Below are 72,089 nucleotides of genomic sequence, written 5' to 3'. Positions count from 1 at the left end.
TGTGCCAAAAATTGATTGTCTTTTTTCTGCGGAACATTGTATGACAATTTCTCCTTATATGGCATCACCAAAAAGACGTATTATACGAGCCAGAACACACAATCGCTACATTTTCATTTTTTTGGAATGTTCTGTCATTTTTTTCATCAGGGATATTTGATGATCTATCTACCCTAGTTTTCATCTCCATTTTCGTGTTCCCAATATGCAAATACACAAAGAATTTCTTTTAATAGTGATGATTTCATAACACTCCGTACTGGTCTATCAGAACAAAGTTACAACCTTGTGTGGTGACCACATGTTGTCGAAATAGCTCGTTTTTTGTGACATTGTACATAATGTGGGAACTAGCAGTAGTAGGTAAGTTAGGAAGTCATGCATCAACTACGGAGGTCATATTATCTAACCACAATGCTTCGATAAAGCTTTGTTCACACTCAGCTAACTTCTGTTTAGCATGTTTCTAAGACTGAAGATTGACTGCACAGGTAGCTGTATCGCGGGTTCGATGATCCACGAATGCTTGTCTTGAGTCTGGACGTCTCAGTGCATGTCAGTTCTATGTTTGTGAAACCCCTGCGACACACGGATAAAAAGAAAGATGACGTTCGCTTCTAATCACACCAAATTGTGTTCAAGCTACTGTCATTTTTTTCTGGGATAACGTGAAAACTCGGCAGCGATGTATCAGTCTTGGACTTAGTAAAACATCCCAGTCAAGTCTGAGCCATTACTGGATCTGCGGGCGCCTGCCTGTCTGACGTCCACAGCACCATTAATTCCGCCCTTCATAAGGTATAATCCTTGAAGTGCTGAAATTGCAGCTTACTACTTGAAGGACAAAACACAATTTGTTAAGTCGCGCTACATTTTGTTTGGTAAGTTCTAACTCTCAATACTTGCTCCATGTTTGTAGGTGGCATCAAGTATAGAAGTGTGTACGTAGCATTAGACTGTATTTGTGTAAAATGTCTCATAATTATCGTGTATCGCCTTGAGCATGTCGGTACTGTACAAGTTGTACTTTCTAATATTAGTCGTTGTTTTTGGCGATTAATCGTGCGAAAGTGCCACTTATCATTTTGTTTAGACGTTTTATTCAAAGCGCTTTTTAGGGTTGGCTATTAAAACGGTAAAGACCCCGAAGCTTTACTATCGAAAGGACTATATTGACTTCATACTATATTGAAGCCTATACAGTTAAAATTTTCACAGATTTTGTTTTGTTAAAGATTGAGGTTCCTCATTGTCGGGAGTCCAACCCGCCCACAAACAATCGTGTGTCGGACTAAACCGTCATATAATAGTCACTCACAAGTTATAAACAAATATACGTACAGGTACTCCATAGGCAACAACCATTCATCAATGGACAAAAGGTTCTAAGACAATGCGTGCCACAATATCGGAACTGCCCCAAATCTGAAGGGAAGTCAAAACGTAAACAAAACCCAACTAAATTATCACACACTAGTTTATATTAGGAAGTCAAGATCAATATGACGTGTGAAATGTTTTGTTGTATCAATAATCAATATTGTTTATAATATTGTTTGCATCCGACATCTACGGTGGCTGTTCCCACCGCAGTGTGCGATCAAACACGACATAACAAAATAAATATTCAACAGTTTGTGACTATAAACAAACTGCGCGCACTTGTTCCTGAGCGGGGTAGCGTTGGCAGGCAAATGTTACACTTTATGAAGATTAAATTTTTAGTTCAGCAACAGTCGTAAAATTGTTGAGGTAAAAAATTATGAACGAAAAAATTAAAAATATGAAAATCTTTTAATGGGATTTCATAGCGTTTAACTTTTATTAGATTTTAAATTCATGAGCTTCAAGAGCTTTTCAGGTGTCATGGTCATAGGTAGATTAATAATATCATAATTTTTTTAACGTTTAACTTTCGCGTTGCATGTAAGACAAAAGAAGCACTTGGTCAATGTAAATAAATTCTAAACAAGTTTGGCAAAAAAAAAACATTTTATTTTAATTCTTACTTCACCAGCAACAACAATTTATAAATAAATTTTAATTGGCGGAAAATAAAGGCTCTGCGAGTCAAGACTAATTAGTATGAAAAGTAATTATAAATCTACAGATCTTCGCGGTTTCCTGTAGTTTAATATCTCTGTCTTCACAATTAGGTATATTTACGATAGTTGCTAATGAAATAATACGTTTTACCTTTTGTTAGTTTGAGTATTTTCGATTTTCCTGTGTTACACCGGCTTTTGTTATTTCCTTGGTTAGACTAAAATTTTATGCTCTCAGACAATAATTGGTGACTTGCTAACCACATTTTGCTTTATCAATTTATTTAATTAGTGTTTGTACAATGTTTCAATGTTTTGAGGAAATATGCATTACCTATCCAAATTTAATTGAACTACGTAACAAACAAAAAGATAACGCAAGAGAAACAGGTAAAGCTTGACTCTCGTTTTGAACAACAAGTATTACGCATGCGTCGAAAAATTTAATTACTAAAATAACCAACAAATCTAAAACAGCTCCAAATTCGTTGTCGCGACACAGAGGGATCTGTACAAGAAGGCTATGAAGAAACACTTTTTCAAATTAAAATTGTCACTCATCGAAATTATGATTGCACCAAAAGTTGCTTAACTTCGATTTGGGGTTCATCTTTTATTTAATAAAACTTTATTTACAGGGTTTCGTTTTAACCCTTTAGATACAACATCCATAAAAAAACACGGAGGTATATAAGAAATTAAAATACAAATAGAAATTTTGCAATTTTTATTTTGCCTTTTTTGGTATCGCTACTGCCACCAATGTTGCTAACAGGGGCACGTTAGTACGTAAGTGATCTGTCAGTATATGATTATTAATTATTTTTACAAGCAACCAATTGTCCTGTCCGACTAGGTTCAGTAAAATTAATTGGAAATTGTATGTAGTATGTTTCCACAAATTGTTTGCTGTCTATCAACCGAGATGGGAACAGGTAATTTATGTAGGCATGCATTCTTGATGTAAATGTAGGACGTAGGATAGTTTAGTACTGTCTTAACGAACATATATAAATTATGATACGTACTTTTTTAACTATATATGGATACAGAGATGAACTATGACGTATGACAACATTGCCAACCTCTTTACTTTTGATACCGTTTCGTTGAAATTTATATTTACTTAAGTTTTATTTACTTTTTTTCTGCGCCTGAAATACAGTTAAGTTTTAAGGCCGTTATTGGATCCGAAACGAGTCGCAATCCCTATAATTTTTCAACAGAACACAGCCAAGTAGTTAATGAGATAAACAGAGCGTTTTTTCAGCATCCCTATGAGCGTCGGAAATACGATATAGTTTAAAATAAATGAAATTCTAAACTACAACATACAAGGTCGAATCTGAAATACCCTAGCCCTAAAATCAAAACAAAGCAAAGCCACGATTCCCAACACTTCTCACGGAATATTCCCAAACCTAGAGACCTTATAAACAAATTTGACCCATATATTATAAGCAGACTGAACTCAAACATCTGGGTTAGGGTTATAAACAAAACATATGTTTTGTGATCAACAACGAAAGCGGTTACGGGTTAATTATTAATCTCTTTTGTTATGTAGGCCAAGAGACGAGAGTCGGATGACAGCTTGTACAATTAGGACAGAGCGTACCTCGATGCTGCGAGTACTTTAGTATAGAGCAACTGATCCTTGCTAATTAATGACTGGTTCATTGATAGTGTATTGATGTTCAAATAGGAGACACTAAAAATAAATCGAGAGTTGAATTTAGATTGGATGAGAAAAGGTATAAAGATGTTTGTTGTATGCTATTCTTTGCTTAAAACTTAAAGTCGATTTCATCCCTTTTTTTGTTTTAATTAAATGCTAGGTAAAACCGATATGTCAGAAACAAAATAAAAAAGATACGTCGGATTTTACCGACTGAAACACTCCGTGCCCCATCTATTGAAAAAGCTAATGTCAAGGCATCGCTCGTATGCTCTGCGCGACTCTGGTTGGGAAAACCTCAACCTGCTGAAAAACTAGCAGGATAGAAAAGTTAGTTGAAATGCTACTCTTCTGCCTAAAGAGAAGTATATTGTTAACATCTAAAAACTATTGAAACATCTGAACTGCTATGAGTCACAGTGTTCGAAGAAATCGAAGTATAAACAATTTAATAATCTTCTAACAAAAATTACGAAAAGAAATTCCATCAACAATAACGTTATCCAAAAATAGCCTCCAAAAATATAGGTACTGCTATCGCACTTGAAATAAATCGAGTTGAATACAAAACACCTGTTACACACTCCTCTCTTTATCTAAGAGTTACTACGATGTTTACTACAGAACTATCGCAAGATAAGATAAATACAAAGTATTGTGAAAGTACGAGTTTCACTCCAAATGATAAGTGATACGGTATCTAAGATTTCGACTGTTGGATAAGATGTGCTGTAATTTGTGCGACATTTTGACCTACTTTAAATTAGGTGATCATTTCAAGGGTATTTATGTAACACTCATTTTCCACTCCATTCTTCGTTATATCAAAACATATCGTTGATTCCTTGGCAAAACAGCTGATCCTAAGTATCCTTGAAAGGAGAAAGGTAGGAGGAATAATGGTTTTTGGTTTAAAGTGGGACAGAAACAAAAAGAAAACCGCCTCCCATTTTGAACATTTCTCTACGATACAGTTTTCTTTCTCTTACTCGTTTTTCATCTCATTTTTTTTCTCACTTAGCTAAAACAAAATACCTATAAAAGCAGTAGAGCAAAATTTAGCTTCCAATATCAACCGCATCAGTATTGTACCTACATAGGTCTTTTTTCTTCAGTTCTTTAATTTCGTATTTATACTCTTATCATTTCAACACATTGCAAAATTTGTCACAACAGCGCTATCATACATAAAAATACTACTATAATACCTACAGAAATTGTTTACTTGTAGAAATCCTTTCGTCACAATCTTTATTTTTTTTCCGCAAAAGATAATTTGCCGATACCGTATTATCTCATACTACGCAATAAGTAAGTGAGTTAACAAAAAAAAATACATTTTTTACGTAAATTCTTAGAATTGTCGCAATGATAAAGATAATATGTAAAAATAAAGTAAAATGTAATACAAGAGAAAATCACAGTAGGTTTTTATATATTTTATGATCTCAAAATAAATCTGTTTAAAAGTAACTTAATTTATTTATGTACAAAAGCGGGACATAATAATTACTGGGGACAGCGGGACTGTCCCGCCCGTCACGTTAATGATAGCGCACTGCAGGACGCACAGCGGCGAGGTCGTCTCTTAGCAACAACTGTAACAAGAAACACATCAGGAGGTGGTGACAGGTACTTTTAAAGCTCTTACATGATCTGGAGAGCTAACGCCACGTACAAAAATAATATTCCAACGAGTTTTCAAGGCAAATGCCGCTCCAGTACGAAGTACAGTATCACGCTTAATAAAACCTTAATAATATTAATTAAGTCGTGGTGGTAGACTATCTTGGCGATTTTAATAAATAATCCTGCATATAACATCTAGATAAAGCATTTACTAAAAGAAAAACTCAAAATAATTTATTGTGGCGCTAATCTATCTCTTTAAGGAAAAAAAAGGTTAATTTTATCAATTATAGACATTTGTCACTTTCAATATAGATAAACAAACATTCAATGTTATCAAATCTTTTCGTTTATCTATCATAAACCTGTAAAGAAAACTTCCATGACTTGCATAAAAATATGGAAATAAATTGGGCAAATATAGTACTGGTAAGTTCTTCCAAAAACACTAAATTATATTCGATACTTTCCCGAAGACCAATAAAATATGTGGAAATTCTGCAATAATATCTAAGTACATTAACAAATAAAGCCCAGTCGAGCGTTTCACATTTGATGTTATTTATCATGTAGCTATGCAAATGTTTTCAATTGGCCAATGCAATCAAAATTACAGCCTATAGAAACTCAAGGTTTACGCATTTGCTTTATAACCTTTTGTAGTCGAACTCCAAACTTAAGTACCATAGGTACTTTTAGAACCATGATTCTCTCAGCTAGGACTTGTACAGAAGTATTTATTTTGAAAATGGTTCATCCATACTTTTAAGCCGCTTAAATTATGGAGAGGTCAAATGTTCTCCCAAAAAATACATACTTATGTATTTTTAATAGCGGATTAAGATGGCTCACTAAACGCTTCATAATATGGCTCCCGGTTTAATAACAAAATCGACCATGAATCGTCCTCAAGCCGCCTCCGCAGGCGCCCAAACTGTGACGCCGACAAAAAATCGCTTCGCAAAAAATACATAAACAATAAAAAAGTGATACCAATGTATGAAATATTCAAAGATGGCTGGATCGGTTACAATGGTGGCGTGTGAGTTGTGAACGATAGATAACCCGGCCATGTGGAAAGTGCACAGCCTTTCCCTTATTTCTATCGGATCCCATAGAATGTGAGGACATCTGAAACTGGTTATGTAGTACTTAGTGAAAAAAATGGTCGGTGAGATCAGCGGGTTGACCTTGAGTAAACGGCGCGGGCAAAGCGCGAATTGAATTGGCCGTTGTTAAATTATTTTGTACTCGTAACGCAGTACCATTTCAATACTAATATTGAGTAGTGGAACCACGGTAACGGAAAGGAAAAGAATTTATTAAAATTAAACAATTGATTTTGCTAATTACAAAAATAAGAATAGGCATGACTGAAAATGGGAAATTGATAATACACAATGAAATCCGCATACACACACACACACACACCAAACGAACACTTAAAGTATATTAATATTTTTGATTATTTTATTTACCTCCAATAAATAGGTTTTTGCAAATTTGATAAACGTTAAATATAATACCGAATACCCGTGAAAGGGGTTTTACGTTCATGTAAGTTAGGTATCTATTCTTAAATAGTCTTAATTGAGGAAAACAAACATAACATGTCAAAAATAACGCGTTTATCAGAATTCATAGAATGGTGCTTTCTGTATGTTTTCAAGAAACGATATTTAAATTATGATCCGAGTCTTTTCACACTATGAATTTGTGGGTACACAACTTATATAAATAAATAAAAAACAGCAAAGCTTCTAAATTTGAATTAAATTCTACAAAACATTTCTACTAAAAGAAAAATAATAAAGCTGTTCTTAATTCAAAAGATCTGTTCTCTATTCAGCTAGTTGCACTGGGAAACGCAGAACTTTACCAACCTCCTTTGTAAAAAAAGTTATTTTTAGTTACCTGTGGCCAATTCTCGGCAATCCTTCTATACCGGTGAGAACAAATTTCGCGATAGCAGTCGCGTTTCCTGCTTCGCGAACGTACATAAATATACATATATACAAACAGAACTCATTTGCAAAAACTCTAATTAACTGGCTATCGTCGTCACTCTACAAGCACGAGAGGCCACTTCATGAAGTCATCATTATTATAGTTGTGGAAGAGTGACAGAGCACTACACTGGGTAGAGCGGCATCTCTTTCCCACACTGCAATGACATGTCTTTAATAGGAATTGAAAGCTTACCCCACTTCGGTTTTTGAGTCCGTATAAATGGACAAGGGGAAAAAATAGTCATGCTATAGTCTATTATGATTTATGTAAAGTAAATATGCCGCCTTTTCTTAGTATTACTGTTTAAACATCAGCGTAAATGTTAAGGAAAATTTTCGAGATTTTTTTTTGTATTTTCACCTGTTTTTTAGACTGGCTTAGAATCAGGTGTGCAGTAAAGGTTTTACAACAATCATACTCCTATAATCGACAACCAACCTATAATCGAATACGATTACGGGATCACGTAATAAATTAAGTAAGAGTTAGCAATTTATAAAACATTTTTTTTATTCTATTATAATGAAGAAAAAAATGCATTCTTTAATTATTTAATTTAATTATAATTGATCATAAACTTTTTTCAAGACATTTTTACTAAATATTTTGCTCACGAAAATTTTTTAATATCATATTTATGAGCCAAAATTTTAAATTTTCTGCAAAAAAAGTATGCTTGAAAAATTCCTTCTGGCCACTTTAAGTACTGACAATTGACAAACGTTATATTATACTGTATCAATACTTACGAGTATAATAACGAGTCTACTTGCGGTCGAACAGAAAAAATGGAGTATTATCATAAATGAAAAACATTTCGCAGTCGCACGTGAAAATTGCATATTAGGTCAAGGTTTTATTATGGCTACATGACAATGGTTGTCTTGTTCCAATCATGGCTTTAAACAGCGTTGTATTGAAACATATATAGTTCTGGCTTGCATAGATAGTCTTAAAAGAGTGCATGGATCGAGAGACTTGTCGTTACGGCGTTAAAATGCATTAAGGCATTTGACTCTTTTGTCGCAGAGGGTTTCGCAAACATTCAAGTCACATGCACAAAGACACTCATACTCAGGATTAGCATTCGTGGAACACCCAAATGCTTGTCCTACGCGGGGATCGAACCCGCGACACGTCGCACATAGTGGGTTCGGTGTGGTGACCTCAACCACGGTTATCCGTGCAGTCTGGTTCCAAAAATAAAACAAACATAATATGTGTCTCATTGATTTTTTTAGAATGTTATTTAAAACCCTGTGAATCTTGGAATCCAGACAACGTATGAAGTGAAAAACTTGAGGGAAAGTAAATGTAAATAGAGAAAAAACTGCAATTCAAAATAATGATACCTGAAATCGTGCGTATTTTGTCATAATTTTAGGATTCTAAAACAAATTCCTATCACCAGTCTGCTCTCTGTAGCAACCCTGTAGGTAAAAGATCATAGGTACATGCTGACGGCAGCAACAACACAATTCAAATTTGAACTACATCAAATATTCCAAATATTCCTAGAAAAAACGAAAAAACGTGGACTTTTATTGTAATACTAGCTGTGCCCGCGACTTCGTTCGCGTGGTTGTTGAGAACAAAACAACGTCGTTTGCGTCTCGATGCTCTCTTGAGACCACCAAGTTGCGGTCCGTGTTCTTTGTGAACTTAAACGTGACTCCCTTTCGGTGAACGTTTCAGATTCACGTGAAAGAGCGATGTGCTCTCGGTTAGCAGATAACCGTGCTTCACGATCTTCTTCCGATTCCTGAGACCTACTAAGTCTCATCCTTTTCGCATTTCAGCTATGCAGCGAAAGGTTAGTTTTTTTCTTTGAGGCATTTTCAAGGAAAATTTAAGCAATAAAAAAACCAACAACACTTATGACCGAATAGCCTACAAACGTAAAAGAACGGTGCGTCGAACAGTCTAAAGCCGCGTATGCACGTACGAACAAATTTGTTGAGTTACATGATACGCAACAACTTGGTTCGCACGTGCGTACCACTATCGAACATCGAACACTCTGTTCGTCAAACATGTTCGCGGCGATCCTTGTAGTGTGTTCTGTATGGACGGTGTTCGAAGAGCTTTAATAAATGTTACGCAATAAAACTGTTCGTATACCTAGATCTGGGCGGGGTGCGGGCTCGTTATCGCAGTGCGGATCCATCTAGGATCCGCTTTAGGAAACAACATTTCGTGAATCACTGCGAACATCAAAAAATTCTCCGCTACTTCACAATCGACCACTTCCAACGGCGCCGTCATGGCTACTAAGATAGAGTTCACGACTGTTGTTCGCGAACTCGACTCGAACTATGTTTGCGTTCGTGTTCGAATATGCCGTCCATACGTACGAACCAAATGTTCGGGGTCTGGTGTTTGTGTTCGCTATGTTCGTGTTCGTACGTGCGTACGCGCCTTAAGTATGACAACGAATCGTCTGTTCGTGGTCGTGACTCAACGAATTGGCTAAGTTACTGTAAAACGATTGGCACTATTAGATACAAACTACGAAGTAAATAAAATACTACTTTCCTACTTCAAACCAATGACCAAACGAAACCAAACAGCCAATACTTATATTTCGACCAATTTAGAACAACGATTATCTTCCAAGCAACCTAAGACCTTTTACGACACACTCCAGAACTTTTAAGACACCAAACGAAACCCAATTTTTCAAGTAAACACGGTCGACGTGATTCTCGCGCGGAATCTCATAACACCGCGATTCAGAAAATGACGTCATTTGCACAACGCCATCTATCGGATTTGGATTTCAACTATCAACATTAGTTCTATTTTTAGTCTTAAGATGTCGTTGCAAGTACTATACTGAATTGCGTAACGTAATATTTTACTTCTTGAACTCACTAAATTAATCATATCTTTTGATAGAGTGAACCGATTTCGATGAAATAAAAACTAAGTTATACCTCAAGTTGCGTATAATTTTTGTACATAAACATCGTCTGCATTGAATTCGTAGATTTTACGTGATGCGCGCACAAACAAACAGATAAACAGACAAACAGACAAAAATTTCAAAAATGATGGAAATGGGTTCTGTTACTTATCTTTTCACATGCTGGCTATTTTTTTTTTCAATTTCTTCAATGTACAAAAATTATTTTTCTACAGATTTATTATATGTATAGATAGATAAACTCTTAAAGAAGTTTTGCCGCTGTGGAGGCGAGACAACGTTCACCGCTACGGGTAGTGTAATACTCTGTCTTGCTCTACTATTGTCTTCTTAAATGTTTTAAAACCTCTTTGGAAAGGGACTGGTCACGTTGAAGGCGTCCAACGTGATCCAGGATGGCGTTTCGCTCGATAATGGTTTCCTCTCGTCACAAAATCGTGGAACTTTCCAACATTGTGCATTTTATTCGCGATTTGATATAACATATCCTGTTAGTTGAGATAACTAAACATGATTATGTTAAACTGTCTACGTCGACGAATAACTAAACTAACATTATTGTTAACTGAAGTATAATATTGTACCTTTTTGGTTTCTGGTTTGGCTGCAGAAGAATATGATATTTGAATTCTATTTTTCGTGAGTTTTTTCTTTCCTAAAGTAAGTTTGAGACTAATATTTAAACTAAATGATCTTTTAAAACAGGGCTGCCATTAATATTACGAAAAGTTTTGTAGACATAGATAACAAATAAAACAATACAGTTAATCATGCAATAAATAAGTATTTAAAAAGAAGCATTTCATGAGTAAGTTCAAAAACTGATTAGAATTGTACTGCCCTTTACAAATAATATCTGTGACCAATAAAGGAAAATTACAAGCATTACTGAACATAATGTGCTAGTTAAACAATACAGGTAGTACAGTAACAACATAACTAAGAGTTACGTTTGTATGGTATCGCCTAAATCATTTCCTCCTCTTTGCTACTCCAAATTTTTTTGCTAAGGCGGAGAAATCCCCATGGGCACGTCCTCGGGGAAGGGAACGGGTAGTGTCTCAGACTCTTGCTGACTAAACCTAACCGCCGTGCTACGCGTTTTAACATTGTATTACATATACAATGTACGTGATCGTTAATGACTATATAGATATCGTAACTAGTATTATTTTAACTTTTTAGGTTTATCAAGAAACATTTTTTTTTAATAAATGCGGACAACATTATACATTATACATTGTTCTGAACCCAAAGTAAGTTGATAAAGCACTTGTGTCATGGAATTCAGATACAACGAAGGTACCACAAACACTCAGACCCGAGACAATGTAGAAATGTGAATTTTTACATTGACTCGACCGGGGATCGAACCCGGGACCTCAGAGCTAGCGACACCTTGAAACCGGTGCGTTCGCCACTCGACCACGGAGGTCGTCTAGGAGGGGAGTCTCTACATTTTTAAATGTCGTAACAAGAAACCGCAGAATTTCCTAAATGTGCATATTTTTCTAAAATGTACTATAAATCATCACCTAAAACATATTTCTCATCATTCTCTTTACACGAGGCGTAAACAATCATAAACCATTTAATTAAGATCACGTGTCCTTATGGGAAATAGTAAAACTGTACCTATCATTTACAACAAAGTTAATTAACGTACTCGAGGACGTGTGTACAGGAAACTCTAAACAAGAATATTGAACATCATTCTATTTAAATTGTGATTGCTTTTTGTTTTACATTTTTAGTCGAATGCTTGTCGTTCAAAAAAGGCATACAAAGAAGAGAGGTATTGAATTAACAGAATGTCATTAAAAGAGTTTTGTACACCTTTTATAAAAAGGAAAATTAAAAAATCACTGCTATGGTTACATGTTTTAATTCTTTATCATTTATTTCTTGTACTTATTTGTCTACCGTCTTAAAATAATAACTAAGTACCTATACTAAAGGGTAACCGATATGTGTCAACACAGTCAAAGGTAGATATCTCAGTATCAGTGTTTCAATATTTCGAACTAATAAACTTTAGCTAGTTTCATCACAGCCAAAAGCCTTGAATTTTAACCGAGTAGTTACTGATCGTTGATCATCTCAGTCTACGCAAGTTTGCCGAATAAGTTAAATTTCAAATCTTATAAATATTTACATTTTGACCCAGTAACGAGTGAAGGGACTCTAGAATTTGAAACTATACCAAAATTGTTGAAATATAGTATTATTTCGTCGTTCGTAAATCGTCAGATGTTATTGAAGTCTGGTGATCATTATTACTAAGGAATCGTCTGTAATAAAAAAAATGTTATATGGAGGTCACACAGCACTGCTTTAAAGTTATATTATTCCAGGCTAAAAGTACACAACACGGTTGAAAGTGCCGTCTCTTCTAAATTCGCATACATATTTTTTTTCTTCTATTATACTGTGTCCCACAGCTGGGCAAAGGCCTCCCCCAAATCCTTCCACGACTCTCTATTCTGGGCCGCATGGAACCATTAAATCGCATACATATTACTTAAAGAAATTTTGTTTGACTTTCAATAAGTAGTCGCGTCGTAAAGAACACTCTGTAGCTGGAAGAAGACTTTCAAATAACTTAGGAAAAGGCTAGACAAGAGTCGCTTTCCATACTACTTTTTCCAGACGGAGAATCATCCTGCTTTGGAATGAGAGAAAGGAAGTGTCAGAATATTACTAGCGAAAACTATAGTACTATGTATAATAGTATTATGGTGTTATCAATAAAAAACAATGTGTTTCTACAATACCATTAAATTGAAACAGGATAAATGCTGTATTAGGAAAAATAATATTAAGATACTGAAATTGTAAACTTTTCCTGAAAAAAAATTGAAAAAAACATTATTTACCACACCTCTACGTAAGATAAACATTCATTACAGAAATATTTTAAAATATATGTATTTTTAACTGATTATGATTTATTTTAATATTCTTAATTTACTGTTTGTTGCTTGAAGATAGGGAACTCCAAGAATTTTCCTTTTACTGAAAATCTCAAGAACAATATCAAGCTATTTTATAGATACGTTGTTGGTAATAGTAAAAAAAAAACTCATCCAAAAATAAATAGTAAAGCAATTTAATAATTGCAGAAAACAAAGGTACCTATGTTCCGAACATTTTAATTCAGTATATAAAAACAAAACACACGTTTATCAATACTAATATCCCACTCCTACACAAGCTGAAAAAAAACGAAATTTTAATAAAATTTTACAACATTATCTAACATTCAAAATGACATCCTGAATTAAATAAAATTAGGAATAAAAGTCTAAATATTATCAAAGCATAACGGTTTCCGCTTGCGTAACCACTGAATCTGAGGGACTACCATAAACACGTGTATCAGCAAAGCCGTTGTGCGAAAACGAGACGGCGCGCTACAAATCGTAGTGCCGTCTCTCTTTAACATCCGATACGAAGTTACTTTCGGAAACAGTGGTAGGTCCCCAAATGATAGCCAGTTCGATTCCCGCCGGGGTTATCAGTTTTGTAACAATCGTAAAAATCAAGGTTGTGACACAATTTTCTTTTAACTATGTTATCATTTGAGTGAGTCTTAGTACCATTGTGAATGTAACGTGTACATTGGAAGATGAGATCTTGTAAGATATTCTTTGTGTATGTTGTAATGTCTGAAGAAAAATTATTTACAATTATCGATAAAAATGTAATTTGACAAAAAGAAATTCAAATAGTCCCAAATATTGCTATTTTTCTTCCAAGTCTAATAATTTGTTGCTCTTTCTTATAATTTAGTATTAAAAACGTATAGAGTCCGAAAAACAAACTCAAACATGTTTTTAAAACGCTTGTCGGTTATCTATACAAAAATTTGCATATTTCCTTCTATAAGTAAGGCTCTATCTTACAAAATTTCATCAAAATCAGTCAAGCAATTTTACTGTAAGAGCTAAGTAAACATACAATAAAAAATGGAACGATTAAAAATTACATTTTACCTACTTTTATTTAACATTTAATTCTTTCAACATACGAGTATTTAAATAAATTAAATAGATAAGTTGAATTATTATTTCCATATCTCTATAGGTACATAGTTAAATTCCTCAAGGCTGCTGCGAAGGGTACTTACACAATATTTATCTTTGTTATTATAATTCATTCTAATAACATGAATTTCTTGGTGGTCCCAAAATGTATGTGAATTAACGTGCCCTATTTATTTTATGAGTTGAATTAATTGATCAGTTTTAACTGGGTTTTGTGTCTATATCGTGCTGCAGTATATAAAATATTGGCGTTAAAATAAAAGGAACTAGTCATTAAGTCAAAGGGGAAAAACGGAACCCTATTACTAAGGTTGAGTGTCCGTCCGTCTGTCATCAGGCTGTATCTCACAAACTTTGACACCTCGACGGTTCAGATTTTTATAGAATAATACATTTAGCATTTAGCAACGATTGGTACAGTGACAAATTGACAAGAGACATTTAAAAAAAAATGTGATTCTAGCCTTTTTGTGCGGAACCATTAACTGTGCGAGTATCACACGCATTTTTTATATTTTTGTAACAATTTTATGTTTTTCATAATTTTATGTAGTAATTTGACTAGGATATTTTTAATAAATCACATTAATTTATACATTCTCTGAAGTTGGTTTATTGTCTTTATAACATTGACGACTATTGCTCAGTATTAGTTCTTACCACAATTAAACAACTCGTAATGATCTAGTTACACAATAACACAGTATAATTTATACTAAAATGCGGAGAGCTTATCCAAACGGCTATCCGAAATTAGGCCACTTGCAATAGAAAGAGAGGGAATCGCTGATAACTGGGGTTATCGTTTTATGTTCTATTTTATACGTAGAAACCAGAGAATGTCTGCGATTATAAATTAATACTTCTTTGTGTAATTTGGTATTTCATTTTAAGGAATTTTAGTTAACTACTTTAAAGATAATAACGACTCTTTACCTTACCTATACTTTTTACAAAAAAAAAACAAAATCGTTTAGTAAAATGCAGAAACCGTCGAAAAAAATCAGTGTTATGAAAAAGACGATTAACATATTGGCCCGTTCAGTTATTATGTATTCAACCTTTTTTCAGTAAAAGCCATGCACTTTTATATTGTCTGATTTTTATTAACCCAATATCACTTTTTTAAACCTAAATATAGTAAAAAATAGCAAAGGTTACTTTTTTAACACCTTAAGATTGCGTAGAACATCGATTTCAATTATTTTAGCTAAATAATCTAGAAATGTAGTTTTACTAGATAAGATAAAATTATTTATGTCCTACTGACATAATGTTTCCACAAAATAATAACAAGTTCGCAATTCGATTAACACAACTGGCATAATGACGTTTCAAATGCACGCGCCTAAAAAAGAAATCGGGTGTACAATTCAAAATAAGAATCTCAGGTAAAGCTCACTCATAAAGGCAATTCTACACTAAACAGGGAGCGCTGAATTAATGGCGGCTCTAACAAATATTTAAGATCCCTACTAATATTATAAATGCGAAAGTAACTGTCTGACTGTTACGCTTTCACGTTTAAACCACTCAACTGATTTTAATGAAATTTGGTACAGAGATAAAGTTGACCTTGAGAAAGAACATAGGATAGTTTTTATCCCGGACTTTTGAAGAGTTCCCTTGGAAACGCGATATAACCGAGGCGGGCGAAGCCGCGGGCGGAAAGCTAGTATTTTATAAGCGGATTTTACTTTTCACTATTTTCTGACTACATAAATCTACATTCCGCTTCTCTTATCAAAAGTTAGGACCATGATTCAGTGTACCATCAGTCTGTCTGCGCACTCTACATTCACTCATGATGCCTATAACATTTTTTATGGATTATTTCCATTTTTTATCAGGTTAAAAGAGTACTAATTTTGTATTAAAATTCAGAATAATTTACATGAGCAAAAATTCAAAGGTGTATATCAAATACCGCGTATGACGTTAACACACTCTATAGTGTAAAACTCCCTTTATTTCAAACAGTCGTACGGCAAAGGTACATCATTGAACAGCCACGTGCGTCCGTGTGATATTCAATACTTGTGCCCGCCGTTTCTAGGGTTACGTAACATAATGCCTACTTTCAATGTCGGGCATGAGCATTATATATTATGCACTATTATTTGTTCTCTTTAATAATAACAATAAATTACACAAGTGTTCTGCTCGGTAGAACACTCACTAGGTTCGAAACACCAATATCTATCGAGCTATTTTCGTTCATCTGACATTCGGATTAAGTGTTAGTTTTGCTTGGAGATTTTCGGTTCGGGGTAAAAACTTGTGTTGTCCGCTATTAAGAAAGTGCAGACTTTGAGTAAATATAGTAGCAGGCAGTGATAACGGTTTACCTATTAGGTAACTATACTAGTATTGTAATATTATCAGTAGGAAAGGCTGAAACAATGTTATTTATTTCCTTATTGAACAAAAATGGGTACAGGACAATTTCGGCAATAGTATAGAAAACAATGGATTTATATTTTATATTTGGACAAAGTTTATCGTATTTTAACCTTATTTTAAGCTCAACTAAGCCTATCCTAAACTTAGGTATGTGTTATTTAGCAGAAAATTTTGCCTTTTTCGGTTATCTCAAAAGCGACTTTTATAACTCCATACTAGTCCATACAAACCGTAAATAATTTTCTAAAACCAGGAAAGGCGATGGATAAAATTATTAAATTATCAACCAGTTTTAACTAGATGTATAAATGTGTGAACCGTGTTATCGCGGCAAAAGTTAGTTATTTTTCTTTGGATATGTTCCAACAAATATGGCTAGTTTCAACTACATATATTTTTATCAAGTACTGTTCAGTGGTTAAGCTGAAAAAGGACATCAGACAGACGAATAGAGTCACTATCAGTACACACAACAATAATGGGACAGTGTATCGTCAATGAATATCAACGTTAGAATTTTTTCAGGCACCAGATATCCAAACTTCAATGATCAGCAATCTAGCTGTCCGAATTTCACGGAGAAGAACAAGTAAGAAACTCCATAATTTACTCCTCCAAATTCAAAGCACTGTTTGAAGAAGTTTGCCCGTTTTCAAATGTGTATAAAGTTCGCATTACTATTTCTAGCACATACTATTGTAGAGCCAGTCATGAGTTTCTCCGGCGCTCTCTAATTAAGACTATTAAAACCATTCAAGGCTTCATTAGTATCCATCAGTATGGCTCATTCATGACTCATATCGGATTTCAAGGTGCGAAAACTGATCGTAGTATACAGGCGTTAGCTGTTTTGAATATGCTAAATTAAAAAAAAAACAGTTATCATAACTCTAAGGAAAACTATTAACATCTGTAGCTAGGAAACATTGCGAACCTTTTTAAGAAGAATTGATAACAAGTTTAAATATTTGAAAAGTCGGCATTATTTAAAAAAAAATCGACAGCAGCCATAGATGGATAAATAAATAAATCTTCATTTGTTTTATTTTGTCGTCACAAGTACCGTGATCAGTTCCAAATTTAAAAACCAACATCGATACTTCTTAGCCCAGCATCGGATAGTTTTTTTTTTTTAAGATGATGCCTGTTTTGTAAGCAGTGATATCCCGGAGGTGCTATTGATAACGTTCACGAGCAGATTGGTCATTACTAACTATTCCCATTTTGTACGGTTTTGTGATAGGTTCATATTGATTTTACCCTTCTGGTATATAACCTGATTGTTATTAAATACTACTTTAGCTCAAGTTTATGTTCTATTATTGCAGGCTTTATCAGTTTTTGTTCTCAGCAACTGTATCTACATCAGTAAATTATAGGAATCAACGATGAATGCTAAAAGTATTAATGTACCATGATGCGTGTAACTCCTTTAACGCTCCCGACGTCGGCGGTTCATGACAAACATATAAAACGATACAGGGTGGACATTAAGCTGCCAATAAACACTATCGTAACGCAAAAAGTAAATAATAATGTCTCAAAGAGTCCGCCGATATCATAATCGGGTCATCAAATCTTGTTCTGACACATGTTTACAACTAGACAGAAATAGCCACTCTACATCCATTTATTAATAACTAAATGTAAATTAAAACGTGTTTCAATTAACACCATATGCTATCATTAAGGATCAGTTACATCTGACAGTTGTCCTGTCAACATGACATCTCGAAATGTCACTTTGACAGCAAAAGAAAACGCGATGACAATTCTTAAATGTCATGCTATTTCATCTCGGAGTGGAACGGATACGTTAAAATAGATCCTTTCGTTGATAATTAAATTATGTCATTTAAATTGGACACGCTATTGAGAGAATATTTTTAAATAATTTTACACTTTTAATGTTTTATGAATTGAGAATAAAACAAATTTAGCATGATAAATCAATAATTCATTAATAAAATACTAATGACTTAAGACTTGGTACCGAAATGTTTTTGTAGAGGTTCGTGGGAACATGAAGTCGAAATTCCGCTTTCAGATGTCGCAACTTTGGAATAATTTCAATGATTATTAGTTTTACTACAATTTTGATAGCTAGTCTCATATGGGGTGCGGTATTGTAAGTTTACTGAAAAATCTTTAAAATCTCCCCAAATATTTTAGGAAACGGAATCCTGTTAAAGATAACTGATAAGACTAGATGCCAAAAAATAAGTTATTAGTTAAATTAGTTACTTATTGATTTTTTGAGGGCCAATATTTACAATTTTTGTGAGTAGAATCCACCTTTCCATTTCCAACCGTTGCTTACCTCTATCATGCATATACTCAGTCACGTTCGATACATTTGGCCATTCCTTTAGTTTGAATATACCAAATATAGGTACTTACGGATTTCCCAACATCGACCTTTCGCAATTACAGCAAGATAAACGACGTCCTGCTGTCAATAGACAGATCTAGGAAACCAAATCATATTTTACTAGTTGTATCTAGACACTGCTTAGATTAATGTTGTATGATCCTGTAGATACCATGTTTTAAATGATTTGCAATAGTTGAGTTCCATAATATAGGATTGTATGGGATGGCGAAATTTTGATGGCTTGTCTACCTAAATGTGTTCACTTCAATAACTTACGTTTTGTTATAATAAAAATACAACAATTCACTGGTAACTCATAGTAAACCCATTAAAATATTAAAAATATTTTTTGTATAGAATTACTTTACATTCTTAATTTAATAATCTTAGGATTGAGTTTAACAAAACCCTATCTGTACTATACATATAGTAAAAGAACAAATGAACAAATACCACCAGCCAAGCGTTTGGTTTATTAGCCATAATAAAACCACCGATACACCAGACCCGACTATCTGCAAAGACAATCAAGACAACTTTAAAAAGTTGTCCAATTTAAATATGATTGACATTGCCAAAAACAAGGACACATCACCCGATTAAGACTTCCGTGACCCATATGAAAACAAAAGCAACAATGAAGGATCAATCATCGCTACGTAATGACAACAAAATAACGCGATTCACTGGCACCACTCCAAATATTGTATTGAACAATCGATTTGTTTAAATTAATGTTTGTTTTGTAGTAACAACACTAACTTGTTCAGGTCACGTAGAAAGTGAACGGAATTTATTTGCGTAGTTGTCTGCGGCGTGTGGCGCTCGAGACTTTCGTGTTGAGACAAATTCGGAATAAAATGCGATTCGTTGTTTTAGTTTGTTTTTCTTTTGTTTTTGGATGGACAACTTTATGATAAAATAAATATTTCCTTGGTGTTGTTGATACCTACTTTAACAGATTTCCATTGAACAGATATTTTACGATTCAATGGTGTATAATATTGTTTTAAAAAAGTTTTTTTGTATCAAAACGTCCACTAACGTACAAAAAACGTCACACGTCCACCAATCGAACATTTTTCTAAAAAAAAATATAAGTTAAAATATTTATGTAGGTATATTTATGGTTAAAACCCAAATTAATCGAAGACATAAATAAACGAAAACAACAAAAGTTTTTTTATAATTATAACACAATGAGTAATAAAACCAAAATAATAAATATTTAAAATCCAAAATAGGTTTACACATGCAAAATTATCAAAACGTACTTATCGAAGTAAATGCCTCATTGGCTAACGTGGTGAAATACTTTCCCTTTCACGAGCAGATAACAGCTGACCTCATATTGTGGTGTACTCGAGACAACGGCCGCTTACACCACAGTTTCCGCACAAAGATATGAAAATAGGGTGGAACGAAACCTTAGCTACAGGTGGGTACTAGTATTGAAGTACCTAGTTACTTCATAAATTGCACTTGAATATAACAATAGTTATAAAGAGCGAGCACAAAAAGTTGAAAACAAGTTTAACAAACGACTCCCGCATTTAGGAATCCTTTTGTCGCGGGGATTTCGCAAACATTCAAGTCATATCATATGCACACAGACTCTGAACAAGTATTCGTGCATCACACAAACGTTTGTCCTACGCGGGGATCGAACCCGCGACACGTCGCGCTCAGTCGGTTTGGTGTGATGATACTCAGCTATCCGTGCAGACAATTACTAATTTAGCTAAAAACATAATATTTGGATGATTTTAGTTGTCCGTTAGTTTATGATAGGACGTAGTAGGTACTTATGCCTCAAAATATGCATGAAACAGTTCCAATATTTAACATTATGCACCATGCGGGCAACGAATCCGTATCGCACTCAACAGGCAACACTATTCAAGTTTAGCTTGACTTGTTCTTTTGTATTAAATTTAAATTAATTTTCGTTCTATTCAATAAAACAATCCTGCTCTGTTGGACTTGCTATAAATTTAATATTCAATTTTCACTGTTCCATGTTGTAATTTTTTTTTTGAAGGATTACTGCAGTGCAATGCATGCAAAGGAATGTGAGTCACATGTTAATGATTACGTATAATATTGGTGAGACGACTAATCAGTTAAATTAAAACGTCCACTATTTCACATACATATTTCCCTTTCTTATCATACTAGAAGTATGCTTGTAATAGGGAGACAAAAAGTTTATAAACCTCCGATTTTATTCCGGACCCGAATATTTTAGTATTAAAGTTACATTGTAATTATTTATAATTATCAAACTATTACAACACGGATCTCACTATAGCTTGGTATCAGTTGAAGGCCTCCGAAAGCGGAAGACATGTTCAGCTGTTTGTGTTAATTTTCTCACGAACACTTTTTTGCGTCGCAGTCGTGTTTGTTAAGTATTTATTGTTGTTGTAACCTCTTTTTAAGGTGTTTTGTAAATAAATGTGTACTGCGAAGTTAAATTTTCGTTTATGTTTCGAATTTTTTTCTGGACAGTGTGGAGATTGTATTTTTTTTTTATAAAAAATCTATATAATAGTCTATAAGTTTAGATAGAGAAGAAAAGGGTCTTTGTCCAGCTGTGGGATCTTATATAGGCCAATTAAAAAAATTGAATTTACCTTATGTTCCTTGTGTTTCCTACTTCTACCGTGCTTGATAGGTGCTTGACTTGTCACCTAGTGCGAGACAGCTCATACACTGTAGAAACTAAATAAGGTGACGGATACAACCATACAAAAAAATACCGCAGGGCTATTTAACAATACTATACCTACGATTAGATTTGGGCTGGATAAATTGTATTTCTAACCTACTTTAAACAATAAAACACACATGTACTAGATGAACCGATATTTAATAACCTCTAAAAGTTGTTGAAGGTTAACACACGATACATAATATATATTTTGTTAAAAAAGTCTTTAATGTCAAACAAAAGGGATGTCTCATGAACCGTGATAGCTAGTTGAAGTTTTCACATATTATGATGCATCTATTTTGCACATTAAACACATTAAAGGTTAGGTAAGCAGTGATTGTACACATTTCATTAGTTGAAATAACGATCTAATACAAAGGTTCAGAGAAAGAACACAAAATTAAGGCACAATCAACGTTGTAAATAGGTGTGCCTGTTGCAGTTCCCTCTTAGAACATCGAACTATAAAACATTTGAGTTACGCTTTATCATGAATGTATATTGTTTATGTGGCTTATAATATTAGTATTTGTTTTTTGTAAAGTACAATATTAATATAACTATATATCAGGTAGTCAATGCATTCATGGTAAAGTTAAAAATAACGAGCTTCGAAGTTCAATGGTAAAAGAAAGCATACCGACATATATATCCTCCAAAATCACTCTTTTTCTACGTAGACTACATTCATTGCTTACTACGTACATGATTTAACGTTTCACTAGGCCACATTCGCGGTGCGTAGTGGGCAATATTCCAAGTTGTAAAACAAAAGTACTATTGTTGACTATTGAGATTTAGGCGACGAGCACGTCTGGCTTTTACGTTAAGAATGCTACATATAATGTGCCATGATTGACATTCATTTGTCAATAAATGTTTAAAAGTGACTCCCCTTTTCGTGTACCGTTCTTCAGCGTAGCCTTTTCCCAGTCATGTTCGTGTTGGCTGTGAGTTTCTCAAAATTCAGCTGAACACCAAATTCCACATAGTTACTCATCTTACCTCCACAGCCCATATGACTGGGCAATACAGAATCCCACAACAAGTCGTTATTAGAGTCACAGCTAGGCACATTCCTCTTCCCGGGAAAGTTTGAGAAAATTGGTCACCACGCTAGCTCACAACGGATTAGAAATATTGGATTTTTTATACAGGTTTCCTTACAATCTTTGCCAGTACAATACCATAACAAAAAAAACACATTAGTACTTGCCTGCATTGGGATTGAACCTGCACCTCGTTTATACAAAGCACCGAAAGGCCACCATGACTGATATCACATATAATCTATTTTGCCTTCAAAACCATTCCTTAAATCTACATGACCAGTAGAATCATTTTCATCAACTTCGATATATTTAAATTCTAAAGAAACTAGCATTATTTTATTATGTATGCTGTGATGACATGTTACCATCCATCTTAGTGTCAAGCTACGTACATTGCAAATTACTTCCTCCTACACCGTAGGTTGTACGGCCGTGAATGTGCGATCATCAGTAGATCAGGACAGACTTATGGACTGTTAGACTATTTATATCTGCCAAGATTTGTATAATAGTACTGTCTTAGAGATTCGGTATTACAGACAAAACGATAGACTTTAAATACACGTTCAAACTTAAAAATGATATTTAGCTTTAGGAAGTTAAGAAAACCGTCCACTTACTGTCAAGCCAAAGCATGTTGGTCCGAAGTATTTGGAGTTGCACTTGCACACGTATGCACTATTTACCATGTCATAAGTCTCTATTACTGAAAGCCGTGATAGCCCATACAACTGTCACAATACAGATCCCGAAGTCGATCTCAATATCACGGCATCCGAATTTCGAAAGGCACGTAAAAATGGGTCCCTGTTTTCTCCCGTCGCGTCGGGTTGTGTGATCTGTGAGGATAAGAACAGAGAGTGCCGATGCCCGCGAAGCTGCCTGATGTGTCACGACCCAAGCCGATGTGGCTGAAAATCGTAGACATTATTATTATTACTCATAATTTTTATCATTCACTATTTTCTTTCTATTTTTTTATGTATTACTATTTCTTTATGTTTCTTCTGTGCATATTATGACAAATTATCTGGTTGTGCATAAACAACAACATTCGTATATACATGCGTGAGGACAGATATATTTATGTGGCGAGACGCGATACACATGAGTACCCTGACTTCAGTCATAAATCATTATTTCATTGCAAACACTAAATTGTTCACATCAGTTTTCAGTTACAAGCAGCCAAAAAGGTTTTACCCCATTCCTGAAATAAACACTCACTTCAATATTTCCAAAAGTGTTTTGGACTTATTTTCCTAATATTCTAACGGAATTAACAGTTTCTAATAAGGGAATAACCGTTTGGTAAAAACGAAGAGGGATTAACCCTACAAATTTCCTCGAAAATATTCCTCATGGTTATTAGTTTTAATTTAAGTAATTTGTTTAGTTGGAAATTACGCTTTCAAATAAATAAATTTACCCCATATGGTCAGAAAACATTCTGCCTGATCGATTTTTATATTTAAATACATTTCCAAATTTAATAAAAATGTAATTCAAAAACTGTATTCTATTTATTTATGCAAATGTTATTAACTTGTTTTTATATACAATACAAAATATTACACAACACAGAAGTTGAAACAAAACAAGTCATAAAAGTCTAGAACAGAATAGCCTGAAATAAATCTGCTACGCGTCGTACCTGTGGTTTATTATGAGCTCCTCCATAACGACGTTACCATTGTGAGAGCGAGAGGCAGCTACGCGGAATGTTATGCCGTCTCGCTTCCATGATGGCAAGAGTTCTCTTTTCGGAGTTCATAGTACAGGGAGTGTTACTATAACAACGCAGTATGTGAAGGTCGCTTGCAGTGGAAGCTTGCCATCATTTTCATTCAATACTCTTGTTTTACTACATTGCTACTTATGTAATATGTAGGAAAACACGTAGGAAAACGATAAACAAACAAATGTTTTAGTTTTTTTATTGTTAAGAACCTTTGTCGTGTGTTTCATACTCTTCTTCTGTCCCCATCTATCTAGGGCCATGCTAAAAATATAGGAACGAATAATTGGCCTTTTTTTGGTTTGCTGGGAGAATCTTCAATAACCTCTGATTTTCTTCTGTAAAAGCTAGTAGATAGGCTAGTTATGCTTCAATGCTAGAAAAGCACGTAAAGTGGAAAGACATGTGCCTAATCACTCCCGTTCAGTCTGACGATGAGAATTACACAATCTAAAACACCTGTTTTACCGGATATTTTTCTTGATATTATTATTTTTGTTCTATTTAAATATAAGTAGTCACGAAGATAAAACTTTCTTCATTCCAGTGAACCTGAACTTTAAGTGAAGTAAAAAAAAGAAAAATTGCGATAGATCATTAAAGAAAATGTAACACAAAAATAGAAGGTGGGCTAGTATTTAGTCTGTTCATTTTACAAAATTAGGCAACAGACCAATGGCGAAAAGGTCACCCGTACAATAGTCACATTTCTATCCGATCATGACATTTATTTCTATTCAGAACTGACTCCTATTTCACGACAATTCCTTAAATCTTAGTTTCAACGTCGAAGAGTTTTGGGTTCACTCTTGGACTTGGTTCAAGAAAGTCATTCTATTTATCACGAAAGTCAAAAGGAGAGTCATAGAAAATTAGTCAGAAGTAATAAAGATAGAGTGAGTAATATATTAAATTATGGCGGGAATCGTGACAAATGTTTCAGTTGAATCTATTTGGGAAAATCCATGACAGTTATTGGGCCATCCGTCGACTGCGAAATTACCGAATGGACAGTGGCTTTTTTGGATAATATTTCTCCATGTAGGTAAGATTTAAATCTAATTTCCTTTTTTAAGCCAAACTGTGAGAGCTTGTTTTTATTTTAAACTAGATTTTACATGGTGTATTTACTTATTTAGTGACCATCGCGTAAAGAGCGAATGATGGCTCTACAGTAACTGGACTGAAGGACTTTTTCCAAAATTGTTTGATATCTTAAGGTTAGGTCAAATGCAGAAGGATTCGAGATCAGCCGTCACTAAATAGGTTATATAAGAATAGGCACAAAGGCAAATGCACTCAAAGCACATTTCAGCAAGCGACATTAAGCAATACATCATTTTTATTACAGTGAACTGAAATCAATATATTTTTCTACTTTTTATGTAAATAAGCATTTTTGCACTTGCTATTAATCGGCAACGTGAATCAAGTTGAGGAGTTAGGTTACAACTGTAAGCGCTAAGTTAGCAACTTGATGTTACCATGGCGTATTCACTTTTATCTCTAGGGTTCAATAGATGCGGAAATAAAACTTCAACATTTAACTTTTTTTGTGCATGAAAACGGACTTTCTCTTTCTAGCTGTTCTTTCATCTCTCTCGATCATTCATCTGGAAGTTTGCCGTCTGAAGTATTCGATATTACATAACTCAAACTAGACTAGATATATTTAGTTGTTTTAATGAGAAACCTTTCCTTCTTAACCTCCGTTTTGCATTCAGTGTGGAAAACTGAAACCGGTGCTTTTGCAAACCTGCTAACAGATTTATGGTAATTATAAAATATAACTTCAAAAATAACATAAACATTTATACAGTGCAGTGCAAGAGTTGAAATATATTCGAATGGGATGTCTCCGTACGCGCGTCAACGAATAAGAATAGTAATTCAAATTAGAAAGTAAAACATAAGCCGCTATCTCCGATAGCATGGATGCTCTGACAAAACACAATACTGGCACAAAATAAATAAATAAACACACATTTCTTTTGCTAGTACAGTCTTAGACAAATAGTAAATTTTTTTGTTGTTTTTTTTTTAAATTCGACGAAGCTATGTAATCCTTGTGATGCGAGGGTTTCACAAGCAATCATTCGTGGATTACACCCATACTTGTGCTACGCGGGGATCGAAACTGCGACACGGTACTTTCAGTGGGTTTTTCGCGGTGAATTCAACCACTCGGCTACCCATGCAGTAATTGGAAATTTAAGCGGCCATCCGTATTTCGTTGTATGCATATTTAGGTTGTGTTAAAGTGTATTTTTTTTCAGAAATAACACAGAAGTTTATCCATCAACTAAAAGACCACCACGAATTTATTAAGAGTTTTCATTCATTCCAAGACATGTCTGTGTCAGACTAAGGAAATCCGTCAACTGTAATGGACAGGAATTGTCAAATTGAAGTCTTAAATGTCGTGATCAGTCGTGATTAATGATCAACATTTTGTACGAAAAGAGGTTTTGCTCGGTACCTGACAGGCAACAAATAAAAACACATGGAATCTTTTTTGTGGGATTTAAGAGAAAAAATATATGAGGTTCAAATAAATGAAGATCACCGAGCGAAAGTGATACGTCACAACGTTTAAGTATTCATCTCTGGAACCTCTTTAACCACGTGACTTGATGCATGTGTTCACATAAAAATTTCGCAACATTTCCGCAGCCGAGTGTACTCACTTGCTAATGAAAGTGTGCTACCTACTTATTTCCAAACGAACTCACACAGCTGCACAAGGTAGGTACTTGTTAGTGCTACTGATTAACCAATTTCACTCGTTTTCCACTGACAAACTGTCACTCATTAACTTTTCGGCTTAGAAAGTGAATATTTATTTGCATTGATACTCGCAGCTACCGGTCTTTGCTGTGAAGTAAATATTTAAAAGAAAGAACTTGCGTTTTAAATAATGGATACGTATGTCGGTGGAAGAATTTTGACGGTTTGTACGAAATCTTCCGAATTAGTACTTGTTTACTATATAAAAAGGATTAATTAATTTTTTATATTAGTTAAAAATATCATATATTATGTTATCAATTTATTATCGTGTCATTCCTTGACCGATAAAAACTGGTCCCAATACCTTCTTAAGAAGAGTCACTGGTTTAACTAGTCAAGACAAGTGCATCACAATGTATAGTCTTTGCCGTCAGATTAACGTGGAAGCTGTACGCAGTCGTAAACTCGTGACGACTGATTAGCCAGTAGGCACTCACATAAATATGTTTATGAACTGCGCACTACCAAACAATAACCAGTTTGTGTGAAAACTACGTATATGTGGTACATATATGTAAATAATTTATATAAACTGTACATGGAAATTTTTAAGTTTCCATTAGTAATGTGAATAAAAACAAGGAGTTACACGAATACATTCCTCGGTCTGCCATGTAATTGCCACTACTTTTACCAATCTCCGACTATAATTAAGACACATACTACAAAATGCATAACACAAAACTGTACCTATGTTGTAATGTAAAATAAAAGTTTACTTCACAACATTGAATGCACGCTTGAGGTAGTTGCCTCTCGAGCGGTTACATGTACTTTCAAATTGTAATGGAAACGTGTTTGGCATAGGCGCTGGAGGCAGCAGCTTTACGTCACGGCAGCGTGAGGCAGCGTGAGGCGTCGTGAGGCGGCGTGAGGCGGTCCAGCGGCGCGGCGCGCGGCCGGACCGGGAGGAGCGCGTGGCGCGGGAGTTGCGGGAAGCGACCTTGACGCCGAACGAGGAATGAATCACGGCAGCGAAAGTGGGAGAAATGTGCCGCCGCGCCCCGCGCCGCTCACTTTTACTTTCCAGTGTGGCGCAACCGAGAGCGGCGCCGCAGCGCGCGCGCCACTCGCCCGGCGCCCGCGGCCCGCAGCGCCGTCGCGCCGAATACACACCGCGCTCCTAACACCGCCCGCGACTGTGACTCTGCCCGGATTACAGTGATACTACCAGTGCATCACAGGATTCAGTTTCAGTGATTCCCGCGGCGAAAGTAGAAACCGGGTCGCCGATAAACGTTGTGCAAGTTGTTGCGCGCGGAACTCGCGCGCGGCCTCGCACTCTCCCGCAGGAAGCGTGTCGCAAGCGGGGAAGTGGCGCAAGCGCCGGGAAGCCGCCGCGCGCGCTCCTACACACACGTACCCTGGACTGCCCAGGCTACACTGGATTCTCTTCTAACATTGTCCCCTGGTAAGATACGTTGACGTGTAATTGTTGCTAGGACATATTTGTGTGAATTAGAAAGTGAAATTTTACAGAGAAAAGCAGTAATAAGAGGTCGAGGGAGCATATTGTCGGATCCCGCGCGTGCGTTTCCGAGCGTCGGAGATCGCAGTGAAGGGGACCTAGTGTCACCAACACATTCAAAGCGCACAATTGGCGTCACCGCCGACTGAACTTCGGCTCGGGTGTCGGAAACGCTACAAATAAAGAAGTGAAATATCCAAGGACAATACAACTTTCAAGTGATTTCGCGCGCGGCCGACAATAAAAACTTCGTAACGCGCCTGCGCAACCTCTCGGTCTCACTTTCGACGTCTGCACCGAGCCTCGCTCGACGAGCCGCGCTTTCAATAACTATTACAAAACCTCCGGCATGTCGAATTTTCTTTCGAAAGTTATCGCTGCTAGAAATTTGATTTGTGAAGTAATGAACGTTTCAACACTTCTGTTGGCATGATTGATGTTGAAAATGCGAAAATGGTTCGGCGACCACATGTGGCGGTGGAAAACCTTGTAGTCTCCGTGACCACCACTGAGTCATTGAATTGGAGTTATTACAAACAGCACGTTCCGAGCAACTGTCATCATTAAGGAGAACTGAAAGGAACATGGTCCAAGGCCAGATGGATAACGAATTTTCGTTTAATATTAATAAATGGCAAGCACGGTCGATCGTGACGGATTCAATGGTGCACGCGGATGCATAGGATCGCTGTGACCGAACACTTTCACGCGAACTGCCGCCGCGATCACAACAACCGACGCAAATCGAAATAATAAAACGACACGATGTAGATGATATAATAGTCCATAATTGACGAAATTCATTTCACGGAATTAGTTAGGATGCTATGCTTGTAATCCATACGAATTCTTGGAAACTATCGATCGATCGATCGATCGAGAATAAATTTATGAAATGGGTTATTCTGTAGTTTTCTATACAAAAACTTTTACGTTAATTTAACACTGACGGTGAATACACCTGTAAGGTTATACAATGGTTTACCAACGCGTGTAATACGCTTTGGTAAACCATAACGAACACACTAAAAGTGAAAATCATAAATTAGGCTCACGTAGCTTCAGTATTGTGTTGTGAGGTTCCTATTTCGTGTTTAGTAGGTTGTCGGTCTTGCATAAATCATCTATCATCTATCAATCACGGATATTCATGTTATTCATAATCCTTTCTAAAAGATCATATGATACATCGTGATAAGGAGAATGTTATGCAATTTACGCATGCAGTCACTGCTTAAACGCTTTCATTTCCAGACGCGAACATTAGTGGGCGTACTGTTAAATGTCAGGATTAAGATTTATGATAAACATCGTGATTAGCCAGTGACAAAGGTACAATGAATGTATAAACTTTCACCCAAAAGAAATTGCGACGCGAAAGTATCGTCGTGCGTCGGATGACTTTATCCCGATTTCACAAACCAACGCGACAAAAATCTTCGCTTCAAAATTCGAAAATTTGATCTGTAGGTTTTACTTTCTGCTCTTTATAGCGAAGATTTTTAACTACGTGTTGCTATTGTGATATGAGAGAGATTTTAAAACCTTATTTATATCAGATGAACTTTTTGCGACAGTGAGTTTATCATCAGGAAATGGCACAGTAATTGTAACCCGCTGCCGCATTATTTTATAGTGATTCACGAAGACGGGTGACAAAATATGATAATAAGCTTTCGAGTGCATGTCGCTAATGTATCTTTTATAAAGCGTGAGAATTTTAGTTTCGTAACTTCATAGTCTGTTTTTCTGAACTCAAGTTATCCAAACAAAATGAGATAAAGGTAATAAATTAAAACCACATTTTCATTGACCGACTAATGTTAACAGGAGATTGAGTGTGAACCTATTTTTATCAAAGAAACTAGGCATTCAATTGTTGATATTTTACACTAATGACTGTGTTTTAGTGTAACAGAGATATTTCGTAAAACCGTGAACAGACCATTGTTTTGCAACGCATATGAAAAGGCCCGTACAACTATGATAAATGCATAGTTCTACACAACGATAGTTCACTATTAATTCATCAATAGATCCATTTATAAAATATCACTTTTGCATGATATCATGTTTCCGTGTTTAATTAATTCAATGGCAATAAATATGTAGTAAATGTTCACATCGAGATAAACAATAGAATTATACACGACGCGACCAATGTGGGAGACTCTTACTTTGTTACGAAAATAAAGTTTCAATAACAAAAATTAAATTAAGACTCAAAAACAAGAAGCAATTAAAGTAATTCTCACAGTAGCTGATGAAGTTTTTACGTAATTTGTGTCTTTTGAAGAAATTCGCGGTGTTATCCAATCCGTTTAGACAATGATTGTGAGGAAATGAAAGTGGAAAGCTGTTACGACGTCGGACCGAGCAGTTTATAGTCGCATTAGTGCGGAATCAAATTTATACGCGATCCCATCTGGTTTGAGTGCTCTATATAGAAATTTGCATATTCATCGAAATGATAATATTGACTGAGTTGATAAAAATTATGACACAAACAAACCAGTATTTTGTTACACAGTTACTGCTCCTTTGTTTTTTATTTTTTCTTTATAATATTATGTGGGTATATCGATGTTAGAAATTCAGTATTTTTTTGGACTTTAATTCAGTTTAGTTATGATATTTTTTCATTTATTTCAAGTCAGTATTCCTTTAATTTCTTAGTACGAAATATGTAAAAGTATTTTTTCTAAACTCGTGCCTCTTTCTCCGAGTAACAGCTTTGTTTGCTCTAAACAAATTGTGTATTATTAAAGCCATTCGCGAACTCTCTAATGACCTACTTAACTGCATTATCTTAAACGTCTTCACCTACTGTAATTGCGCCACTGTTTCAATTTCTCAGTGGCCACCCACGCTAAATACGTGTCAAATTGCTAATAGCATTATCAACTTTCATTGCATCATCGTCATCATCACTTGTAATTATAGTGTTTGTCCAGGCGACCACCACTTGCTATAACAATAAAGCTATCTGCTACGCTCATTAACTTATAACTACTACAATATTTATTCTCGACCTGCTGTTTGTTTGGTCTTGCATCTCCTCGTTAGATGGAATATAAACATCTTATATGGAAGCATCGTTTAATCTGTCGGTACCGTCAAGTAGGTAACAGCGGCGTAGGCGATGGCGGTACACATTGCAACGTGCCGATTCATATCCAAGGTCTTTCCTAGTGGAAGAGAACGGAGTTTCCTGCGGCCGCCTATCTCTCGCGCACACCGACATTCGCACGTGAACGCACACGCGCCCACGTGTCGCTATTCTTTGTGTTCAATCTTTCCTAGCTACCGTTGCGAGGCATCTTCTTTTTGTGCCGTCCGGTGGCGTTTGAAGTTTGAGCCTCTGAGCGCTTCATTATATAGGCGACGGGCGATGCGCGCGCTTCGCAGTTAGTTCGCAGTGTGTCACTAGAGCCCGCGAGAGGTGGCCTGCAAGGACTGTACCGCGCCAACCTTTTTTTCTGTGCGTGCGATGTTTTCACTTTCGTCATTTTGACCGGGCCAGTTTGATTTGACGTCGCTCGCGCACGGACGTGCCTAGGTTCCGGCGTTGTGTTATCCTGTGATCGCTGGTGCTCCGGATTGTTTTTGTTTATAAAAATATTTTTGTGAAAAATATGGCTGTGATTAAGTGCTAATATGTTCGATAGTAACATTCTTTTTAATTTCTACAATGAGATTGCAAATAGAAGTGCACTACAGTTGGCAAGGTAAGTTTCGTTTTGTTTGTTTACCTTAAATTTTGGTATGCGGGGATGCGCATGCATGTAGGTGTGGGCGGCGGGTAGGTAGTCAGTGCTGGCAGTCCGGTGGGACGGTCGACACAACCTTGGCTCTAATGAACGCACTATTCGCCGCTTCATCCGCCTCTCGCCTTCGCCGGAGCCTCGCTCGGCGAAGAGGTTAATAGGTTCACATTAGATGGTGGTTTGCGAAATTGCGAAATCGTCTGAGCTCAACGTATGAACTGCGCCCGCGCCGCTTTTCCACGGTTGGTTTCGCGCGCATTCGACATACAGACTCGTTAAATAAATATAAGATTACGATTTCTTCTTATTTTGATCACGCTTCCTTAGAAATTATTTTATGTTATTTTACCATACATCTTATTTATTTCAATGGATCGACACAGTTTCAATTTCAAACGAACATACCTCCTTTAATTTAATTTCCTAAGAATTATATTTAAAGTGTCGTCACTTTAGTTAACCGACAGTCGTTAATGAACGCCAATTAATTACCTGTTTAACCGCGAATTTCACTTTTGATTGCTCGAGCATAAAATCGATTTCGGAACTGATAAATACTTGTTTAGCAATAGTAAAAGTCGATTCATTGCTTTTGGTTCGTAATTGTAGAATATTCGGTGGTTTAAAATTCTTCCACGAAAGTTAGATTTCTATAAAAATAATGATATTTTTCTTAACTAAGTAGATATTATATTGTAATATAAAATACAAGTTATTTACTATTAATCATATTATAATGGTTATCACATATTAATTATCCAAGGCTCCTAAATAATCTCGTAGATAATACGTGGTATTGACTAATATTGTTTTGATTGTAAGATTCGTGCGTGATCAAATACAATCACTTCCTTGATCAGAATTTTTAATAAAAATAATGGTTCTCGGAAATTTTGGTGAGAAACAAAAGTAGCATGTGATTCATATGAAAAATATTGATAATGAAGGTATTTAAAAAAAAATCCTATTGAGAAATATTTTATAGTTTTTAAGCCGCTATCTCTGTACAAAATAGAAATAGGAAAATTTAATTATAATACGTGATGTATCTACAAGAATACTGTTTCACATTTTTATTATAAAAAAACTAACAAAAGAAACACCGGTTTTCCTTACTCACGGCTTAACCGACAAACTATGCCACTGCGCAGATTCACGAAAAATATTGTTGTGTGTACAAATTAAAATTCGATAAATGATGTATCATACCAGATGATAACATGTTTTATCGTTAACAAATATTTACAATACAATATACATAAATATTTCAACGAAAAAAAATAGTGACACGGATAATTAACACGGTAAAAAAACTATACGTAAAAATTTGAATTCCATCTCCAACGAAAGATAATAAAAATAGAAACGAAAGGCCAAACCTACACATCGAGTCTATTTTTAATTTAAGGGCGAACAAAATGTAATGTTTCCTACAAATCTCTATTCTCGTCATTCCCATCCAAATTGATGGTGCTAATAATCATCATGTAGACGAAAATTACGCAATGTGAATTGATAGTGATGTTAGGAGAGAGAATTGTGTCAATGAAGCAGAACTGTCGGCAGTTGGCAGTGTTGGCACGAGTAAACAATTAAAGGGCGAGCTACGAATGATCGCCCAATGCCGTTTTTCTATTTGACTTAACGAATATCACGAGTATTTTTAGTGTTCCGTAATGGAACTGAAATAAACTGAGATGGTTGAATTAACAATCTAAAGACTACAAGACATTCCATCACTTATTAGCTTAAATTAGAACGGTACATGTCATATTCTAATAAGACCGTTTTGAAATTCTCCATCTAAGATTTTATTATTAGCTTCATCTTTAAAAAAAGATTTCTCGTGTCTATCGATGATTTAACATGAAAACGAATCCTTGAACTTTTCTACATTGATGATAAATATTCGATACACATATTTAACACATTATACCAAGTAAACAGCTTATAAATATTTTAATAAACAACAAACCTTGGTATTCAAATGTGTTATGAAACCAAAGACTTGAATTAACTCTGGTTGTAATATTTTAAAACTATATCTGTCGGCCTTCGGTATTGTCTGATTAACACGATGGGCTTCGATAAGACCAATTGTTACGATAAGATTTTTGATTTCAGTAACCTTTAAATTTTGATAAACTTAACCGTAATTACCTTTAGTTTGTGTTGGAATTTCAAAATGTCTGACCTGGCTAGGTTTATCAGACCTGTCTTAACAGAGTTGTTTCTTACAAGATTTTGTTCCAACTGGTTTTCTCTGTAATACTAGATTTCTTCGCAAATAGCTCAGGCTTACTTTATTTAAGGCCCGAATGTTTATAATGCAGTAAATGTTTCATAAGTTTCAATTTAGAGTTGATTGTATTTCTAATGCTACTCAGTTTCATACTCAGTTTGATTTTAAACACTTATCGATTATATTTATTAGCATTATTACATTTGTATCAATAAACTCAATAGTACACAATCAAATAATTAGTTTTGCATTGTCAAACACGACATTAATTACAAACGATAATATTTATTTTACGCAATATCAAATATAACTTCCGTGTGGAACAATCCATTCGGTTATCGTCTACACGTGGGTAAAAACTAGATCTTTTCCCGCCTGCAGTTTGCATAAACTAATTAGAAACACAACGTAGGGCCTCTGTTTGTTCAGTTATAATCTATTCGTTACTAATAATTGTAATATGACCACAAATGTTACTGATGTAATTAGGTCACGCTATGATTCGATTGTAACTCCTATTTCCAGGAAATATGGCGCTGCTACTATGAATTTATCACGACTATTATTCAAACGTTGCATAGCAATAGGAAAAATCTTGAATCTAATTAATATTACCATCTATAATTGTCATGAATAACAAACGTAGGAAGTATAGAAAATAAGGCAACGACAACACTCTTAATAGCAGCGGATACATTACAAATAGACGAAAACAGAACGCGTTGCGCAAAAATATGAATTTTCAATGGACCAGCAATAGGCAAAACGCATCGTGTGTTAGCAGGCTTTGTGCACGTATTTAACGTACCGAGAAACTAGGTTTACAACGTAGAAACGCAAACATTTCTAAAATCCCAAATGCGAGAGCCGCAGCTCGGAGCTATTTCGCAATCGACATTTACTCCTTGCAAAGTCGACATAAACATTTTCTCAGAACTACGAATATATTCGGCACCGCGGTTATCCATCCGAACCGGAGTGTCTCAACTTCTTTATCATCCGATGGAATTTCTTCATAGTTCTGCGTACCATTTGACATTGAACTGAATTAAAAAGCGTTATCATAGGGCTCGATACGTTTGTCGGTAGTGTGTGCCGGTTGTGAAATACATGTAACATTTGGACAGTAGATACACAGAGGCTCATTAACATCTTTTCGTTTCGTTTTAATCATTATTTAATCGAATTTTAATGTATCCTTACTAGTTAAATGTGATGGTCACAGTCTTTATTCGTGTGTTAGCACAGTTTACAGGTATGTTCTAGTAAGATAGATTCTTAAGAGCTCATTTTTACAGACTCACCATCGCGCGTCGGCATTTAAAAATTGCTTGCAAGTGCTCCTGAATATTTCTAATGGCCATGTTATAAATGGCGGTCCTTTTAAACTAAAAATATTCAAGGCCATAAATGACGCTATTTGAGATTATTATTGAAGGAGTAATAATAACAAAGCGGCAGATATAGTAGTTCAAAGCGATGTATTGTGTTAGGACAATAAAATTCGGAATGGTCGTTGTCAATTACTCCCAGCCCTTTCTTGTTCCCGTTCACGGTACAAATTACCGAAGGACGTTGGAACTGGGTCACTTCGGAAATAGTTTATTGTTATCGGCTAGTCTGCGCGCACGCAATGCTCACACGCACGCCCGAGCCGCGTTCGATTTTCAAACGTTTACGCACACGAACGAGCCCCCGACTCAATTAGGGTTCATCCTTTATAACTCTCGGAAGTCCTTGTACTAGTTTGCCTTCAGAATCTTCAATACCATCATCGTTCACATCAATGGGTGCGGTTTCAAACGGCTTCCGCTTTCGTACCAAATCAAAAACATACTTTCTTAAGGCCGACGGGTCAATAAAATTGAAAAGGTGTCTTATTTATATTTTCATAATATAATGTCATTACGAGTCTTAAAGGCCAGAGTGTTTTGGTCTATTAGTTTTATTACGCAGTTACCCTTGCGTTGAATATTTAATATTTATAGTCTAACGCTTTCGACAGACCCTTGCTAACGCGTGTTTTACTAGTGAGTACTTCGTACAAGGTTCTTCGTTCATTATTTAGTGGAAAACGGTGTCAGATGTGCATTAGACGAATACAAGCATGCCAATAAATTTAATGCACGTAATGCATCACACTGGTAGTGTTATGTCAAACCTTGACCACTACAATAAATTAATTATATTCGTTTGTCACAGTGGGCAATAAAAATTCTCATCTACGCATAAAGTGTGATTGTTCACAATTTTATAGGCAATTTGATTAGTGGCAAGTAGTAAAATAACTTAGAGACCTCAAGGCTTCCAAACAATAACTCACACACGGCCCTGTCGCTGGCACACCGCCACACAATAAATAATAGTGTTTCATAGATAACGCATAGACCTATCAATTTAGTCTAGCACATTCACAGGCGTACAAATCTGCGCTCACATCCGGAGTAGGGCGTGCTGCGCGTGTGTGAGTGCACTCACACTGTCGCGCAATTTCCCACAAACCCCCACTATTCGGCGCACGCGCGCTCACTCACACAACCAAACCCTAGAGTAAAGGCTAATAAAACTGAAATATCGTGAACGAAAGTACACGTTTCACGCCCAGTATGTATTTTTAGCAAAATGCGAGCGTACGGGTAGGTCAGTTACTATTATGACTAAAATTTTGATAAGAGCCATTGACTCTGTCGTAATGAAAGTTACGTAACACCTTTCATTATTTCTTATCTCTCCATTCATATTACCTCGGCCAATACTGCTTGCTGTACACCAACGAATTAAAAATGAAAGACTTAAACAAAAAAATATACTGAGTTTTAGGAATTTCTAATTTTATTTATCGCATTATTATATTCATTATCACTCTGTTTGATAACAATCAAAGCTCAGTATTTAATGAAACGAAGACCAAAACACAACAATACTATTTACTCCTATATAAATATACTTTTCTAAGTAACATCAAGAATCCTCCTCTTTAAAATATCCCTTTCATCATTTAATGGTTCTGTAGAAAGCAAACCGCATGTGTTCACAATAATAAAATACTTTTATTAGTCAGCATACGATTCCATTGTGACGAATCGTGATTCAATTGTTAAAAGTACAATTTTCGCGTTAGAGACCACTATTGGACTGAATCTATATTGATAATATTTTTATTTTCATATTTACTTTGTATCAGTCACTGAATTCCTAAATTCTAATTTAGAGAACCTTCTAGAAAAGCCATTTCTTTAAATAAACCGACTTCTACAGTATCATCTTCGATCCGTCTCAAACTTACGTCATTAAATCCTTCTTCATTTTTACAACCTATTATATTTGTTAACTGAATAATATAAAAGCAACATACCCCATCTATAAACGTAACATTTATAGCTTCATTGTCCTTACTTGTGAACAAGAATCTCACTGTATTTGCTGTAAATATTTTACAATCCTTTCAATTTCCTGCTGTGGGTATAAAGGAACTCGTTGTACAGATATCGCAATTTGCGAAAGCTAATTTAGCAGTTTGTTTTACAACTTGCCTGATAACGCAAGTCGTGGTATTGTTGCCGAAATTTCTTCGAGAATTTTATTTGGGTTTAAATTTCAATTGCGATCTCGTTAGCAAGTTACATTTTTTTATGATTTAAGTTCAATGTTACAATTGCTCTCATAACCGAGTTATGCGCTCCATAAGGTATATGGATATATGGAAATATAGAATTCTACTTCTAAACAATTTAAATTGTCATTAGTTAAACACAGTAACCCTATTGATAATTCGTCTACGATTCTCTGAGTATTGTCGCTTGTCCCACTATTCTATATATAAGTGCATAGTAAGTTCATATTTATGTTTCCTCCTAGATGTTTTCCTGTACCATTATAGATAATAGGACCCACTGTAACACTGTTAGCACAAGTATTTATTTTATAATTTTTAATATCTCCATTAGCGTTTCCAGTTACAGTATGCTCTCGAAATTATTGCATTATTATATTGCGAACGTCAACGAACTCTGATACAATCATTTCTTCTTAAATCTGCGTCTAATTGTTTAATTTTCACACGTAAATTGTGACGAATGAAATTATAATTTTTATTTACATCGCTCCATTTTCCAAACGCGCTCAATGTTTGCAGTGATTGCGAAAGGTGATGGTTATCTCAGTTAAATTACGGCACATTTTCCCACTTGAGCAACCGTTACACTTAGTTGATGTAATTGTAACAAAAAATTGAATTCATTTAACATCGTCTTATCTTTTTTCGTCGTCAAGTTTTGAGTAACTTTAAGAATATAAAAACTCATCCTATTTGAAAAACAATTCTCTCTCTCTTTAAAACCTTGTAAATAGAACACTCTTTGTTTGATATCTCATCTTGTATGCCTTCATCCATATTAGATCAGTTGACTCTTTCTATTAAAACCTCGTTACGTCATCTAAATTCAGTTCAATTGGTATTACATTATCAAAATCAACAAATCTTAGTAACGATACTTGAAGTCACAAATCCTTAGGTTTGCTTATCTCCATCAGAAGCATGTGTACGGTACGGTTTCGTTGATATTTGACTTCGCTGATAACTCCGAAATTAGGACAGAGATTGTATTGTGGTTCTCAGTTTGATACAACTTAATCTTCACTTATAAACTAACATCGTATTTTATGTTACGAAAACACGATTTAAGTAATGCGAAAAAATAAACAAAATTGCAGCTTTATACAAAATCGTATGATGTCATTTTTATAGTGTTTACGCACATTATTGGATACGGAGATTGAACATTTTTTAATTAGATTTCGTTCCGAAAGTACTGCTAAAGGAACAATATTTAATTTTATAGCAATAACTAAATTCTTTGAATCTCTTTAATTAAATTTTAAATTATCGACATAACCTTAAACATCCATCAAAGGTCCACAAAATCTAACCGACTATTCATTGCGAATTATACTTGCTCATAGAAAATTACTATCTTATAATATACCAATCAAACAATAAGCCGTATAAGGCCACATACAAGATATAAGAATTGAATAAAGATCTTCAATTATAAAAAGATATAATTCCATAAATATGCATGATCATAGACATAAAAGGAAATGTCTATGAATGACGAATACATTCTTAAGACCCGTCTCTAATAGAAACAAGAAGGATAGATTTATAAGGTTACTCAAAAATCATTGACAGTTTAGTATTCGAATTCTAAAATACTCCAAATGAGATGCATGACAATGATGAAACCACTTCAAAACAAACGAAGACGAGGGTTATTAAGATTGCAACATTATCTAAAACTGGGCTTCACAAAATTACCCCGAAAAATGATTCACGTAACACTGATGGACATAAAAGCAAGGAAATCAAAACTGAGTCGCTACAACAGTTACGTGGTCGTATTACGTAAAACCTTTCGCATACTTTCTCTGACGGCAAAATTTAGCGTTGGCAGTTATGCAACTGTACGAAATGGCAGTCGACTAAATTTCATCATTTCGACAACGGAGAAGATCACGGCTTCATATATGGAAGTGAACGACGATGTGTCGAAATAAGAAATGCTGTCATCATGGATTTTTTCTTCAAGAAAACGAGCATCTCCACATTGCATTTGGAATTTGACTGATGTACTTCCATTAAATCGTCCGGAAATTAAGAAACTAAATGATTCTTTGAGCAGCTGTGATTCATGTACTTGAAAACGTATGCCTGATATAAATTATTCTTGCTTTTGATGTTATTGATGCATGATCAACAGCTTTGATTTATTATGCAAATAATCAATAACAACAAGGAGTTCTTAAGAACAGCAAGTATGTACTCGAAACCGGTATCCATTATTATAACTACTCGAGGTGGAACAGGAAATTTTCAATTAAAAAATGAAACACCAGTAGATTACCACAATTACTTTAATAATAACAATACAGTCATAGTTCGGTATGAGGTTCACTTGAACGATGCAAATGTGAGTTTTTACCTAAGACCTGAGTGAAGTAACTTTCTAAAAACTGCTCGAGTGACCTTGAAATAAAACGCTGTTACAAAACCGCGGGCCGCTCGCCGGCGCTAACTCCCCCCTCCTGTGCAACGTGCCCGCGGATCTACGCACGCTCCACCAACACATGCGCGCGCGCAACGCCTCCGTGTGCGCCATACACACGCACACGGACCGCCGCACACACTCACGCACACATGTGCCCAAACAAACACAAACACCACGTGCAACGCATGTGTGAGTTAATCAGTTGAATGTGTAGAAAGGAGTGGTGAAAAATCTAGTCCGGTCCTACAACCTTACAACATTCTAAAGATCGGCATGTAATTCTTTGAACGTGATGGTTCAGAGAGAACTTTAAACAACACAGTGATTAATAATATGAATCACTCTTCACTCCCGATCTATTGTGCGGTTTGAGTTTGCGTCATTACAGCATGGAAAAACCAAAGAAAATACTTCGCTTTTTTCGCTTTATATTAATTCTCAATGGCGATAAAATTATTCCATTCATCCATTTATGCATCTACGACGTGCTAACAAAACACGCCTTAAAATTCTGACAGTTTTGAAATCATCGAATTCCAAATATGTGAAATCCTTGAACATGGATGTGGGTCATGATCAGGTTCCAATATGTGTCTCGTACTCGGTTATTAGCATAGAGTTCTGAGGCGCGCGCGCCGATACGTTGCGCAATATTGTTGACTTTCATCCTGAAGGTCAAGTGCCATCCTATTTCAAAACGAACCTTGGACGAGTCTGGTTTACCTCGGACCGTTTGTAGAGAACAGTCGAGTAAACGGAAGAGATTGGTGCTAATAGATATTAATCAAACAAAGAAGACGTCTTTATGTTTCGTTAGCTGCTTGCTCTCAACAATAATTGCCTGCGAATTGTGGAGATCAATCGAGCAAACACTTCAAACAATAGTGTGTAACTTTTTAGATAACTATCGATTTAATAATAGTTGTATTCATATAAACTTATGTTCGGTTTGTTACAAAGCGCCCACAGATGCGAAGGTCAACTAATTTCGCGGCGTGAGAACGCCTCTATATAGACGATTTAATTCATCATAATTTGCTGTAATAACACCAGAGATATTCAAATGACTGCCGACAATCAAATCCGACCTTTTCCTAGACACGTTCTTTATAAATAGTCATCTAACTGCCGCAGTGATCGCAAAATGTCGAACACGAACTCGATTTGTTTCCGAACCAAAACAGTTGCGAAAATGTAGAAATACGCCAAAGGCGGTGTGTTGATCAGAGCGGCGACGCGACGACGGCGGCGGTGCCTCGGGAACAGGGGAAATCTTCATCTGACTCGACGGGTGTCAAAGTGTCGCAATCGCATTCCGACACAACGTTACATTTGTAATAAGTATGTATGTACATTAGAGTTGTTTGCAGTAACAGTTAACAAGTATCTGGCACAAGGGATCGATCGTCAATCAAACGCAAGGTGAGAGTGTTACCGCGCTGCTATTTTAGCATCATCGAAGGTAAAACTGATTTGCGCTTTCGGCCCAAGACTCTCTCGTACAAGGGTACGATGGCATTTATTAATAAATACGTTTGCCAGTTGCCAACGTCGGCAATGTTATGTTTAGTTATTGATCAGTCTGTATAACACTGACATTCCAAATCACACCCACAAAACTATGGGGCAGTGAGTGACAAAACTGCGATCTAAAACCACCGATAAACGTAGCAACAAAATATATTTTATCGAGTGAACGTTAAAACACAGAACGTTTTTAATAGTAAATTGATGAATGAAACAAATAAACATTTTGGGAACAAAGTAAAACGTAAAGCAAACTTTATCACCCAAATTATCGTAATGGCAATGATCTCATTTGACTCAAGTCGACACTGATTAAAATAACTAATTTGGATAGTTCCTTGTTTTAAAACGCAAAAGGAAATTATTTGCGATAGCTTATCGATTACGAATGTGAATTATTTAAAGTATGTTACCGTGGCTGTAATAAGATGGGCATGGACAATGAGTATGGGAACCGGCGGAGGGTGCAGCGATGGGGCCTAGCATGCAGAGGCTCGTTATGAATGAAGTGGTGTTTGTTGTGGAGTCGGCATTACATAATGTGTGTGGTGTGGCAGTCGGCAGAGCTGGCACCGAACATTTCGTCCGAAGGCCAGCAGCACAAAGCGTGTGCGGCGTATCGCTGTCCACGCGCGCCCCGCGGTTTCCTGTTTGACGACTATCGACTTACATCACTATCGCTTTCTGTCATTCTTCACGCGCCTGTTAGAAGCTTGTAAAGGGGTCTGGCCTGTTGCTAAGTACCTTTGTACATGCGTTTGTCATTGAAGCCGTGTACTACCGGCATTATTATTACGACTTCCCAATCTTAGAACTCTTCCTTATTATTAATTTATTCAAATGCCGGTTTCAGTACACCGTTATGATGCCACAAAGCGTGTTTAATTGATGTATTTGCATTTCGTAACCGATCGGCGTTTAGTGAGTGTCTCGGTGATTGTCGCAAAATTACAACGGCTTACAAAAGTGGCGTTAAAATGGAAACAGACAATTTAATTTAGCCGATCATTTCAGTTATGTAAGTAGAGCAGAAATTTGTTCACGAGCATGTAAATGCAAACCATGAGATTTTCTGCGATTGTGACCAGCCGGCCGAATGGCGTCGATCCGGTGTGTCAATCGGAAAGCATCGGAGCATGCTGAGATCTAGCCTGGATACACCGAGCGACGCCGCGCGCCGTGAATTGTTAGTCATATTCTCTAAAGTTCTGATTTATTGCTTTGTTTTCTAACGCGAATCCCCATTTGTCATCAATTTCATGATTTAATTTATTGTTTCGGTCTTTATTTGCAAAACACAAAAATCATTGTTAAAAATTCAAATATTCCTATAAATATTTATGAAAAACCATTTTTTTGTGAAGTTTTATCGAAATGCCAAAATGTCTCATCACGCGAGTCTCGTAATTATCTTGCTAATAGCTTGTCCGCTTTCGATTCGCCCAATTATTCCCACGACAGCTTACTGATTCTTTTGCGTAATATTTCAATGACAATTATTGTCGTTGACATTTCTACGAGGCTCATCTCTTGCAAGATCTAGCGTAATGCGAGTGACCTCCGCGTGACGTCACCACTGACGTCGGCTACTCTTGGTCACAGCGAGTTATTTATTGCTTGAACTTCATAAAGATCATAGATTGTGAAATTGTATCAATCAGTTGGAAACAATGAGCTGTTGGCGCCATTGTAAACGTTACAACTGACACTGATTTTTTTTCTATTGCGTTATGTACACTTTTAAATGATTGTTGACAATACTGAATTGTGTTAAGGGTCGATTTCAATGCCAAACCTTTTTATAATGTGAAATTACATTATTTACAAATACTTACGAAGATTTAAATCTGAACTGTGTTAATTACAGTATTCATCGTAGGTGTTGCCATAACAATTATACATATTAATTATCATGTTTTTAATAGATATAATTTGCATATTAAATAAATTAACTTATTTATATTTTTACTTGAATTTTTGTTTTGTATTTTAATGAAAAGTTATATACTTTGTAATGAATGATTGGATCAAAATATTTTGATTTCGCTGTCGCTATACAAAATAATTGTATTGTTCGAGTAATTCAGGCCTAAGACAACATTGTAAACTTGTGCTGCGGTTGCTTGTGTAACCTAACAATGGTTGTTTCATAATTTCGTGTCTATCACGGCACTACAATACACAGTTAGTAATACATAAAGCTACATAAAATGTGTCCAATAAATTATATGTAGAACGCATTCATGCAACGTTGAATTCAGAATTACATTATTGTGAAAATTTGTATTAAAGATCTCTGTCACAATATCTGGACGCAAATTAACTTTTCAAATGCATCCATCGAGACTTGACACGGTGCAGTTACGTTTTAGTATTTTGCCAAAATCCGTACAATTGTTGATTCGTTACTGAAAAATTATCCAATGTCGTTCTTCAGATGATCCCGAATCTAAAAACCTCACCATCCTGATGACGTTTCAATTATATGTATATTTAATTATATATTTGCGTTATATAGAGCCATTGTAAGTCAACTGACTTTTAGCTAATCTATGACAGGATTGCAGAAGGGAATCGAAAATTTTGCTTTACACATATTAAGGTGACAATTAATGTTCCAAATACATATTAATTAATTCTAAAGATTTTTCCGCCCTTTTTACACGTGCCATTGACCGTACAGCTAGTTAAATATATGTATTGTAATATTCACAAGGCCGAATTAGTCTTATGTCTACGTATTTACACGTAACATTTGTAAGCGTTACCCTTTTGTGTAAACAAAATAGCTTTTACGCATCATTAAATTACCAAAACTAGTCCTTGGAAAACATACGTTCTAATATAAATAAGGAATTTTAAATGATTTTGAGGCACGTCTAGTTTGTAACTTTGGTGTGATGAAATGTAGTTTAGTAGCCTTTGATTCTTTCTCTCTCGATCTCCCTTTAGCTCGTTTCGTATCGTATGCTTGCACTATCTGGTTTCCAGAGTTTAAAATGCCCATAGGCCTCTGACGTGCCTTTATATATAACCTTTGAAAACTCTTGAAAAATTCTCAAATAAGCCAGTTTACTCACGATGTTTTCTGCATTTAGTGATGCTCTGATTTGGAATATTGGTGGATATTAATACTTTTTTTGGAAGTGCGTTCATCACAAACGTGCGTTATTCTAAATTAAAATATTACTAAAAAATCATGCATTTAGGTAAACTGCGTATTAAAAAGTTAAACACATTAATTTTTAGCTACTGAAATTGTTTTATTTTCCTAAGGTTTTAATCTTGATATTAGCTTTGGAAATCTGACGGGGGTTTTTTAAAAAGCTTAGTAATTATGTCTAGGTTACTAGAAACAGCTTCCACTTTTCCTTATTATTCGTGCCTAAGGGACTTTTATGTAGCACTTATCATTATGTATTTGTCATACTCGTACATGTCCATAGTTTTATCCGTGAAAACAATTTCAACACATAATTAATTGTAATTCCTTGTTTTCCTTTACGCCTTTCCAAATTAGGATTACTAGCAAACAATTATTATGTTGTATGACAATTAATGAATATTAGTGTGTTGTTATTCATGCAGTTTTGCTCGTTAATTAAGCAATTTTATGAAAACAGTAGTAACATAGTTCTTCGACGGACATTTAGAACTTAATTTACCTGAAATATCGCTTACTTAACTGAGGAAATGAAAATGTAAAAGTATATTAAAAAATCCATGAATGCCGATTTGCATTGCAAATTACAAAAACCACTTCACAAATTTGACCAGCTCTGTTCATAAATCAGCTGATTTGACATAGATATTTTCGTAACTTTCAATTATTAACCAACCGACGGGGAAAGTTGTTACTTTTTTTTAATCATACGCTCCAGTAGGCCAACAGTGGCGGTCTTGTACAATTTCTATGCTTGCAACACTGAAAATACGACGTTTCGCAAACCGTTTATTCGACGGAGTCTCAACTGATATGCTCAATTAATTGACAACCAAAACTCTTTAAATTTTATGTTTTAAATTGGCATTCGTGTTTTTTTCTTCATGAAAGTCGGTTTCTATGTGAACTAATGTTATTTTCGTATATACAAAATCAGTATGTGAAATATGTACTCAATAAATTGAACGTAAAAAATACTATGTGTACGTCTAATGTACCGCGTCCATTTTTCATCAATGTTGTTCAAAATGTTCAACCTTTCAAACAAGCGCAACAATGTTAGAATTAATATCTCAATAATTTCATAGCTACAAATAAAACTAGTTGGCTCAAATCAATTGCCTAACATGAGCGTAAAAAAACAATCTATTACAGAAACACGCCATTACTTTTGTAAAACGTACCAGTTACTAATTATTTATAAGTACATATTGAGTTACAATTACGTCGTTCGTTCCTCCTTTTACAGTGACATGGTTGTCATAAAAACCATTAAGAGAGCAACAATCTAGAATCGGAATAAGATCGTAATGTCAACGATTCTAGGTCGGTACTCGGAACGTGCCTAATTAGTAGAGGCTTGAATTATGTAAGCCAGCCGTTTCTTTTATGAACCAACCTTGATTCTTGGACTGATTGAGATAATTTTATAGATGCGGGTATGGTAAACAAGTGTTGTACTCTTCCTGATTCGACAAAAAACGTATTAATTGGTTTTCGTGACTTTCGTCGTGTTCATTAATTATTTGCATAGTTTATTGGTGTTGATTTATAATTATAATTATTTAATTATGCCTATAAATATTACAATTAACCTCTTAATGACATTTAAATATTAATGTATTTCTTACTCTTTACCCTTATGATGTAACCTAAGTGCTAATATCACCTCGTATCGCTAAGTATGTAATTGAATTCGACATTTCAATGGTACTAGATAATTACCAGTCGCTAAGCCAGCCCATTTCACTGACTTTTAGCACTTGTGAAACGCAAGAGCCAATAGCTATCGCCTTTCCTACAAAACTATCAATTATTTTGTTCGTATAGCTTTTGGTTTTGTTTTCACATTGTAAAAAGTAATGAGAATAAAGGTACATTGTTTTGAACATTGCGCCATATTACCTTCGTTGGCACCCGAATGAGTAAGCCACAGGTAAAGAGATTGTTTGTTCTTAAATATCCGGATTATTGTGCTCTGAAATTCGTCGGTGAAAGTAAGTGCTTGTATAGCGAAGATTATATCAAGAGGCCATGTAAACATGAAAAAACATTGGCCTTATCTTTCATTCACATAAAACACTTTGTACTAGCGATCGAACAAGTAATTCTTATAGACGAGTGCTGCCATCTAGTTTGTGTTTGAAGAAGTTTTTAACGCCCTCTATCGCGATCCATAGGTTAAAGGGAAAGTTGTTTATCGTTGTAGTTATAGAAAACTTTGATAGATGGCATAAAATTTAAAAAGGAAACCGCATGATTATAAATTTAAATTATTAGATCTTCTTTGATAATATTTTAATTAAATAGGCAGTCTCTTAATAATTATATGCAAACGATCGAAATAAAATGTGGTAGGTAACTCGATTATAATGCATATGGTAATAGAATATATATTTTAGCTTTTTACAGACATAAACATTCAAAAACAATAAGCTTTAATAAAACATTGAAACGTGTGGAATATAAACATTTGATTACATTCGGCCTTGACTATTCAAATCAAGATGCCTGACTCACAACAAACAAACAGATACAAATTCAATTATTATGTAGACAGTATTTTTCTCTGAATATGTACAACGTGCCGATTGCTCACGACTTCAGTCGGCAATTTTCCCTTTGATGCAACGAAGCGAAAACTAATTATGTTGTGGCTATTGACAGCCAGTCTGAGTCATCGATCTTGAAATCAACCCTGAAATAGATTTGAGGTAGAAAAACTAACAATAAATCGATTAATCTCAATCTATCGCAAAATTAGCCTATCACGGTCTATTTTAGATACTTTTTAATAAGTTTTCAGATAGAATACAATTGCGGATGCAATTTTCTTTATTCATTACCATTTTCTGTACGGATTTTCTGAAATACTGAGTGAAAATACTTTAGAAAATACTGTTTTCTAAACAGTGATTTCTGGATTCTTTATTACTGAACTGGGAACTCCCAATTCATGCGAGATATCTACAAGTGAAAGAAAAGCAGGAAGCACTTGGCCCAGCATAATTTTGTACCCACATTAGTCACGCTTATAATTACTTGAAACAACAATTTGAGGAATCCAACAATACTGCGAAGAATTAAAGGCCCATCAACGTCCATTCAAAAGGCCTTGAACCGGCTTCAGCGGCAACCCTAGATAACGCTAATTTGATGCAAAACATGGGAACTGCATCGTTTCGACCGGCTACGCACGGACAATAGCGGGTGAGCCTGCCGCGCACCGCTGCCCACAGTCCTGAAAACACCACTATACCCAATACACTGCTGATTTAGATAGCCTCTTTAGTATCGCCGCTGGGCCCGCCCACGCCGCCCAAGGACGAAACGCCCATGTTGAAAAGAGACGTCTATATTTTATAGCATGGAAAATTGCGCTATACATTTAAACTGTTTATATATTTTTGATATGCCGAATGGAAAATAAACCAATGCGAATTTATTTGTTCAAAGTAAATAGGATCCTAAATTAACCCATATTTTTAATATTCACCAAGAATATTCGAATTTTGATGTTATTTTACGAGATCAGGTCATACTTGTAATAGACATTTGTATTAATTTCGTGGCCTTCATTTACAGCCTCATTATAACGAAACAGCCCACACTCATAGCCTGAGGAAAATTTAAAATCACAGTCTTCGGAATAATACCTACTTATCTATTTTTTGTGACCGTGTACAGGTCTGTACAAAACACATAATTCTCATTTCAATTACTCGTTTCCCGCGCTCAAGGAAATGTTAATTCTTTGTCGGGTCTCAGAAGTCTCGCATATTCTTATCCAAACCTTAATTATGGTTCCGTAAAGCAAATTATTTACCTGTTTTAAATTAGACCGTCAAACGACATATGTTCCTTTAGAAAAGTTATTTTTGTTACACGTGTGACAAAAGTGACGCTATTAATTACTAATTATTAAATATTAGCTCAATTGTTTCGACATCTATATGTATGTATGTATATGTATGACAGCGTGTCAAAATATCTGTAAAGGTATTAGGGAAATACAATTAAAATCATAGTCGTGCGATGATTACCATCTTTCCGTAAAAAAAATCATTTCGGTGTCTCGTTACGAGACTTGTCCCTTGCACTTTTAAATAGCATCGCAATTAAATATGACTTTTGAGCGAAACAGTGCAACAATAGCAGCACTTGCCGACAACAATGAGCAGTGTTCCACTGCTTGTGACCCCACTGTTGCTAAACCCGAACACAATGCAAAAGAAGCGCCCGTTGATCGTCTTTTAAACGATCTTGCGCTTCTATCGCAATGCTAATAGCACGTTCTGATGCTTTATCGGGCCAAGGTTCCATTGCAACATGCTTTCTAGCACCTGCAACTAGGACTTCTGTTGCTACTTTTGGCAGTCCAAGAACACGTCAGCTGTTCATTAATTTAAATTCTTCTCACCTTTTAACCTTTTTAATTTGGTTGGGAAATTAGAATTGTTCGGTTGACCTATTGTGTATCTGCCTAAATGGTCGATGTGAACATTGGCTTTAACATGTATCGATTTCAATTTTGCGAGCAATGATATTGAATCGTTTGTTATCGTAACAGTCGGCTGCCTTTAGCCTTGTCTTCCTTTACACCGGCGGTTTTCAGTCTGGCATAGAACAAGGCTAATGAACCGAGAACGTTATGACGTGCCTCAGTTTCGGCATGATTTCACTTATTTACTAAATTATACAACGAGTCTGATCACGAAACAATAATTGAACTCATCTTCCAATTAGATAATATTATTCATAAAAAACTAACGGTCGACGAAATCATTCTGTAAATCAATTCGCTTAATTGCTACGTTTAATAATAATCAAGTTTTGATTTTAATAGCTGCACTTCCTTATGACTATGACTGTCAACAAAAACCAAGATGTAATGATTTCAAAGTACTTCAAACAAATTCACACGTTAGTCAAGTACAATAGGTATTCGTTACGACTCGAATTTCACACAATTGTAAAAACTAAGGAGTACGATGATCGTCAAGATAGTTTTTATGATTATAATGGGAGTTTTATTATTGTTTAGCTCCTTCTAAGATATCGATATCTTATTTAATGTTTGTAAAATTCTCACCATACCATTTGTATTTTCAATTCTGTTCAGCGGTCCACCTTTTATTTTCACTTAATTATGAGTACCTGTTGAATATGCAATGACTTCAACTCAAACTACTAATTTTTGTCTGCAAAATGTCTTCTTATTTTTATTTCTTTTATCTGGCTGGAAAAGAAAAAGACAAGAAACCGAACTGGTACCGGGTTCACTCAATGCAGCCACACCTCCTGACCTATGCGAACTAATGGCATTTTATTGAGTAGTCACTAAGAGCCCACTACGTAGTAGTTGTTCCAATCTTAGTCATAAAATTCATTACTCTTAAAGATGGAATAAAAAAATCACTTTCCCGTCCAACATCTAACAAAAAAGTGGTCTTTAGTTTTAAGGGAAGGAAAATTCTCAAATACTTATGATATATTTCTATTTCAGTGCTGGAATGATGGGCGAGGGCCTGCTGACCTTAACGTACGGCAAGCACCACGCCTGCATCCTGAACGAGGTGGGAGCAGCGTGGCGCGGCGCCCGCTACTCGGACCTAGTTCTGGTCTGCGACGACGCTGTGCCGCTGGCCGCGCACAGGATCGTCATGGCAGCTGCTAGCCCGCTCATCAGGTACGTATTTGATAACTTTATACTTCATATGAAAAAAATACTTAAGACAGTAACATTTAGGTTGAAATCTCCTTGCTCAGTACAACCCCTTATTCTGTAAAAACATAATTGTTACAAATACATGCTAGTAATAATATTACGTTACGTCGTCTACTAATTTTCATTTCGAGTACTACCAACAATAGTTCTCGAATAGAGCATCACTGTAATCTAATCTTGATTATTTAATAAGGTTAATTGGTAAGCCAATCCACATTGAAGCTACTGGTATCTAGTAGGTGTAGGTTGTGAGTATGTACCAACGAAAGACGTACTGTCTTATCGGACTTTAGACCAGGATATATGAATAAAATTACAATTACTTAACATCTATCATATTTTATTCATAGTCAGATAATTAAACAGATACCTGAGATTCTAAGTAAAAAGCTTACAATTATATTGTTTGTTTCGCAGGAAAATACTGGATGATACGCCATCAGTCGAGAATCCGGTCACGATTCACATGTCGGGCATCAGCAGCACTCTCATGAGGCATCTCCTTGTGTTCTTGTACAGTGGCCAAGCCTACATTGAGGTTAGCATCCAACTTGTTTTATATATTCACTACACAATCACATTATCATAGTATTAATTAGTTTCCAAGGAACTCGACAGCCTGCGACCAAGTGCATTTCATTAATCAACAAGGATATTAAATCACTGCCCTTTTTCTTTTACAGTCTGGTGAAATAGATGATATGCAAGAATTGTTCGAATTATTGGAAATTAAGTCAGACGTATGGAAATCAACAAAGGAGCGCCAGCAAGCTGAAGAAAGAAACAGATCGTGCGACCGACTCAAGAAGCCCCTGAAGACCGACATCAACAGCAATGAGAGCAGTAAACACGATGCACCCTCAGGATCTTCACATTCAGAGAGCGAACTGGTCACTCCTGGCGCGGGATACAGCAAAGACAAAGGCGACGAAAATATGAGTATAAAGAAAGAAAATATGTCAACCAGTAGCAATGATGAAAGGGATGATGAAGAACAAGACGGAGAAAATAGAGATAAGGAATGCGGACGGCTGATGGCACGACGAAGAAGTTCATCAAACCCGGTCAACTTGTCATTGGCGAGAAATTCAGAGAACACAGGCAGTGAACACGATGACTCACAGGACGTGGATGTAGAAACAGTTGCGGCTAAGGTAAATAACAAATATCATTAAGACACATTTACATCTTGCAAATATAATAAAACCACATTGACAATCTATTTACTTAAATAAATATTAATTTGTTATATTTTGATTATTCCAGAATATTGCGAGAAGAAGATCAACATCATCAAGTCAGGACGATCAACCCCAGGAAACAGTATACCGGAGACAATTGCTTAGTGATCGGTTAGGTCGAGGAATTGAAAGAGCTAAAAGGAAATCGCATTACTTAGAACCACCGGAATTAGACCTACGGACTGTCAAGTTAGAAGACTACGCACATCTCAAACCCCCTGATCAAGATTTGATATCACTGGTTCAGACATCACCTGAAAACTATGTGGTGACTCCCCATCGAAAACGAAGACCTGGCTTTCACAACTCACCTTCGCAGAATCCTCCGTTTGTCTCATTCCCTCCCAGCTACTTAGAAGAAATGGCTCACCTCCGGTATACACAAGGACCTGGCAGCGCTGTTGCTGTTGCCGCCAGCGCTCGACTTGGAGTACTGCACCCGCTCAGTACTTCGGCGCCACCGTACTTACCCGAAAGGAGTGCTACTCCACCCACTGCCACGCACGAAGATGCTCTCAAATACCGACCTCCCAGTGCCGGGTCGTGGGGCCCTTGGCTCTGTCAACCGCAAATGGGCGGAGACGAATCATCCGCGACCGAACACGATCAAAGTTCCAGTAAACAGGCACCGGTTCGAGAATATCGTTGCGAATATTGTGGAAAGCAATTCGGTATGTCGTGGAATCTCAAGACTCACTTACGGGTGCACACCGGAGAGAAACCATTCGCTTGTCGACTCTGCGTAGCTATGTTCAAACAAAAGGCTCACTTGCTGAAACATTTATGCTCGGTGCATCGCAATGTGATATCGTCTAGCGAGAACGACGGGCGGACCAACACGCCCGGCAGGTTTAATTGCTGTTTCTGCCAGCTGACTTTCGAGGCGTTACCAGAACTCATCAGACATTTGTCAGGGCCACACAACAGTTTGCTACTCAGCAAAAACTTACACGAATGACGCTCGCTCACGTGACGCAGGCGCACACGTGTTTTTGGACTTTAAAAACTTCTTCTCTCATTGTGAGAGTTCAATTGTGATATGTGTTTAAGAAGGATTTATTGTTAAGTGTTTAGATTTAGGACATGTGATATCGCAGAGCGATACTCATGGCGAGGCATTCGCAGAAGGTTGCTGCGGGTGATGATGATGACTAATTTAAAAAAATCACATGTTTGCCGAATGGGTCCAAATTGTTATAATTTGTTTAAAAATTATAATCCGGGACCAACACCTTCCAAGATAGTATTTATTTGAAAGATGTATTTCATTAGGGTAAATATTATTAAAAGCCACCGACACATTAATTCCTTAAGCATAGAAAATAGACATATTTGTCAAAGAAAAGTTGCGAAGTATGTAAGACCTTAATAAATAACGTCACATAAACTACCTCCTAATTTAAATCAGTATCTTGATGAATCTTCTGTGGCGTTAACAAGGGTTCGTATTGACTTTATACTTGTAACAAGTATACAGTCAATAGATCTAGTCAGAATTGGAACTAAGAATTAGGACAGTTGTAAGTTAAGCACATTTTATCATTGATATCAATTTTGCCGTCGTCCATATTTTGGTGCTTCCTGTAAAATATTTGCTGTCACTGTTACATCTCTTCGAATTGTACCATTAAAATTTAGTTAGCTTTAGTCTCAGTGTTTTTAATTCCCATTACGTTCCAAACAATCTGACTTGACATTTCGCAGCTTTTTACGACATTTTCAATCTCAATATTAGGTTTTATCATTTTATGTTGTTGTGAAAAAAAAAATGTGTTCGTAATAATATATTTTATAGTTTGCACATCCTTCCATTCGTTCGTGCCGAATTTTGCAATGTGGATAAGCACCAAAGATTTGTAAAGCAATGAAAATGTTTTGGTGTACAATTAAGAGAAATTAAAGGGACCTGAAATGATTTTGATTTTGTTTAACTTAAAGTATGTAGGAACCAATTAAATAATCTCATCTGTAGTTACTAACGTTCAACTTTCTGTAACCACTTTCGTAATTCCGTTGCGAACTTTATTGTAAAGCTTAAATGTCTTCTTATTTTTGGATTAATTTACTTTAGTGTTAATACGAAGCTTACCAGGCATTATTTTCAAATGAATATTTTTATCTACTAGTACTTTAACTTTATTTAAAAATCTTCGAAACTTATTTTCGATGTCGCTTTTTATCGAACACGTTACTGTGGCCAGTTATATTAAAGCTATTATTGTAGTGAAGGCTGGATGTTCAATCTTAATTAAGGCTTCTATTATACAAAGTATACAAAATTAGTGATCGATTGTTTCGAAAGTATGATGCCAAAAGTTATTTTTTTGTTATTGATCAATACAGTACATTGTATTGTGCTCCTCGATTCATTTGCTGAAGCTATTTTATCGGGTTGTTATTTTCATCGTACTATTGTGATACGATTTCGTCTTTGTTCAAATATTGCATTGATATATAAACCTGAATATGGTAGTCAGTATTCGGTAACATGGATTCTTTATACTTTCATTGTTCATCAGTGCTTGTACCGTTAATTTTAGGTATGGAAGTCCATGTTTTATTGTGGATGGTTGATACTTGTCTGTCAACATTGTTACCATGGTAACCAGTCATGATGACAAACTCAACACAAAGCCTCGGGCTCTTTAGAAATATACTAGTTCAAAGTATAATTCTGGGTCAGAATATTGTTTTAATGCAACTAGAGGAACAAAGTCGAAACCCGATAAAGTTAGCTTAAGTAAGTCAGATCGAAACTGAACTTATTAAAAAAAAATATCTTCCGTAATACTCATTTTGTACAATCCGTTTATACGTACTTTTATTTGGGATTCCATTATTTTTTTTATATTTTCATTCATGCGGATACTTGTCAATGCAATTATTGTTGTTAATTGTTTACTTGAATAAAACTAAAGTTACCAACGAGTTGTTCAAAACATAGAGTAAACTAAGAAATTGTCGAGTTGCTTTAATGTCTTTTCCGAACGTTACCTATTATACCTGATTTTTGTCGTTTTTTCGTGTGTTATATTCGTCGTCGATATTGACGTAATTAATAATTGGGGAACAATTTAATTATAAGGATTGTGATTTCAAGGAATCGTTTAGGTTTATTCTATGTGATAATTGTCTGTTTTGTCTTAAGTAGGCACGTTGAGAACGCTGTCTTCCATTGCGTTTTCCATTTTTTAATCTTCGGTTTTGATACACGTGAACGCGTTCGTAATAAACGTAGCTTAATCACTACACCAAACGGACTCTGTTGTTTTGCAGTATTGTACTTAAGTACAATCTACAATTATTGCTACACAGGTTCCAGCGTGTTGCGTGTACCAATGCTGTTTCGTGTAAATAGAAAATTAGAATTAAGTCAACGATGCATGACAAAATAAATCGTCCACAAACACCGCTGCCTACCCTATACGTAACTTGAACAAATTGTATTTTTATAAATATTTTCTTCGGAACCAACTTGTAGAATAGGATCGATGTGATATTATCTCGGCGAATGTCGGAATTGCCTTAAAATTAAATATCAATGCAAGTAGGTTTTACTTATACGTAAACTGTGTTTCTTAGATATTAAGGCTAACTAATATTATTACAACGCGTGAAAGTCCTAAGGACGAGTAGACGCTACTTACAGATTTTGCTCTCCGGAGAATGGTCTCTGGTTATTGTCAAACGATGAATGATATTAAATATTACGAAATTCGTCAAATTGCAACTTAAATAACGCGAACAAATGTGTAAAGTTTTTACAACGGTACATATCTAGGAAACACCAAAAAACCGATTCGAAATATTAATTTGTATGAAAACATGACGTTGTTAAGAATAAAAAAAATGTGTAAATAGTAACTAGTTGTAAGTTTAATGGTTAATAAAGCTTAACTTAATCTTGTTGAACTTGAATATTGATTTTTCTCTGTTAATTGTAAATTAAAAGGTATTTGATAAGTTTTCACATACTTGTACAATTTTATGTAGATATTGTTTAGAAAATAACATTCTGTAAAAATGTGTTCTTACCGTACGTTAGTAAATTAAATAACGAGAATATTTTAGTTACACACTCCACTGTTGTTTATTTCAATGCCAAAATCATTCAATCTGCCTGTACTGCCCTTAAACTGTTATGCTGAGCGAGATAGCGCTTTACATTTAGTATAGGCGTCTCTTTCCACAACGCCGACAGTCTTGCTTAGAAGTGTGCAGTTCAAACGAAAATTACTTTCCCAATAGCCGTTATTACAACTACACACATACTTTATTTGCAGTGTTTTAAGAGTTGTCAGAATTAAATTCTACGTAATTCAACCTTCAATTATTTTCATGAGCTGAATTGATCACCCAGATTTTTTGTTGCATGATTTGCGTTCGAATTAAGTTCAGATTATACATAGTTTACCTAGGTACAATTAACAAAATTGTAGTAAAACCGATGATCTCATGATCTGATCATGATTTTTGATAACGTTTATTACAACTTATAAAAGACGCAATAAAAATTATTACGAAAGGTACTCTCTATCAACTACCAATTATTTGGAAGAGCTTATAATACAAAACCAATACAAACACAGCATTAAATAATATTAAATACAGACGAGAACGAAGAATTTGGGAGAAATAAGACGTAAACTTTTTTGATCGAATCATGACATAGGTTTAATGAGAACTGACGAATAAATCCTAAAATTTATCTAAAGCCTTCTGAGAAAATACTTATTTATATGATAAGATGTAAACGTGACATAAAGTTACAAAATAATTAAGTACCTACCTACCTACGTAACTTTAAAGATGCTAATTACATCCAACACGACCCAAATTCTAGACTCGAAACAAAAGCAGAGCTAGGTTAGATAGCTAATTAAGAACAAGTCAAATGATGACGACTGGAGTTTGACCTATCCTAGAAACCGTGAACTATTTGCGCCCTAGATCTCCTAAAATACTAAGCCACATTGTTTACACAACACGATATCGATTGAGTACACAGAGGTAGATACTCGACTAGCTAGTTTGTGGGTAATGTCATAGATGGCGCTGAACTAAGCGATAGGTCAATGTATTAATGTTTGAGTTCTTTTTTGCATTCTCTGTATCTTTTGCTGCACCGCTGCTCGAAGCCGATCAATGTACAAGAAATTATGCTTCATTATAAAACTCATGATATAATTATGTAATTGATTTGAATTAAAATATTTTTCGCCCTGCAATAGCAGTTACTTCGTCCCATAGAAATTTCATTAAATTTGCATCTGCATTTTATATTTGAAGTCGTTTTTATGTTCTCTTAAAACGATATTATTAAAAAGGATGAAACATACATCATCCTGTCTTATGGTAAATCTAGGATCAGGTTTACAATGAACCTAGCTTCAACATGATGTCTAGAAAGCCTATGGGTAGATGAGTCGACTTAATAAGTATTCATAGACCTTTGTAGCCTTTGATTCTCATCTTTTTATTCTCTTTTAATTGTATGTTAACTGTTTATTCCGGAGTTCGGATCCAATAGTATGTAATTATTTACTTTCAGTTTCAACAAAAATCTAAACTTGCATGCTCTGATTCAACAGCAAAGTATATTATGCTTATTTCAACTTTTGCAAAATGTAATTTGTCATTAAGACATATTGCATCGCATATAAGTTGCGTACATGGTAATCTATCAACAGCTCAACGCACAAATCACTTTCCAATGATAGGATCTACTTAAATAGCTAAATAGGATAAACATGAAGATGTTACGAAGAAAGCATTTCATTGGTCAAAGCAAATCGTATTACGTGTGGTCACGCAAAAGAAGCCATGCCGTAACGAGGCAAAGAAGCATTGCAAGTTGTGACCTAACGCTGTTCAGGTGAGTCTCACTTACTACACAAACACATTTTAATAAAGGGAAATATTTAGGCATTAGGAAGGCTGAAAGTGAATATTTTGATCTGGTGAAAATCCTTGGACTATGTTAGATCCCCTCGCTTTGAGTAAAAGTCAGCATACTGGAAGAACGGATTGTTAAAATATCGGAGTGCTTCTGAAAAGTCTATGATGATTAAAAGATACCAGACATAAGAGTCTCACCTTGGAGGTGCCGCGGCTACATCTTTCTAATTCTATTTTCTAACATGGATACTAGTGTTGATATTTTTTGCCATGCTCTAACTATTGCTGTAACTAAACAGAATTTTGAGCTTTTGCTCGTAATTTTAGTTTAAGTAACCCCTTCAGAAGTATAAATGTGCTTCTGCCTAGTCATAGATAAAGAAAAGCAAATCCATGATTGTATTAGAACATAAATCCAGAGAACCGCATAGGTAGGGGCACAAAGAAAAATGATTGTGTTTCTTAATGTCAAAGTCAGCTTTTACGGGAACAATTTCGAATTATTTCACAAAGCCGGTCCGGTCTGTCTTAGAATATTTTCATATTTTTTAAACGATTCCTAAGTAATTGCATCCTTGTGTTCCCGGGAACACGCAACGAAATGTATCTGGCAGAGTTTAATGGTTTTTACTCATTTCGCTGTTCATCCGCATTATAATAATATCATCTTTTACTCTCATAATACAGTTCTATTAATTCTATTTCCAGTGCTATTTATTCCTTCATCAACCCTGTAATCGTTCAGTCTACAGTTTATACTTGAATATAAATTAAACTGGTTAAATATTTAAGTTTCTTCCCAAGTATAGCTAAGCTGCCTTCATAACTGGTTGTGTAAGAATATTATATTTTAATACTTTGCTTTAAAGTTATTTTACTATCAGGACGTATTTTGCATAGATCAATAAAACTGGCACCCAAAGAAGAAGCAATAAATACAACTTTGAGAGTATATAAATTATTATTACTTTAATTATACATAATTAAAGTAATAATAATTTATATACTCTCAAAGTACGGTACTACAGTACCGTGCATTTTTATTTTGTTTCGCACAAGAACCACAGACCAACAAAATGCATGCTTAAATTTTACTAAAGACAAGCGACCAGGAGAAAATCCTTTGTTTTAATACAAATTAATGAAACCTTCAAAATAAACTACTAACTTCAAAAAAAACATACTACCATCGTATTCGGTCAAGATCACTTTAAGAATTTGGAATTGTAGGTAATAGCATGCTATTTATAAAGGCTGTATGTTTTCTAGGTATCATCTCCAATACCTTAAATATTACGACTAAGTAAGCACAAAAGTATTTTGTTCAAGAACAAATAGCACACACTTTATAGGCGCATTCCTTTGAAATGGCTAGTCGTAATTCCATTTTACCTAGCCGACTCTCTTTAAAAGTACATAACCATAATTAAAAGCACTATTAAAAAGCGTAAATTATAAAAACACTTGTCAAGAGAGAGATAAAGTTGTGATGGAAGGTTCTGGCGAAAATTTAATTATTTTCAAAAAAAATCAAAAAAATCTTTGCAATGGCCAAATTTTTATTTCATAATTATGGTAATTTCAGTTAAAAAAATCAAAGAAACTAACCCGTAATTGTTAAATCTGTCCAAGTCGAGCTTACAAAACCAACTTTGCAAGAAGCAATAGAATTTTTTTTTTAAAGAAAAAGTAGTCTTTGACTATGTTAATACACTAAAGCGTATGTTAACATTTTATATACAAACGAAAGCCTATTTCCACAAATGGGATACTCCATAACAAGCAACATCGAAAGAACCCTAAAAAAACTAGCTAGCCGAGCAATTTAGTCCTGCAGGTCTTGGTATAAAAATAGATGAGAAAGATAGAAAATAAAAAGTTTAAGTCGGGAGTTGGAACCGGTAGGCTTGCAGATGGTCAGTGCCTTTTTGTTTCGTCCTGGGAACATTCCTGTGTCTCCAAGATGATTATGGGCTAGACAGACAAGTTTGTATTACTGCATATGAAGAAATTGATGCAGTTATGTATTTTTTATGTCTTCGTATGAAAAAGCTGATAAGAGATGAATTTACTGAGTTTGCATATAAATTTATGTTTTATAAAAAATATTAAGTAGCTGGGTTTGAGAACTTGGGACAAAAATCAAAATGTTAATGTTAAAAATATGCAGTTGCAAGAAAAACAGTTAATATACTATCTATTCTTCATAATACCCCACAATTTACATAATCGTTGAGATCAGACAAGTAATATTTATTTAACTCTATGAGTACTTTAAAACTAGTATTGCAAAGAAGACATCCGGTCGTCGGAACACAAAGCAAACAAAGCAACCCCATTAACGCACACACACACACTCGCATGCGTAAACGCACGTTACCTAACAAGGATCGCTGCAAAATTCATTACAGCCCGTAAGGGCCATCATAAATCAACCTTGACTTATGGATGCCAAAGTTTGCACCCTTAAGAGTAATTCTGGGTTTCGAAAATAAGGTAAAGTTAACGTAAAGAAGTCACGTAAAACACATGCAAACTCAAACCTCTTATGATAACTAAAGAGCCAAAAGAAGCACTCAATTAGGTAATGTGACGTATAAACTATACTTCATTATCGTTGTTCTAGTCTATCAAGACTAGGTGTGAAATATTAGTAAGATAATACACCACAAAAGTATTTCGACTAAACCAGTATTAAAACAAATCAAGACATCCATTCGAGGCATCGAACTTTTGGATAATGCAATATTGGAACTCAATATTGAAAAGCTCTATTATATCTTTAAAATTCAATTTACCGCACCTTAAAGGGTAGTTTTCAATTGAGAACCGCTGCCTTCGTGGTTACTAGATAAGGTGTCCCATTAGATGTATTTTCAAGTTTCAGACCGGTTCGGGCTGAGCTGCGAAGGTTTATAAGCAGTCGCCTGGACGTCTGAGAGCATTCCCGTGTCGGCTCCCGTGGGCTCACCTCGTCTCCCCTAGTCATCCCTGGTCTATCATCAAGATGTGGCGGCTACTGTTGCTGACTTTCATCGCGACTGCGTCTGCGCAGATCCCCTCGCTCGGCTGGTGTCCTGACTTTCAGGTAAGTTTGTATTATTGTTGTGAATGATGTTAGAAAGTTATACTTATTACCGAAGTCAGAAATAGTCCTTTCCTAAGTAGCATTTTGTTTTTTAACAGCTGCTTGTAAAATTCCCTTAAAAATTTAGTCGTGCTAGATAAATACTTTTTAAGCAATATCTATCACTAGTCCCTTTTAGTTCCCTTTGTTCTCAATATATTTTTAAACAATTAAACTAACACAACAGTCCAGGCTTTATACCATTTTATTATTGTTTGTTGTATTTTAAATATAGTCTCTTTGCTTTTAATCAAAATTTTGTCACAATAACACCAACTCTAATTAGTTATAGGGAAGTCTGACTATAATACCTAATATATTTGTTCCATAAGTAAAACGGTTACATTTAATACAAACTTTTTCAAATCAATCATCAACTATCATAACATCATCATTAGTTTTTGCTCAACTCCCATCTAACACCGCAAACCACATAAAAACCGTTCGTACGGTATCATCGTCGTACAAAAAGTATCCTACCATGGGTTTCGTTATAAAACCTCCATGACCCTGACCTTGCCGCGTACGTAACAGCCGTCACTGACCGTGGTCACCGCACAACTGGTTGCCGGTCGTCGACCGCTCCTCGTCTCTTGGACTTTCCTTTTCATTTTATCTTACGCAAATGTATTATTTATTAGCTCTAATTGGAGAGAACTGAGGAGTTTTACTTGTTTTCAATTTATGAGTATGTATATAGTTTTATTTACCGTTTTTTAATATGTCTATTCCATTTACTTACTTGTTTGTGTATATTTTATGCTTAAAATGTCGTGTGCAATACGTATAAGTACGAGAAAAGTATCTAGTAAACTGAATATGCCTAGTTTTATATGTTAGTTCTAGTCTACCAGCATGACATAAACTTTAAAAAGCCTCACCCCTATAGAAAAAAATACTCGCTTACACTAGTTTAATACTCATGATGTTTATAATTTATTTCAAAACGGATGCAGTTAGTGCTCACCTTACTCTGAATTGTTTACCAGGCAATGGCGAACTTCAACATGAACCGCTTTTTGGGCACCTGGTATGAAGCTGAGAGGTATTTCACTGTCACCGAGCTCGGCACCCGCTGCGTCACCACCCACTACACCGCCACTCCTGAAGGCAGGATCCTCGTCACCAACGAAATTACTAACTCTTTGTAAGTACTCAACGCTGAAAATGATTTAAAAAAATCAACATTAACGCTGGCCTCTATATAGTTATATTATAATATTGACGGATAGCCGAGTGGTGGAGGCTACCACGCCAAATCCAATATGCACGGGTCGCGGGATTGATTCCTCCGTACGGCAAGCAATGCTTATCCTTAATTTGAATGTTTGTGAAAAACGAGTATAAAAGGGCAAACGAATTACTAATTGCTTTCATAAAAATATTTTAGTTATTTTTTTTTCCTTGTTTCCTCTCATAGAACTGGCTTCAAGCGCATCATGGAAGGTCATCTTCAGAAGGTCGGCAGGGAAGGCGAGGGTCGCGTCATGGTTAAGTACTCCTCCGCTCCTCTGCCCTACGACTTCGAGTACAGCATCTTGGACACTGACTATGATAGCTATGCTGTTATGTGGTCTTGCAGCGGCATTGGACCTGTACACACCCGTAAGGAGTTTTAAAATATTTTAATACTACATATTAAATTAAATTCAGAGCATTTACTGTTTGTATTTAAACTGGGAGAATTTCTGGTAATTCTGGAGATAAAAATAATAACTACGATCAATAAGTAATTCGATCCAATCGATTCCATACAGTAATGCAAATAAATCCTCCCCATTATTGTGTATTTTCTTGGTGTCAAACATGAAAAACTACATATTTATTTTCTCTTTGAGTATTGAAATATAGAACCCTAAAAATCAATAACTTCTAGTGATATAGTCATTTCTTTTACACCCACAGAGAACACTTGGCTGCTATCTCGTGACAGACTCCCATCGCTCGCTGTGATGCAAAACGCCTACGCCGTACTTGACCGCTACAAGATCTCCAGGACCTTCTTCCTCAAGACCAACCAGGCTGACTGCACCGTGCTGCCTGAGCCCGCGGCCGCCAGCGAGCTCGGAGCCAAGAGCTCTGATGTGCCAGTCGACGCTGAACAGCCAGTGAAGGTGGTTGAGCAACCTGTCGAGGTATGTAATCTCCAATTTATTTAGAAAAATACGGCCTTGGTAATTTTTAAATGATTAAAGATAGAAACATTTATAAAACGCTGTAACAAAACGAAATAAAATATTTGATGAAAGAAAGATGCACTGTTGACTATAAGAACGTTTGACCCTTTAGCTATAAACCCACATTATATCGCAAATACGCAAACTTATTATGTTTTGTTTAACACAGAAGAGCGTGGACCCCGAAGTAAAGGCCAGCGTACCCGAGGTCAGATCGGAACCTGAAGAGGAACCTAGCAAGCCAATCCCCGTCGGTGAACTGATCATGTCCGAATCCAAGAACATGGAGAAGCAAGTCGAGAAGATGGAGGAACCGGTAGTGGTACCAGCGGAGAACAAAGAAATACCCACAGTGCAGTAGAGGGAATGCTGAATAAACGACCAGGGCTGTACAAAACTCAAGGGATTACGGCAAAGGCTACTTTGGTCGGCAAAACACTTGTTCTGCCTAATTGTAACTCTTAGAAACACGACAAATCATTTCGTTAAATGCCAATTCTGTTTCTAAGACTTATAACATCAGCTTTTAATTCCACACCAATTCTTTTGAAAATACTTGTTTATTTTCATCCCTTTACAGCCCTGAAGTTCGTAATGTGTGATTGTTAGGAGCCTTTGAGTCTCAAATAGGGCTACTTGACCAAATAAGTAATAAGTACCTACTCGAGACGTAGCATGCTTGTCAGCATCGCTTAGATTTAACTCGATAGTCATTGTAATAAGTGAAGACAGCTCTGAAATAAAAAAAATGTAAATGATTTTTGTCGTTTCAATGTGTTCCTGTAAGTGTATGTTTGTAAATGCTAAATATATCAGCATTGGGTGTGTTATTAGCGTCTTTATCCGACATCACCCTTTTTATGATATTACAACAAAACAGTAACAAGCCTATTAGATATGCTGGATCAATTCTACAATTCTTTATTTACACTCCACACATCCACAGTGGATAGTTGACTTAATAAAATATCAGATTCAATTTTAGACCTTCCCTTTCGGGTACGACAACATTGGAAGTACGAAGTGATGTTATATAATTATATGTACATAACTAGTTACAGAATAGGTCAAATGCTAGTTCATATTTTCTTAATACATTTAGGAGAGTGCTACAGTACAACTAGAGTATTACTACATTACTAGATAATTACAAATATTCAATTATATTTAAAGTATCCTCTCAACTAGTTTTTGATCAATAAAGTTAGTTCCATATTCTTTGGCAAAAATCTAAGCGCCAAGATGCTTTTCAATATTATGTAAAAGTAAAACTGATCACCATAATACGTATATCTACAATGATGATTTACATCGTATCTATATTTCTGCCTACAAATAACAATCTGACAAATTTGTTGCCACTGTCATAAAAAATGGCAAAAGGATTGGGTCTGATTCTATTGGTCAGGCTGTTACTGAGCACCCACTCCCGGCCGCTATCCCACTACTGCCCGATACGGGGACTTTTGGCTGCTGGGTTTCCCCCCTGGCCCGGTTCGCCCCTCCTTAGTAGACCTGCATCCCCCAGACTCCTCTGGGGGATCCATATCAATACCAGGCTTAGTGTGGACGTCCAGTCAACATGGGCCACTCAGCACCAGGACCCCCGACCTCAAACCATCCTCCGCTCCCGACCTCCGAGAAGCCGGATTACAGGAGACGCCACGCTCCCAGTCGAATGTTATGCCGAAATACTCGATCACTAGCCGTATTAAGACGTAGTTCAAATCAATAATCCTTTAATATTTTTGTTTATTTGCTTAAAGCTTTTTTTTACTTCTCTGAAATAAAGTTCTTGAATTTTTGCTTAAAAAATCTTTAGATAATCACGTTTTTATATTAAAAACGAAACCTTATCAAGCGCCCTCTATGTGAAGTAAACTATACTATCAACGCACGTACCTACGGTAGGTAACAGCAAGCATACCTAAATGATAGTTCGATCAAAATCGAACAGAGGGCGCTAGTGCGCAAACATGTTCTGGGCGAATGTTGGTGATTAGCCGTTAATGACAATTGTTATTTACCCGACAACGCTTCCAACAATAATGTTTCATTGAAGTGTAATATTTTTTTAATCCAAATTTTTTCCATATGTAACCGTCCCCAAAACTAAATGTTCTTACTCAAACACTCATACAAATTCAAAGACTTCAGATTCATAATATGTCTAGCATTTCCAATAATGAGTCACACATACGTCATCAACATTTGTAAGTATTGCAGGTAACCGTTCATCACAATTTACGTCATATCAATTTTTGTGCTCAAAGTCCCAAATGTCATGCGACAAAATCGAATTATCGTCGAATAGTATTGAATAGAAATGAAATGAAAAGTGGAATAGATAAAGTAATACATGTATAAACTGGACAAATAACACATTTTCTTCTTTGGTAATAAATATTTTTTGCCACATTATTTAAGGCTAACAATTTTGACGGGTATAGTAAATTAGCACATTTTTTAACAGTATTGATAAAAAGGATAAGATGATTACTGCGCTACTTTTTTTGAAATTCAAAACGTATGTTGTAAAGTTGCATTGTAACACGCGCTTTTATGAGTTCAAATTTTAAATTCTGACTTTATTCTTGCCATAAATATCCTTCCTTAAAACTCTTGAAAGTTTCTCAAGTTTGCCGGTTTTCTCATCATGTTATCTTTCACCGTTTCAGCAAATGATAATTATTTTGATATACACAAATGAATACTGCAAGACAAGTGTGGGCCAAAATTCAATCCGACGACCTTTGACTTGTCAGTCCATTGCTTTTATTCGGTGAATAAGCTTAACTACTGTCGGGTCATTCAACATCTTTGTCATTATTGTAATTAAACACCCAATTGCCATTGCACTTCATTTACATGTTTTTCGAATCGTTAATCGTTGCGCTTCCTCAACAAATCGGAAAAACATTAAAAACCGACAACAATGAATTACAGTGTCAACCGGTATTGCTTGATTAATGGATCCTTAACCGCATCAGGTGGTAAAATCTGCGCGTGCGCAGCGTAAACAGTTCGTATTCTCATATGGCATGCAACGGTCAGTGTGAGCGGTCGTGTTGTGTTTGTGTGTTAGATTATTTGTTGTGGTAAATAAAAAATCAAGGTAAGGCTTTATTTACATAATTATTGTCAAGGTTTTTTTTATTAATAATTCATTCCATTCGAAAATAGTCGTCTTCATAAAAGACAAAAGCATATTATTTTGTTTTTTTTCTAATAGACAGTTAATGTAACGTTTTTCAGTTCTTCTATTCTTTTATTTAAACATCTTTTACTTAAGTTATTTACTGCTAAGTTAAGCATTAAGCTTGTATCTAGGCTAGTACCTACGTGCACAAAGCCCTTGAACTTCATTCAAGTTGTACTGGATCCGATATCACTGTTGTTAGCCAGTCATCCAACAGCGGAGGTTTTATTTGTTGGCTTTATAAACCGGTACAATGGATGAGTATCTCTTAAAAGAGTTATTTTTAGAACCAAATACCACAATTAGTAAAGGTTTGACAGTGCAATTTTTTATTATGAAGAGAAAAACCGATAAATTGTGTGGGTTCCGGATATATATGTAGGCTGAAGAAAAAAACCTTGGGTTCCATAGTCCAACAAATTCATGACCGCTATAAGTATTGCTTTACTTCGATCTTACTTTTTAGCGTATATTTGTAGTTATAGCCGCAACAGAAATGGATCATACCTACCTATGTGAAAATTTCAACTGTCTACCAACTGTATCACGGTTCATAAGATGAGCCTCCCACATAAAGGCATTTAATCCTTATGTCGCGGAAGTTTTCATAAATCTGAAGTCACATGCACAAAGACAAATAGATTCATTACAAGCATTCGTAGATCACACAAGGCAGAGATCGAACCCCCAGGACATTTAAACGACTTTTAAGCTTTAGTGTTGGGCCTTGGGGTATATACGACATTATGCACATGAACTGTTCAATCCAGGGTAAAAAAGGTCTCTGATTGAATGACCATATATGGACAATAAAATCACTGGTAAAAGTAATTTTATTTCAAAATAAAATCAGTTATCGAAAATTTTGAGGTGTCAGTTTACTAAAATCAAAAATCTTTATTGAATAGTTCTTTAACTTATGTCATAATTTTTTAATTTCTGCTTATTCTTCATATTGGAAACTAATTACGACGAAGGAAGGCCAAACCTGACAATTGAAAGACTACATTCTAAATGACTTAGCGCAGATCTCTTTAGAGGACTGATCAAAACAAATAACTGATCTACATTAACTATGATCTTGGCAAAAAAAAAAATGTCTCCCTTAAAAAGTTGTGCGTTTAAGTATGTAGTTTCTAATATATACTTTCAATTCTAAGCAAGGCTGTTAATAAAAAGAAAACCTAAATAAACCTGTTTACTATTTTATCAACATGTTAATCCATTAACCAAAACATTTATCTAACTGAATAATAATGAGTAAACTGATAAATCAATCGAAACATTTAAAACAACTTTATGACAATTCGAAAGTAGTGAAAGTTAACATAAAAACATACTAACTATTATAAAACCGAAATGTAGAAAATATATGAAAATTAAATATTCATTAGTATTTAATTAACCAATAACTTATTTAATAAAAAAATACATAATACGTGTATATATGAATAAATTATTAAAAAAAAATGTTGGGTATGATGTAACGGTATCATGGACTTAAATATGAAACCGGAATAATAATAAATATGAAAATGGAAAACCTCAAATGCCAGTCGGACTCCCGGCATCGAAGATTTCGTAAAAATAAGCTTAAGTGTAATAAACCAACAAATTCTTGACCGTAACAACGTTGCTTAACTTCGAACTACAATTTATATTCGTTGTCCTAAACAGTAAAATATCATCGGTGAAAATTTTCATTTTGAAAGGTTCAATGGTAAATAAGTTGGTGAGAGATGGACAGACATCGGGGACTAAGTAAAAGAGCTCCGTTTTTACCCTTTAACTACGGAACCCTAAAACAACGTGTTTCGGAAACATATTCTGTTCCAGACTTCCGCAATTCATTGTAGTTCAAACAAATATTACGAAGACCGACACTCGACTATGTATTATCAAAACCTTGAGTATGTTAAAAAATCATTTATTATTTTGACAGAGTTAAGCACCTAATTAATAGCTTGGGAACGATCGTTAAAAGAATTGAAAACATTAGAACATAACAATGAAGGTATTATAAAACTTATCATTAAATAATACTAATTACTGGAAACAGCATATTATGGACACCATTTTATGTAACAATATTTTACTAACAAACGTTTTTTTAATCCTTTTCTTTGCTAAAATATGTATTACTAGCTGTTGCTCGCGACTTCGCCCCCGTGGGTAGAAGATATAAGTTATTATTTATACCTGCCTTTTTTTTCTATTAGTCGCGGCGTGATGGTTTATAGCCTAAAGCCTTCCTCGATGAATGGTCTATTCAACACAAAAATAATTTTTCAATTTGGACCAGTAGTTCCTGAGATTAGCGCGTTCAAACAAACAAACAAACTCTTCAACTTTATATATTAGTATAGATTAACTTTAAATGCATCGCGTCTAAACACTGGTATTACAAAAAGTTATACCTTTAAGAGGTCTACAATATACTTGCATGGATAGCCGAGTGGTTGAGGTCACCACGCCAAACCCACTGTGCGCAACGTGTCGCGGGGTCGATTCCCGGTTGTGAGACTGCGGTGAGGCCACAGACAATTAATATTTGTCAAAGGGCTTGACAGTTAGCTAATATTAAGTTTACCTTCTCATTTAAAACGATAATTGTTTATTAATTATACCGTTTTTAATGAACTAATGACGAAGGCTTAACGTTTTTGCCCTATGACCGGTTTGGTAGTCGTTTCGTTTGGATTACCGTCATAATAATCCACTTCCTGTCTTTTATATATTAAAATTACGAAATTCAACTAAAATACATATATTTGTATCTGCAACAACAATTGAGTTAAGCGAATGTTATGTCTATGTTATAAATATAGAGATAATATTTTTGTTTAGGTGTTTATTAAAAAAGACTTTACGTTATAAAATATCACGGGGTTTCTTCTGTAATTGAACATTTAATACTAGTCCTAGTTTTAACATAAAGTAAGTATTAATTGATACTTTATCACAGCAAAAAAATAAGGAACCTACTTGCAGTGCTACTTAATTTTAAATAATAGGAATTTCGTTCATATTTTTAAGACCTTTGAGTTTATTTAACTACGAGATTTTTTACTGCGTATTTTTTTGGAACATACATACTCATTATTAATAAAACGAATTACAAAGTCAAAAACAAAGCGAATTAAGCGACAAAACTTGTAATTAGGTCAGGCCAAAAGTTACGAAGACACAGTTTTGTAAGTTTTCGTAACTACGTATTAAGTAAAATGAATGTTAGATCAAATAATCAGTATTTTGTGCCAAGCAGAATAAAAGTTTTGTTAAGCACAGATATTGTATGATACGTACATCCTATCTATCTTTCATCTATCTATCTATCATCCATCATCTATATCTATACTTCTATGCTAATATTATAGAGAGGAAACCTTTGTATTGAATAGGCTCAAAAAGTACTGGACCGGATTCTCCTGGAAAATAAGCTTAAAAAATAAAGGTCCACGCGTGCGAAGCCGGGGCGGGTCGCTAGTATCTTATATTTAAGGCTCTGGTTAAAATGAGAACTCTTCTATCTGGCTAAATATATTTTCCTATAAGCTAGGGTTTCTGGTCTAAAAACATTTATGTGCCCATCTAAACTTATATAACGAAGTCTGTGAGTCTGTGACGTTGTAGGTGATAATGTCAGGAAATACAGACAGAAGAAACGTCTAGACTAATAAGAGTCATGAAAAAACAAAAGCAAAGTGGTGACGTGACAAATATATTAGAGGGTGAATTCGTACTCATTTATTTGTTACCAAACCGATTTCTTTATGTTATTTAACCTATTTGTACGGAACCCGCATTACCATTAGTCTAACTCGCACTTTACCGGTTTTTATTTAAGCATTGTAGACAGTCAGTTCAGTCACTTTCTCAAGTAGGTATTTGCACTTATACCTATAGATGTAAATAGCACTAATTTGTAAACAATGAATCAATTCATGTAGTCAAATTAAACAGTGAGTATTTTATTTAAATATATTAAGAGATTGAAGAGAATGAGGTACTGCATATGCTACCTCCTTCCATTGTTTTCGATTTAAAATAACTGTCTATTGTTTTTTCATTTTATTGGGAACAATTTGGTTTAAAGGCGCAGTTGTTTCTGTACTAAAAATTAAACGTATTACCCTACTGATATTATAAACGCGGAAGTTTGTATGTATGGTGTATGTTGCTCTTTCACGCAAAAACCACTGAATGAATTTAGACGAAACCTGGCACTAAGATAGTTTAAAACCTCTTTTAACACATGTTTTTATTCCGATTTTATTTTCTCGTGTGATCATTTTCGATGTGTAGCGGGCGGGCTCGCGGGCGACACCTAGTATCACATGTGATTGATGCTATAGCTGACACAGAGCGCGAATAGTCAATTTATTCAAATACACTTAACTACAGATTTAAATAAAACCTACTTTTTCTAGCCGTTTTCCTGTCATGCCTAAAGGCAAGTTTACTCTTCTTTTATGTCTCTCTTAAGAACTGTGTTCAATTATATTCAAATTATTTGAATCATCAGACTTTCAAAACTAACAAACACCAATTAGAGTCTGATTTCCGGCGTAAAAACCCTCTAGATGTTTTGTTAATAAACAGAATCTATGTCTGATTAATTTACTTTTAGATTTAGTGTCATATTGACTTGCGCTAAAAACCTAGAACTAGCTTTCAAATCTTGAGATACGAGTGCAGTAAACTTGTACTGCTATGTCCTCAATCTACGCTCAACGTGCAAACACCTCTCAAATTGAGTGCATCTGTGCATCTCGCTGCGCGGTTGCTCTCGATCAACATTAAAATGTGGTTGAATTTTCAGAATGCAGCGTTATTATGACATCCTTAATGCACTTGTTATCTTTCATTCAATAGCTTCTATGTATTTTCAGTTTTAGTTAGGCTACGTAATTCGGCATTGAAATAAATGGAAATCCAGATAATATTAAAACTTTATCTATTTTTCTACACACCAATGACGCTCAGTCTAGTCTACTGTTGATGTTACTACACAAAAACTACACAAAAACTTTTTTATCGAACTCTTTTATAACTAGAAGTCCTTGCGGGTAACCAAAGAGGTTCTTAGAAGCATATA

General features: G+C 35.3%; 3 protein-coding genes across 3 annotated transcripts in view; all 3 read left to right on the top strand.

Moving 5' to 3' along the window:
• Positions 1-31,510: 31,510 nt before the first annotated feature.
• On the top strand, positions 31,511-56,671 carry LOC113496394 (transcription factor Ken). The gene is made up of 5 exons (XM_026875583.1): positions 31,511-32,603; positions 51,128-51,310; positions 51,767-51,887; positions 52,033-52,503; positions 52,616-56,671. Exons 1-5 carry the CDS (start codon positions 32,533-32,535, stop codon positions 53,546-53,548), a joined length of 1,779 nt encoding a protein of 592 aa, XP_026731384.1. The 5' UTR covers positions 31,511-32,532; the 3' UTR covers positions 53,549-56,671.
• Positions 56,672-60,081: 3,410 nt separating this feature from the next.
• On the top strand, positions 60,082-64,544 carry LOC113496953 (apolipoprotein D-like). Its single transcript, XM_026876356.1, has 5 exons — positions 60,082-61,576; positions 62,605-62,762; positions 63,036-63,220; positions 63,521-63,750; positions 63,962-64,544. Exons 1-5 carry the CDS (start codon positions 61,496-61,498, stop codon positions 64,151-64,153), a joined length of 846 nt encoding a protein of 281 aa, XP_026732157.1. The 5' UTR covers positions 60,082-61,495; the 3' UTR covers positions 64,154-64,544.
• A 1,970-nt stretch (positions 64,545-66,514) lies between these two features.
• The window catches only part of LOC113496691 (apolipoprotein D-like), a 12,914-nt gene continuing 7,339 nt past the window's right edge, over positions 66,515-72,089 (top strand). Inside the window, exon 1 of the mRNA XM_026875995.1 lies at positions 66,515-66,907. The gene's annotated coding sequence lies outside the window, so the exon portion shown is untranslated. The remainder of the gene's footprint in view (positions 66,908-72,089) is intronic.

This window comes from Trichoplusia ni, chromosome 8 (genome assembly GCF_003590095.1).
Source record: "Trichoplusia ni isolate ovarian cell line Hi5 chromosome 8, tn1, whole genome shotgun sequence".
Classification (NCBI taxonomy): domain Eukaryota; kingdom Metazoa; phylum Arthropoda; class Insecta; order Lepidoptera; family Noctuidae; genus Trichoplusia; species Trichoplusia ni.
This window is presented reverse-complemented; position numbering and strand designations above follow the sequence as displayed.

Excerpts from the sequence above, each read along its gene's own strand:
- LOC113496394 (XM_026875583.1), top strand. The coding sequence starts at position 32,533 with ATGTTCGATAGTAACATTCTTTTTAATTTCTACAATGAGATTGCAAAT. Across the intron at positions 32,604-51,127 it reads AGTGCACTACAGTTGGCAAG|TGCTGGAATGATGGGCGAGG; the intron begins GTAAGTTTCGTT and ends TTTCTATTTCAG. Across the intron at positions 52,504-52,615 it reads TAGAAACAGTTGCGGCTAAG|AATATTGCGAGAAGAAGATC; the intron begins GTAAATAACAAA and ends TGATTATTCCAG.
- LOC113496953 (XM_026876356.1), top strand. The coding sequence starts at position 61,496 with ATGTGGCGGCTACTGTTGCTGACTTTCATCGCGACTGCGTCTGCGCAG. Across the intron at positions 61,577-62,604 it reads GCTGGTGTCCTGACTTTCAG|GCAATGGCGAACTTCAACAT; the intron begins GTAAGTTTGTAT and ends ATTGTTTACCAG. Across the intron at positions 63,221-63,520 it reads CATTGGACCTGTACACACCC|AGAACACTTGGCTGCTATCT; the intron begins GTAAGGAGTTTT and ends TTACACCCACAG.